General features: G+C 35.9%; 3 protein-coding genes and 1 long non-coding RNA gene across 5 annotated transcripts; 2 read left to right on the top strand and 2 right to left on the bottom strand.

The window, feature by feature from the left end:
- The first annotated feature begins 42,286 nt into the window (after positions 1–42,286).
- LOC110686955 (uncharacterized exonuclease domain-containing protein At3g15140-like) lies at positions 42,287–47,439 on the top strand. Of its 2 annotated transcripts, XM_021863578.1 has the most exons (8): positions 43,018–43,101; positions 43,659–43,696; positions 44,179–44,381; positions 44,759–44,839; positions 45,103–45,228; positions 46,059–46,182; positions 46,517–46,713; positions 46,807–47,439. In XM_021863578.1, exons 1-8 carry the CDS (start codon positions 43,092–43,094, stop codon positions 46,808–46,810), a joined length of 783 nt encoding a protein of 260 aa, XP_021719270.1. In that variant the 5' UTR covers positions 43,018–43,091; the 3' UTR covers positions 46,811–47,439. The 2 variants fall into 2 exon arrangements, with proteins under 2 accessions (XP_021719269.1, XP_021719270.1); XM_021863577.1 differs by lacking the exon at positions 43,659–43,696 and having other exon boundaries at positions 42,287–43,101; positions 46,807–47,437.
- A 553-nt stretch (positions 47,440–47,992) lies between these two features.
- LOC110686954 lies at positions 47,993–59,185 on the top strand. The gene is made up of 6 exons (XM_021863576.1): positions 47,993–50,237; positions 52,162–52,302; positions 52,615–54,364; positions 55,120–55,418; positions 56,661–57,514; positions 57,591–59,185. Exons 1-6 carry the CDS (start codon positions 48,915–48,917, stop codon positions 58,894–58,896), a joined length of 5,673 nt encoding a protein of 1,890 aa, XP_021719268.1. The 5' UTR covers positions 47,993–48,914; the 3' UTR covers positions 58,897–59,185.
- Positions 59,186–62,483: 3,298 nt separating this feature from the next.
- On the bottom strand, positions 62,484–63,983 carry LOC110686953. The gene is made up of 2 exons (XR_002504373.1): positions 63,424–63,983; positions 62,484–62,690 (listed from the first exon to the last, which is right to left on the bottom strand). It is a non-coding gene; the product is annotated as an uncharacterized LOC110686953 (long non-coding RNA).
- Positions 63,984–68,112: 4,129 nt separating this feature from the next.
- Positions 68,113–71,685, bottom strand: LOC110687001. Its single transcript, XM_021863637.1, has 4 exons — positions 71,495–71,685; positions 70,777–71,340; positions 70,162–70,732; positions 68,113–68,355 (listed from the first exon to the last, which is right to left on the bottom strand). Exons 1-4 carry the CDS (start codon positions 71,683–71,685, stop codon positions 68,113–68,115), a joined length of 1,569 nt encoding a protein of 522 aa, XP_021719329.1.
- Between the last annotated feature and the right edge of the window lie 404 nt (positions 71,686–72,089).

The following is a 72,089-nucleotide window of genomic DNA, read 5'->3' as shown; positions in this document are numbered from 1 at the left end:
CACAAATTATAAGAATTCTTGATCATTTTATGAAGCTAGAAAATTTTATAAATTATATTAGTACTAAGTGTGCATAAGAAAAGCTATAATTTTCATTTTTAATATAGGTTTTGGTACTAATTTAATATGTGTGTAGCTAACCATCATAGGTTTACTCAGTTAGTGTTATAGGGGTTACCCACTTAGTGTTATAGTTGTTACTTTGTCAGTGTTGTACTTTGTTATTTAAGGGTAACTAAAAAGGTATAATAAGACTCTGTTCACTACACCTTAAAAATATAATATTTGGTAAATATAATTTTAATTTCAGTTCAGTAAAAAGCAATTACTTTAAAGAATAAATATAATACAGAAACAATAAAAAAAAATTATCAACAAAAATAATTTCAATTCAATAAAAATAATTTTAGTTCAGCAAATATAAGGTGAAAAGAACAGGGCTTAAAATTTTCTATATCAATATGATAGGGGTTAGTTTGTGAGTGTCATAGGGGTTAAATACTCCCCCTTTTTTTTACAAGCGGTCAAACAGTGTGACCAGTCGCATAGAAAATATGTTGTAGATTTTGTATGCGTCGTCATTAGTGATATGTAAGAATGATATTCATTTTTTTTCTTCTCTTATATGTTTGTATATTTTATTTTTTTATTTACTATTATATATATGCATTTTAAATATTAAATGATTACATGTAATTAAAAAAAAAAAGACAGGTAATCAAACAATTGACAAGCCTAAACATCATTCCGAGGTTAAAATTTTAGGAAAAAAAAACTTCAAACTTTAAGTGTTTTTAGAGCCATTAAGGAGAAAAAGAATACGAAATTATTTGTGATATACGAAGTACAATATAATGATCATATTGTTATTATAATGGTACCTTCCAAAAATATATTTCATATTAAGTTAGAGGACATAAATAGTCAATTAAATAAAAGGCAAATGTTTATATGTGGCTGGCAATATCGTGTGGCAGGGGTTACTCAAGTTACTTGCAATTGGTCAAGAGTTACTTAAGGGGTTTTGTCAAGGGTTAGTTAAATACTCGATCATGGGTTAATTAAGAGGTTACTTGGTCAGATGTTACTCGAGGGATTACTCGGTCATGAGTTATTCGAGTTACTTGGTCAGGGTTTACTTGTGGGGTTCGGTTTGGGGTTACTAGAGGGGCTCGGTCAGGGGTAAGTTACTCGGTCATGAGTTACTTAAGGGGTTACTCAATCAGGTTTTACTCGAGGGGTTATTCGGATAGGGGTTACTCGGTCATGGACTCATGGGTTACTCCAGTTACTCTATCAGGATTTAATTTAAGGGTTACTTGTTGAGGGGTTCGGTTAGAGGTTACTCAGTTATGGGTTACTTTAGGTGTTCGATTAGGGGTTACTCGGAGATAAGGACGGAAATTCGGGGAAGCAGGTCAGGAATTGTCAGCCCTACTCGGAGATGGGTTGCTTGTTCAGGGGTTACTCGATCAGTGATTACTCGAGTTACTTGGTCAAAGGTTTATGACAGGCTAAAGTCATAATCACCTAATCAAAAATAGTTCCTAAGTCCTCTAACTATGTGTAAGGAGGGTGTTCCCATCGTAGGGGATCTTCTCCTTAAATGCCCATTGGCCCTTTAAAAGCGTAGGACTTTACACTTGTTAAGGTGTAGTAGGATTTGAATTCTTGACTGTTTGGGGGACCTTGAATTAGAATTGATTCTATCATTACGCTTTTTTATAAGAAACAAGTAGGAGTCGCCAATGAGTTTTAGGAAAACCCTCGTTCATGCCTTTCTTTCATGTGGAGTTCGGGAATAATTAACACAAATCGTAAGTTTATCCATGCCCAAATTGGTCTACATAAACCAGAATTGAGTTCGGGAGCGAGGGTACTAAAATAACGTTCCCTTTAGGGGGGAATCGCTATCCTAGCCCTAGTACGGCCTCTACTAGCTCTTCCTTTTTTACAATTTCATCACCAAACAATATATGCAACGTGATACTTAAAACTAAGTTAGTTGATTTTGTTTACAAGCAATAATCAAGTAGGAATTACATTGCAAAAGTCGTTATTCTTTGTTTAATCAATATTCGTGAAAAGAACAAAATAAACAATATTCGCCTTGTCTTAAGTGATAAAACAACGATTAATCATCAAATTCTAGTCTTGATTAAACAAAAGAATACTATGTGAAATAATTAATTAAAGTTTGTTTAAAGTGATAAAATAACACTATTTATTTAATTAAAGTTATTTAAACAATGAAAGAAAAGTGATTTATCTAAGTGCTCAGGAAACTAACCGTTCTTTTTTTATGTTTAATCTCCGTTTAATGCGTTTATGGACTTTCTTTCTTCTTCATACCTCCAAGGACTTCAATAAATTCAATTAGGGTTGAAAGTATTTAGTAAGAGAGAATAAAATGTAGTATGATAGTAAGAAAATTTGAGATATTAGGGTTTTGAGAATGCTAGGGTTTTTCAGAATTAGGGGTTTAGATCTGATTTTTCTGTCCCCGTAATGCTGAACTAAGACCCCTATTTATAGGTGTAAGGATCTAGGTTTAGGGTTTAGAGATGCACCTTCAGGTGGCGCACGCAACTCTCTGAGTTGCGCTGGGTGCCGCGCGCATCTCTATGAGTCGCGCGAGCCAGGCGCGCGCAACTAATTGAGTTGTGCTGGTTTGCAGTTAGCCTTATACGAAAACACATTTTTAAAAATTCCATAACTTTTGATTACGGAGTCAAATTAAGGCGTGTGAGATATAATTAGAACGCTATGAATGTCTACTTTCCAATTCCATTAGAATTAGGTTAAAATCTGATATGTATCAAAAGATATGGCCGTTGGAGTGCAAGGGTGTCGGTTTTAGGGCCCGGTTTAGTGTTTTGATCATAACTTATTTGTTTTAACTCGGAATTGGGCTTATAATATATGGTTGGAAAGCTCTTTGAAAGTTCTATCCATATGAAATTTTTACCCTACACCCTAGTGTAGGATTTTCTACCTATCCCCCCCCCTCAAAGCAATTTCAAAGTATTTTGAAGCAATTTCAAAGTATTTTGAAGCAATTTTGGTTCAGATTTTTTTGTTTTGATGAGAGAGAAAGTCTAGAGAAATGAAGAAGAAGGTTTGAGAGAGAAATTAAAATGATTTGGTGGGTAGTTACTGCAGGTTTGTGGGTTATGGGATGTGGGTAAAATGATAAGTTTAGAGGGGGGTGTAGGTACCCCTACCTACACTAGGGTCTAGTGTATACCAATTACTATCCATATGTATAGGATTTTCACGAGATTTTGATGTTTGTCTCATTTGTTTGGCTCGGTTTTTCAACAATGTAGGTTCCATTGGATCCAATCATTGCATTTAACGCATTTAGGTCTGTTATTAATCAAGTTTAAACATGTATGAACACGTTTTATGCCTAATTAGTAATATGAAAAGGCTCTAAGATAAATTGGTCTCAAATATGGGTTTCAACTTACTTCATAATGCATTTCGGAGTCCATAAACACTTCAACTTTGATCTAACATGAAGAACGGTTTTTTTTAACATCATCGCACTTCCTTTCGGGACAAGAGGCAAAAGTAGGTGTCTACACTATGCAGATAGGGAAGAAGGGTCGAACCACAGGGAAACAAGTTAATTTATTCCTAATTAATTAAGAGTAATCTAAATTATCAAGTAACCAATTTGTTGTTGTAGAAAGGAACTATACTATGGAGATCAAGTTTATGGAGAAAATCAATAATAAGGAAGCCTAGGGTCACAGGTTCACCAATAATTAATAATCCGGGATAAAAATAACAACCAATAATTAACATTGCACATATAACATGATTAACAGGCTCTCGCAATTTATTAATCAACATAGATCTAACAGGCTCTCGCAATTTACTAGATCTAAGTTCCTATTGAAAATAGCCTTTAATATCAAATTAACATCTGCTCGATTCATCAATTCAATAATTTTACAATCAAATCACATCTGCTCGATTCATAATCTAATTGTAAAGAATTAAAACAATTCAATAAGAAATTATCATGCAATATCAACAATCAACAATAATAAATTATCCCTTCATATTTATTATGGATTCCCTAAAACCCTAGAATTAAACTACTCACACATAATTAAATCTAAACTAAACAAAACAATTAAAGAAAACATGTTGAATAAAAGAAATAGAAATACTGAAATTAATAGAGAAGAAATCGTTACCAAATTAACGTCAAACAAGCAAAGAGTTGAATAAAGAACAAGAGTGAAGTTGTAAAGAGAAAATAACTAAGTAGAGAGAGAAAGTCTAGGAGAAGAGATCCTAAACAAAACATTCTAAAACGTATTTATATAAAATTCATGATTACTCCTAATTAAGGCTGAGTAATTCGCTGAAAATAACTCTCCAGAATCTCGCGCCCGATCGGGCTCGCCTTTTTCTTCGCCCCCTTGTTCTGGGTAGCCGCCCGATCGAGCTAAAGCTCGCCCGATCGGGCCCGGCTATAGCTGGACTTAGATTGGGCTTCATTCTTGGCCCAATTCGAATCTCCACTTCGGGTCTTGAATACTCGGTGTCCAATGCAAGCGGTCGTGCCTTCCAATGCTCGTAGTCGTTCCGCAATAATCTCGGGAAAAAGCCCCAAAGATGCAGTTTCTTACAAAACTCAACAAAAACTACGAAAAACACTATAAACACCAATTAGTAATAAAAGTGGCTCTAAAGAGCCAAAAACACTACTAATTACGACCAAGGGACGAGGGTAAAACACTATACAAAATAGACATATCAGTTTACACGAGGGGTTTGGTCAGGGGTTACGAGTTACTCGATCAGGGGTTACTTGGTCAGAAGTAACTCAAGTAAATCCTGACCTAGTAACTCGAGTAACCCAGCCTCATGACGTGACCAGTTACACAGAAAAGTCATCCCCATTAAAAAATGAGGTGGCCAGTGGTGTAAGTAGAAATGAGGGAAAAAATATGACTTAATGTGGGTATTGATTGTTAGTTCATTTAGTTGAACTATTTTTCAAATCTTTGCAAAAGCACTACCAAAATTCGGCTAAGTTGCGACCGCCTCTGACGATCGTTGAAAATAGCAAAAAACGGTCGATGAAAATAATTGCGACTGTCAACAGTCGTAAGGTGGTGGTCGTTATTCACTTGGTTGCAAAAAAACATAATTACGACCGTCTGACAGTCGCAGATTTTTTGCGACCGTTTTCAATATCTTCAACTATTGTAAGGAAAACAGTCACAAATACTAATAATTGTGACCGGTTACCGTGTCAGTTGCAAATCTGGATATTAGAGATCGTCTTAAGCCGTCGCTAAAAGTTTTTTTAAAAAAAACACAGCCACCTCCCTGTACTTCCGAGTCAGCCCCACCACCAATACCTAACCCAAACCACCACGTACTACCTACCCAAACCACCACTAGCCACCCCAAATACATCACCAGCCACTCCGAATACACCACATTTATCCCTGGTAACTCCACCAGCCACCACGAAAACTCCAGACATCCTGCTATAAATCTCACCCAACCACCACAAATTCCCATCCCTTAACTGTGAAAACCCCAATCAACCACCACAAAAGCCACCCCCAACAAAATTAACGAAAATTCAAACATGAAAATCAAACAAAAATAAAGAAAATCAAATCTAAAATCAAACAAAACATTCAACTAAAAAATTATACCCACAAAATTACACCCAAAATTCAGCCCAAAAATTAAACTAACATAAATTAAAACCACAAAATTACACCTAAAATTCAACCCATAAATTAATCTAACATAAATTAAACCCAAAAAGGTAAACACAAAAAAAAAAACCCTCAAAATTAAACCCAAAAAATCGACCTAAAAATCAAACGAAAATAATAGCAAAAATTCGAAAAAAAAAAAATTTGAACAAAAATCAAACTATTATTGGAATAGAAGTTAACAAAAATCTCAAACAGCAAATTTAAATCCGATAAAAAATCGAAATAACAAATTACATAAATCGAAATTAAAAAAACAAACAATATTTTCGTAACATCAACATACCTATCGCAATAATTCTTCCTCTTTGGGTTTAAAAGGTCAAATTCGACCATAAAAACTCCATTGGAATTTTTTGTAATACCCCGTATTTTCAAGAATTATTTTATAAAAAGGGTATTTTAGTAAATTCATTATTTAGAGCAAAATACTATTTGAATTTTGGATTCAAATATAAGTATTTAATCATTTGAATAATTAATTTTTTTCGGATTTCTAAATTAATAATATAGGTTTAATTATCTTTTTTAAGGTCGGTCCATATTTTGTTATACTAACTATTTCAAAAGAAATATCTAATATACATTATGTATTTAAATAATTTTATATTATCTAAAATATTTATTTATTCAATTATTTTATTATTATTTTTATTTTTATATTAAAAAAATAAAAATAATAAAAATAATTGTGAAACGTGATTTGATCATGTTTTGAAGAGTGATTGTTATCATTTTAGTTTGTTAATTATTATACTTTAAATTAACCTCTAAGTCTCTTCTTCATTATCTCATTTTGTTCCTATTATTCTTCTCCCAACCATATGTATATCCATTTAAATTTTCTTATCTTTTAACCGAACTATTAATCTAGACTTAATTTGATTCAAGTACCTTAACAACCCCAAAAACTTATCACATTTTCTAGTAATCATATCACACCTTAAGCTCTATCCTTTCTACACCCTCAACAATATAAATAGATACTTAATTCTTCCCACTTATTCACACCAATTCTCTACTTTTCTTCTCCTGGCCTCTTTTTACACAAATCATCCGGTTTATCTTTGAAGCCAATTTTTGGGCACTTATGGTCAGTTTTTGGGGTATTGATGTTTCACAAAAGATTGTTTCTCTCAAAAAATTATTGAGTTTAGGCTCAAGAATCACTCAATTCGGAGTTATATCAAAGGAGTTACAGCCTCTGCAAGTTATGCCTTTTCTTTCCAACGCAAATCCAATTCTTCTCTTTTCCTTGGTTTCTTATCTTTTCTTATTCTCTTCTCTTATTCAATTATTATTATTATTATTATTATTATTATTATTATTATTATTATTATTATTATTATTCACTAGTAGAAAAAGTGTTATTTGTAACTAGCGAAATTGACTTTTTGAAACTAGCATTGTTGGTTGCGAATGCCACCGTTACAACTAGTGAAAATTATTCGTAACCGGCTTATGTTAGTTACAAATAATGTACTATTCGTAACTGGCTTAACCTAACGCCAGTTACAAAAATTCGATTTTCAAGTTAGAAAGCATACTATTCGTTACTGTCATTAAGTTATGCGGGTTACAAATAGGGTATTATTTGTAATGGCATATCCTAACGCCGGTTACGAATAACCTTGTATATTATTAAAAAAAAAATGGCAGCAGTAGCAAACGCCCCTATTGCCACCACCCCTACACTGCTTTTTTTTTTTTTTTTTTTTTTTTTTTTTTTTTTTTTTTTTGCATGTGAAGCAATATAATTTATTTATCAACTTTATACTAAATACAATAATGATTACCAATATGAAGTTATGAACCATATAAGGCACAAGTTAAATGATATCTACATATAAATCATCTAATCTGTAATATAGAAAATGATATATGAAGTACATACTTGTAAATTACAAACATGTCTCTCACAAGAGTCATACAAACAAGTGAGTTGCTATGATGTTCCCAATAAACTTCTAAATTGGACCGAATAATTGATTCACCATAAGAGATCGAGTTGTAGCCACTCCATAGTTTATTGTATACAAAATAGTATTGGTCCTTCAAAACCACTAGCTTGAATCTGTAGGCAAATAAACAAATTCAAGTAACTTTAAAGATATCACCATACAAATTGCACTTCAACAAATATTAAAGTAGAATACTTACATCTTGTAAATTCAACTTTCTCCCTGTTGAAATTATTACTGCTTATCATACTGACAACCAAGTAAAATACAATTTAAAAGGGGCAACGTTTCCGAAAGTAAATTAAAAAATAATAAAAAATAATTTTAAAATGAGTAATATAAGTATCTAAAGGATATTCTTACAATTCTATCAGATTCACAAGCTTATTTAACTCAATTAGTAAATGTTCAGCAAAACAGTATATTATAGGTAGGCCTTTAATTTGAAGTTTAATAGGTGAAAAGTAGAACAGTCTAAATGTGTTCCTTACCAAGTTTTTCTTATTAAATGCAGCTAAGATAATCACATTGAAAGCAAGTATTGTACAAGCTAAGAACCAAAAGAAGTTATCTTTCATTAAGTGAGAATTGTAACTCCTGCGTATAATAAGAACTAATTTCTCTTAATCTATACTATATATGTATATACAAAAAGGTAATAAAAAAGAATCTAAACTATGTATATACAAAACCCTAATCCAAAATAATTCTTTTTGAACTAATAATAATCTCATTTAACTAGTGTATCATTCTTATCACAATACAAATGTACAATATCTCCAAATTCTAAAAATAAAACAAAATAAAATAAAATAAAAAGGCTAGTTAAACACTTTAAAGATGCCAAAGTGGAGTTAGATGCTTGAAGTATCCAAATTAACCACTATGATTGCCTTCTAACTCCAGTTATCTAAACTCCCCCAGAACACCACAAATCAATATAAGCTCCAGCAATTAAACAATCAATCAAAGCAAAACAAAGTTAATCAATTAACATGGCACAACTTGATTATAAGAAGCTAATACCCAGGCCATGAAAAACTATAAGGAAATCAACCAACACAATAACCAGAAATTGTGGCCGCCAATTGCAAGTACAAGTGGGTCTATGTCAATCCTAATAATATAAAAATCATTCAACAATAATGCAAGTTACAAACATAGAAAATAACCCATATAAATGAAATAATAAATCAACATAAACTTGATAAATATCAACAATTATTTAATCACTAACCGACCAAATAACATACACACTAATCAAAATGAAACACAAAAATAAATTCCTAGCAAAATAATCAAGATCTAGCCATACCCAAACATTAAAACCTAGTTCAAATCTTAACCAATTTTCTTAGAAACACCAGAAAATGATCAAGGTTTACAGAATCCAAAGAGAGATGAAACATTGAAATCAAAGTTCATACATTTTCAGGTGCGAGCGGCGAGATACGCATAGGTAGAGCAACGACTCTTCTTATTTTGTATCACATACAAATTATCATAATCTTCTTACAGTTTTCCTATTTTTCTACATCAAAATAATTGTCTCATATACAATTGCTAGAAAAATATACATCGATTTCCAAATTACTAGTCAAAATTCCAATATTTAGTTACTCTTTTTACTTTCATGATCCTAATAGAAAATTTTTAAAAAAAATTAATTCAAATTTCCAGAAACGTAATGCAAAGAAAATAATACTCTGTATTTCTGTAATAGCTTACTACTTGGAAAAAAAAATCCCTAAACTGCATAAAATGCCTTAATTTGGGCAAAATCAGTCCACATTTCAACAAAAATCAACATCGAATATCAACAAATGAATTCAGGACATTATGAAATCGAATAACCCTAAAACTAAATTACTCTAAATAGGAAAATGTAAAAAAGAGAAAAGTAACCTTGAGAGAGACAAATGTGGAGAATGATGCAGGGTGGTCGGAGAAAGGCGACGACGGCCAGAGGTGTTGAGTCGGTGGTGATGTTTATGTATAGGAGGTTTCGGCTATGGGGTTGAGAATAAGCGGTTTAGAAATTACAAGTTTCAATTTCTCATAATAAAAACTTTTTCCCAAAATTGAACAGCCATACCAATCGAATCTTCTACCTTGCAAATCGTTCAACAAGACACCGGTTTAGAAATTACAAGTTTCAATTTCTTGATCTCTTGCCCTCGAAACTATCGCCACCCAGCTTCTCAAGAATAGATGTTCTTTTATTCCAATTTACTCTGAAACACGAGTTCACAACCATCAAATAATAAAACCCCAAAACTTTCATTAAATTAATTTTAAACAAACAAAAGTACAAACCCTATAAATCTTTTAGTTCTTTTATCAAATAATCACGTGAATTTAATAAAAAATCTATAAATTAGATGGAGATCGAGAGCATACCGCCATACCTTGATGATATTCTTGATGTTCTTTGATCGAGAGCAGTTTCAGAGGAGAGAAGTTGTAATTTATGTCAAAAAGATGGGAAAAAAAATAAAGATGAAGGAGGAAGCGCGGAGCCGCGGACTACTACTAATAATTTACAAAATAAAAAGAGTGAAATTAGTAACCGACCTAAATAAGTCCATTACAAGTAATAACATCAACAAAGTTTGACTTATTATTTGTAACTGGTCTTCTTTGAGTCCATTACTAATAGTTGGTTAGCCTATCATTGACCTACTACTTGTAACTGACCTTTGTAATGCCATTTACTAAGACTATTTTACTTGTAACCAGCACTATCTATGTCAGTTACTAATACCCTACTTGTAACTAACGTAAATTAAGCCAGTTACTAATAGGGCGTTACAAATAGCATTTTTTCTACTAGTGATTATTATTATTATTATTATTATTATTATTATTATTATTATTATTATTATTATTATTATTATTATTATGGGAGATTTATAAATAATTATTATGAGTAGTTTAATTATATAAAATCAGATTTTAATAATTTTTATGTTGAAAGGTTCATGTACATATAGTTGGGAGGTTTTAATTTAATTATTTGTGATTATTTGTTAACCTTATATTGATTAAGGTTATATTTATTTGTAGGGTGTGTTCAGTTCAGTTAAGGTTCTTGAGGTTCTTTTTGTGTGGTTTTTCTAGCAAGCTAAGGATCAAGGTACGTTTAGGTGGCTAGATACCTTTGAAAGTAATTGGTTTGAATAACATGTTTTACATGATTTGATTGGTGATTGAATTAAATTGATTTTGAAATAAATTATGTTTGAAGGTATTTATTTTAATAAAAGTATTTGAATGATTGATTTTTAAATCATGTTTTGAATGGTTTGGATTACTTATTGTGTTTAAATAATATTGGGAACTATTGGATATTAAAAGGATTTATTGAACCATTGAATTATTATTATTAATGCTTTATAAGCATGTTAGTAATACCACTATGCGAATTTGGTTTATTGATAAGGCCTTGGACTTTGTATGACCGGGTCTTTCCTCAAGAATAGCCTCCTAATATAAGGAGACTAGCTTGGGGAGTGTGCACACTTGGGTGAGGAATTGGATTAAAAGGAATTGGTTCTTAATAAAGGAATTGGTTTTATTAACTATTATTTTGAATATTGAATCATTGGAATCTGTTTTGGAATAATGAGTTTTGAATTTATTGGATTAATTATTGGAATTGGTTTTAAAAGCATGTTTGCAAATAAATTGAGTTTACGCTATCTTGCACTTATCGTACTTAGCATATTTTGCTAATCTATATTTCTTATTTGTTTTGGTTCGCCCTGTTTACCGTAATGGTAAGCAGTGTTGACTATTTTTAGGTGGAGTCATAAATGAGCATATGGGAGTCCAAGGATTTGCTTCACCTAGTTTAGGAATGCTGGTCTTGTCTTTATTTTTGAGCACTCATAACAATGTTACTATTTTAATAAGTATTAGTAAAAGAAAATTGAGTTTCCGCTGCAAGTTTTGTTGTTGAGTTAAGTACTTTGAGTAGCCTTGCGTAATCACGCGGCAGTAATATGCCCAAGTCTATCTCTACGGTATAATTATATGTATTATACTAGTATTTCCGTATAGGGAGATTTGGGGGTGTTACATTTTTATGGTCAAATTTGACCATGAAAACAATAATTCACATGTTGAAGTAAATCTGAACACCATTTTGCTGACGAAAATTCGAACAACAACACTCTAGCTCTGGAAAGAATGAAGAAGAAAAAGAAGACAACAATGGAGCAGCGTGAAACAAACTAAAATGGAGATACAAAAATGGAGATGCAATCACCAATAATAAAAAAATAAAAAAAATAAAAAAAAAAAAGAACAAAGGGATAATGAGAAGAAAAGAAAGGAAAGAGAAGAGAGAGAGAGAGAGAGAGAGAGAGAGAGAGAGAGAGTGGAGCGACGTAAGTAGAGATAAATTAGGGGTAGGGTGAGTTTGCCACCCGTTTTATAGCCTATTTATTTTTATAAAAAATTATTTTGCGACCGCTTTTAGCGGTCATAGAATTACGACGGATTCTGAAATGGTCTCAATTAATTTGTGACCGCTGAAAGCGGTCATAACAAATTTATTTTTTATTTAAAATTATTTGGCACGCTTATTTTATTTTAAAAAAATGTGTAAATACCTTTGCGACTGTTTAATAGCCCAAAGTCGGTCGCAAAGCGGTAGAAAATCTGCGATCGCTTTGAACGTGGTCGCAAAACTGCGACCGCATTAAAAACGATTGTATATTTTACCGAATTTTAGTAGTGAAGGTTGTTTTGAAGTTGTACTTTGTACATCATTATTTTGAGGGTTAAGACTATATGATTAAGACATATTTATAAGTAAATGCACTATTACTATTAAATCATTTTATTTTAAATTTTGTTAAATGAATATGAGTATTAAGATTTGTAAGTCGTGCATCGCACGGGTGCTATACTAGTTATGCAATTATGACTTATGCTTTCCCATAAAAAATCAAAAAACTTAAATAAGGTAAACTAATTATGAATTATTTTGTACTTTGATGTTAGATTTCAAATATTATTCTTTTCTTATTTTATGTGATTGATTCCATATGGGATTAACATTATGAAATAGAAAAAGTAAATAGGTTTGGAGGAATAAATCTTGGAATATTCAACTTCCAAAGTTGAATAGCTAATTTAGCAGAGAACATTGAATGTATATGGAAGTTTCAACAATCTAATATCATATAACTAATATATAAAATAAAACTTTTAATCAGGCTACGAGACATTGATATTTGGCAATCCAACTTTTCGCCAAGTGTCGCGCCACGTTGGATAGATTTAGATAGATTTCATAGGATTAAAAAAGATAAATAAAATTAGTTTTGAATTCTATTTTCAATCAAATTTTGATAGAATTTTAGGATAAAATTGTTAGTTTAGAGATTTATTTTCGATAAAATACCAATATTTCAGATGTACATATTGAATTATAATAATTTTATTCAAAAATAAAATAAAATAATAGATTATAATTCTCAAGAATTATCATATAAATTTATTTTTTATATTATAATAATATTTGGAGCGAAAGAAGTAGTTCAAAATGTATAACATTTATTTATATATATATACTAATCAGTTGAAATAATATACTTTACAATCTAATATAATTTTATTACTATGTAGACCTACCAATCAAGGTCGGGTCATGAGCCATCTTTGATTGGGTCACTTTAAGTTACGGGCCAAGAAATGTTCAATCCTTGCCCAACGTTTTGGATTCGGGTCAACCCAATGGGCTATGGACATTTTTTTTATTTAATTTATTTTTATTTTTTTGCTAATTTTAATTAATTTTTTTTATGTATTTAATCGAACATTTTCATCAATATTATGATTAGTCATTTACATGCCTACTAGATAACAAAACGTCACTAATGCACATTAATTGCTAACCAGTTTTGTATCAATGATATATTTTAAAATTTGACATATATATTAAAATTTATCTTAAAATTTAATAAATAACCTGGGCATCGCACGGGGCACAAAACTAGTATATATATAAAGGGAAGTTTTTTCCCGAGTTTTTAGAGAGACATGTAGGATTTAATTTTCTTAACGCGCCACGTAGGATTATAAATTTTAATTGTAGCCAATAAAATAAGAGATTATTAATTTCTTTTAAAATTAAATAATTCAAATGCCACGTAAGCAAAAATAGCGAATGAGATTTTAAAGTTTAAATTAATTAAATATAAAATATTATCTTTTGATGTTATGAATTTTATTTAAATATATAACAAATTTTAGCACATACATAAAAAAAAATTAAAAAAAAATCAAACAAACCGTGCAACACACGGGCTTCATCTAGTAAAAAGCATAAATATGAATTAAGCATTGTACGTTGCATTGTATGGTTTTTTTTATTCCTTTTGGACTTGCATTAAGAAGTTGTGCTTCAAAAATTCGGGGGCTTGGGCGGCCTCCCCACCTACCCTAATCCAAATACGAGGCTGGTCTTGTGTGATTAGTCTCATAAAATAGTTTCACAATATTAACTTTTTATAATTTTTACTTATATATAATTATAAATACTTAACATATAAATTGTGCTTTGGAGTGCGTAATTTCATCATTGTTACAATATAATTGGAACGGAGGAAGTATAGCATGTAATATACTATATGTTTCTCTTAGCGTAGTTTAGCTGCCAAAGTACGTAATTTATGATCCATGATTTGCTTTTCTGAATCAAAGACAATATAACATTAGCAAGAGCTTCTTGATCCGCGGACGAAATGAAATAAATGAACTATCCTTTGTTTTTTTGGGGGGTACTGTATGCATGTAATAATTTAACTAAATGCATAATTGAGCAGTCCCCATTGATATCCTATATTCCTATATTAACATATTTTGTTAATATAGTGGCAGTTTGAAAAATAAATGCCTTGGTTTTGCATTGTCAATCTATTATTCATTAAATAATGATTTGCTTAGTTGGACTTCGTTCTCTACCTCTCTAACCCCAACTCCGTTTTTATAATTAATTTGATGTAACGTCGTCCGTTACCTTATGTTCGTATGAGTATATCATAATTTTGGGAAGGAGGAGAAAGAAACCAAAATGTACACTAAGAGAATGAACATGAATTTGTTCGAAACTCAGGCGAATCCGATCGACCCTAAATGAAAATGCAGTTCATACTTGACTCCTTGTACTGGTCTAGCTATGGGACGACCGATTCGAGAACTTATAGATATTTTGCCAATTTTTTTTCAGATTGGAAAAAATCGAACAATTGCATCACTCCTAAATACATCTTCAGATTTTGTTGTATAATAATTTATTCAACACAATAATCCAGTACCTAAGAACAATAGCCTAATTACAACACAATTAACATTAATTTAACATTTACTATTTTCATAAACTTCAATATACCTTGTTTTTGCAATTCAAACCAACTAATGTGGCGTCACCAACAGAATTGAGCTATGTCTTGCTCTACACCATTTCTCCTTTCTCCTTCAATTTGGCAGATATTGTATCACCGTTTGATTTGATGATGGGAAGCTTAGTACAATCTTTTCCTATAATGAGATAGACGAACAGGGTTCCTCCCTTTTGGTACCACCATTGTTGTTGGATTTGCGATGTAAGGTTTAGGAGAGATTTTGAGATAAATTGATGAGAGTTACAAATGGTCGTTATCATCTCTAGCTTTCAAAATGGTGTACAAATTATGGGATGTATCGGAGACCACACGACATTACAAATTTACCCTTCATTTAATAGGTGAATAGATCTCTAGCTTTCAAAATGATAGAGTAGTTTGGTTGACGATAAAAAGTGTAAATGAGGAAATGACAAATTCATAAAAATTGTGACTTCTTACAAAATATGGGAAGTTAATTACTCACCCCCTTGGTAATTCAAAATTTCCATGATTTGCAACTTCCTTCATGTCAACCAAACAAATTTATGCAATTCCTAGGAATTTGATGTATGTATTTAATTCCCATGAAATACAAATTCCTATGGGAAGTAAATTCCCACAGCAACCAAACAACACTCAACATCTTTTGTTGATATTGGATATCAACTTGCATTGTACTAGTAGATCTTGTATCACCATTTGATTTAATATGATAGGAAAATACAAGTTGATTGTTGATGGGAAAATACAAGTATACATTACTCAATTAACTATTTAGGACTTGTTTTATTCACGTAATTTTCATTTATTTCAGGTTTTACAAGTTCATATAAGTTTATATAAGCTCTATAAAATAAAAAAAAATAATAATAAATAAGATTACTTAAATTCACATTATAACTACAATGAATTTTGATAAGGACTAATAATTTCATATTAGAGAAAATCATGTGAAAAACACCCTTAGGGGTGTTACAATTACAATGAGCATTTAAGGCTAACATAATATTTGAGATGTACATTAAAATCATAATGATAATAACCAAGATTCTAAGAGATATGTGATATCTCTAATATAATTTTTTCAGAATTAAACAACTCTAAAAGGATAAGTTTCCTTACTAAGTGCATGAAATCCATTCTCCAACCCTTCCTCAACCACTCCAATAAAAGGTTCAATAGTTAGACCTTAAAATTCATATGAGTTTATATAAAATAAGGTAATTACTAATACAAGTTTTTAAATCAGAAGTCCAAAATGAATCAAATTGTGCATAAACATGTTATAATTCTCCTACTATTTGTATCAATCCATGTAATATGTAGGTGCAAGGCAGAGTGGAACTCAACAATGCATGTAGGAATCATTAATGAGTTGGACGGAAAGATGAATCTTCAAATTCATTGCAAATCAAAGGACGATGATTTAGGGGTACATGATATAACATACGTTGAGAAATATGAATTCAGTTTCAAAATTAATCTCATAGGTACAACATTATTTTTCTGTGGATTTAAATGGGAAAATACTTTTCAAGAGTTTGATATCTATGATTTTAATAGGGATAGTAAGGGTAAGAATAAGGCTTGTGAAGATTATTGTAATTGGAATATTCAAGATAGTGGGCCTTGCAGGGTTCCTAGTGATAATATTTGCTTTCCCTGGAAATAGTAATCTACTATAATTATAGATGTTTTTTATAATAAAGAAACATTTATCTTTTCAATGGTGTAAGTAATATACTATAATTATAGATGTTTTTATTGTTATAGTTATTGTTGTTGTTTTGTTATTGATATTTAAATTATTTTAGGCATATACAACTATATAGGAATTAGGAAGGATGAAAATTAGAATACAATAATACATTAATAGAATACAATACCTTAATATATACTATTATATTTTTAGAAAATAGACCTATGCCTAGTTTAGTTTATGTGCGATGCACAATTTTATTAAGCAAATTCATTGTGAGATTTGTTTATAATACGACGTAATACGGCGTAAGAAAGTTTTCTACCTTGTTAATTTTTTATATACATAGTAATTAAGTAATTTCTACTGTAGTGTATTACTTGTAAAATTAAATATAAAAAAAATCACAATGAAGACTTTGGAATATTGAAATATTAGATTATTGTGTGATGCACGATAGGTATAATCTTTTTCCCATAATTAATTGTGATATAATATAAAAATGAGGCACTCATGTGGATTAAACAAATGCAATTCATATAAAATAATAAAATAATAATGTAAAAATTATAACAACTACAATTGTAAAATAAATAAATAAATAAATAAAATATTAAAAAAAATATTGTTGATTTGTTGTGCTGAATATATTTAAGAGCAATGTACAATACAAGTATTACATATTGATACATATTATTCCCGATAAATCTATACAATCTTGTGACTACATGACTAAAGACTGATTTATAAATGCCTTTTAATAAACATCAAACTATAAACCGAGCAACATACTAAAATCTACATTCAAACTATTAGCACAATATTCATATAAATATACAAATTAATTACATACAAATAATATATCACTTTTATTTCCAATAAAATAATTTTAATTGAAATAGATACTACTCAGATCACTAAAGTGTTGGGTTTTACGGTGACTGAGCACCGTGCGAAACCAAAACTCATCCCGCACTACATGCATAAATTAATACGACTAAACTAAAACTTCCCCCACCAACCTAACCTCCACCCCCACCCCACCGCCCATCCTAGTCTCCCTCCCTCACCATCCTGCCACCCCCACCTTTCCCTTGGCATCACCCCTCCTTCTTCCCTCTTTTGAACCACTACCCCCTCCCCAAAACCCCCTCCCTTTTCCCACGCAACCACAAAGAAAACCTGGCCCCTTTCGCACTCCCGAATAACCCAAAACCGCCCCTTTCCCACCAAGAAGCCCTAGCAAATAGGGTTTTCAACGGTGGGGGAGGGACGAATTTGGGGTTGGGGATTTTCGAGAGTGGGCAGTAGCGGATATAGGATCCCCAAGATGGTGAGTCACCGTCAATTATTGATCGATCACAAGTGATTTTTTAGATAGTTCATAATTGATTTCAATTCAAAAATAGGACATCAAAATCCATACTACGGAGTTAAACCAAATATTACTTACAAAAAAAAATACATTTTTTAAGCCGAAAGTATGACAAATAAAATGTAAAAAACAAATAGTACACACCCATTACTCTTAATAGTAGCCAAAATAATAATAATAATAATATGACCTTAGAAACCGGTTGTTATATACAACCAGTCTCTTTTAATCAAAAAGAATGCAGCAGAAAAAAGGAGGGTATATATATATATATAGAGGAAGGCTCATGTAAGAACCCTCCTCTATATAAGAACCCAATCTTATATAAGAACCAATCTCAGCCCTTTATTAGTTTTGATCTAACCACCTAAAATGATCCTTTAGTAATGGCGTTTCTGTAATTTTGAAAAGTTTACATTTAAAACATAGAAAAAAATTTAGAATATGGGAAAATTTTTAGAACATAAGCAGAAAAAATTTAGAACATACAAAAAAAATTTAGAACATAAGCAAAAAAAATTTAGAACATAAAAAAAAATAATTTAGAACATAAGTTGAAAAAATAATTTGATTTATTTTCATGTTTTACTATTAAGTTATTATTGTTTACTTTCGATTTTTTTTTTTTTTTATAGAGATAACCTATGTAGGAATCGAACCTACATTCTCTATGCATTTGCATAGTGCTCTACCAATTGAGCTAATAGGTTTTAGGCCTTTTAGCATATGTTCTTCTTTTTTTCATTTACCGTAAATGTTCATAAGTTTTTTGCTAATACTTTAGTTTTTCAAAAGTATTTTTGCTAATACTTTAATTTTTTTTTCTGCCAATGCCTTTTTATATGTTCTAAATTATTTTCCTATCATCTAAACTTTTTTTATCCATTACTTAAAATTTTTCTGTCTATGCTTTGAATTTTCCATATATTTCTGAAAATTTTCACCATATGTTCTAAACTTTTTCTATCTATAATCTTAGAACTTCTCACCCTATTTTCTAAACTTTTATCCTATATACTAAATTTTTTCACCCTATGTTCAAAACTTTTTCCTATTCTAAACTTTTTCTGATGTACTAAATTTTTTCGCCCTATGCTCTAAACTTTTTTTCCTATGTTCTAAATTTTTTTCACCCTATGTTCTAAATATTTTCACCCTATGTTCTAAACTTTTTGACTATGTTCTAAATTTTTTTTTCATATTCGACATTTTTTATCTATGTTCTATATTTTTACCTATGTTCTAAAAGTTTTCATCTATGTTCTAAATTTTCTGTCTAAGCTCTAAATATATGTTCTGAATTATTTTCATATGTTCTAAATTTTTTCACCATATGTTCTAAACTTATGTTCTAAATTTTCTTTTATGTTCTAAATTATTTTTCCTATTTTCTACACCTTTTCTTAAGTTCTAATTTTTTTTTCCCTATATTATAAATTTTTTAAAATTTTTTTCACTTATGTTCTAATCTTTTTTCCCTATGTTCTAAAATTCTTATGTTCTAAATTTTTTTGTTGTGTTCTAAACTTTTTTTTTTCTATGTTCTAAACTTTTATCCTATGTACTAACTCGATCTTATACCCATATTGAAAACTTGTATACCTATGTTCTAAATTTTTCTCTAATAATCAAAATATATGTTCTAAAATTTTGACTATGTTCTAAATTTTTTCCCCTATGTTCTAAATTTTTCTGCCTATGTTCTAAACATTTTTTTCTATGTTCTAAATTTTTCATATGTTCTAAATTTTTTACTTATGTTCTAATTTTTTTTGTTCTAAATCTATATTATTCTAAATTTATAATAAGATTAGTTTTCTTCACTTTTCGTGCACTACTACTCTAGCAATAACTAAGCAAAATTTGTGGCTTAATCAACCAAGCTATCTAGTTTAATTCCAAGATATGATAATTAGTTAAAATGACATGGAATCAAGAATAAAGATACCCAACTACATATATAAATAACAGCATCCAATTAGTCGGTCATCAACTCATCATGGCTCCACATATATATATACCCAACAATCAAATTCATATAATCTCAAAAAATTAGTAAGCCAAATTACCAAGCTAATACAAATACTAGCATTCTCTTTAGAAAACGCAAACAATATGAGCAGATATGAGTACGAGTATAAACAAGAGACGACTATTCTATGCCACAACTCACAGCCACCCCAACACCACAAGCAGTCGCGGACCACCAAATCACCATTCAGTAGCACCCCACGCTGCTCCTAACCACCGCACCACCGTTACTCACCCTCGATCTCCACCTTCACTCACTAAAAATGACGCCAAAAAGAAAAAAAATCGAAAAAATGGGCTGAAAAATCTAATAATCAAGAGCAGCGGTGAAATTACCCCATATTGCTGAAATTCGAAACTAAAATCGCTAAAATTCGAACATTAAAATCGCTGAAATTCCAGCCCTAAAATCACTGAGTTTGAACCCTATAATCGCCAAAAATTAACGAAAATCAAATTAGAATAGAATTCGAAGTGAATAATAGGACTTAATAATCGTACCCAAAAAAATCGAATAGAAATCGCAAGATGAAATCAAAAAATCGAAAGCAACAAAACAATTAAAAAAATGGAACAAAAATCACACAGAAATCTAAAAATTGAAGTCGAAATTAAGAAAAAATTGAACATCATGCGAAATTTGAATAAAATCTAAAAAAAACGTACTTGATTTGAACAATTTAGGTTGGTTATGCGAAATTCATGCGAAATTTGAAGAAAATACTTCAATAAGTTCAATTTACAGGATTTGAGGAGAGAGAAAGTAAAGAGGATTGAAAATTTGAGGAGAGAGAAGATTTTGGACGGTTGGGGGAGGGTTTTTGGTTTTAATCCTGACCGCTCATCCTAATATAATCCTACGAATGAGATTGGTTCTTATATAACTAAGGTTCTTATATAAGGAGAGGTTCTTACCGGATCCCTCCCCAATATATATATATATATATATATATATATATATATATATATATATATATATATATATATATATATATAGAGAGAGAGAGAGAGAGAGAGAGAGAGAGTAAGAGAGAGAGAGAGAGATCGGTTATTATAATTAACCGATCTCTTTGATTGGATTTTTTTTAATGAACTTCAAAATTATTATTTTTTGAGCTGCTGGTGGACGTGCACCAGTGTGTACATGTGTAGATCCGCCCCTGAGAATGGGGGAGGGGTTTCAAAGGATTTCTAGTGAAGGGGGCTTGGGGTGGAGGAGAACCAGAAAAGGAGGGGGATGGATTGTGAGGGAAGGATGGCGGTAGGAGGTAGGTCGTTCCTAGGCATCGGCACGAGGGAAGGGGAAACCAACGTTGGGGAAGGCGTTTGGGTTTGGTGGATGTTGGTTGGTGTAGACACCTAAAAATTTCTCCGCAAAACAAAACCCGATGATGAACAACCTTTCACCGCCACTATTGGTCGGGTTCAGTATTTAATCCCGAGAGTGCTTAAAAAATCGTATTTGATTAAATTTGTATTTTTGAACAGTCCATGGATTAGTCTTGATGTTTGATAAAAGCATAGTTTTAATTTCAGCCCAAACTTATTATTTAATTTTAGCCCAAACCTTTTTTATTTTATTGTTTTATCATTTATTTTTGGCCCAAACCTTTCATTTATGTTATTTTCTTATTTTCTTATTCTAGCACAAATAATAATAAATAAGAAAAAGCCCCGAAATTATCAATCGACACTTAAAATGATGAACGAAATTAGGGTTAAAAATGTATTTATACGGAAAAGCAGGCAGAAAATTCCCGCGCCACGGCAGGTACCCACCGTGTCACGGGAATCATTCCCGTCTGACGGTGGGATTTCCTGTGACACGGGAAACCTGCTGTGACATGGGAATTTTCGTGTCCTTTTCGCGTAAACCCTTAACGCGTTTTCTTCCCCGTTTGCTAAAAATTTCCCGCGTCACACTAAAACTGCACCGTGTCACGGGAATGTTTCCCGTCTGACGGTGGGACTTCCCGTGTCACGGTAAAGTTTTCCGTGTCGCGGGATACTTTTTTAGGGTTTTTATCATTTTAGGGTTCCGTGTGTTCCCTCGGCACATTTTCTCTATAAATACCCCCTCATTTCTGATGTACGGGGCATCAATTAATTCTCTATTTTTCTCTCTTCTATGCTTTAGCCTAAACACTAGCCTACCCTTCTTATTTTAAAATTCCTCCTTCAAGTACTCCAAGGAGTCCATACTTTACTCGTGGTTCTGTCCTTAAGCCAAGGCGTGAAAGGTAGAACTGTTTGAGGGTTTGGCCCCAAATCAACTCTACTTTATTTAATTTAATTTAATTATTGTTTTATTATTATTCCCTTGAAGTTACTAAATCGTTTATTATTTTGTAGTTGCAAACAAACAGAATCAAAGTAAGAATTATGTTCCTTTTATTTCTAATATTTTTCTAACGATTTTATATTATTGGAATTATGGTTAAATTGCTTCCAATATTAATGTTTATTCTATTATTTATAGATCACTATATTGCATGTTTATAGGGAATATGTAATTGAAAATCACGCCTAATAAGATAATTTGGACAACCGGTTTAGGTTCCTTTTTAATCTTGTTAATTAATTCAAGTGATCACAAATATTTTAGAATTATGTGTTGCATTAATATTCAACCAATTTAGATTAATAATAGTTTGGAGCGAATTGAATATTTTGTTTGTATGCCTTTGAGATCGCAAGAATCACTTTTCACTATAAGAATCGAGTAGAGGCCAATACGGGCGAATGTGACTCCATGACTCACTTCGTACCATCATCCCCGATCCTCCTTTCGTGATTCTGAACCATATGGAGTTAGTAATCTCATGGATTATGAATGGGGTGTAACCTTCACGGGTCAATCGTTGTTGCCTATCGTTTCCTCTTATTCATGGTTGCCTTTTTATGATCCGTGAACGGTTTACAAGTTCCTTAAAAACTTGTTGGCGGCTCCCTACTTTCCTTGTCCCTAATCGTATATGTCAATTCCCACTTCCTATGCGTGCCAAGCATATTCACACATGCTTTTAACGTAAGCGCACTTCGAGCGACGCCTACAATTTGGTGACTCCACTGGGGAGGATTCTTGGTTATTTATCGATTTGAGTGATCGGTATTTAATTAAGATGAGTGGGTGAGACTTGAAAGATTCTTGAAAAAATATTCATGTGATTAATTTGGCATTTTTGCATATGCATAGACGTTTTAACGTCGCATTTAGGTCTGTCCCGTAGGAAGTTAGATTTTCTGACTGCCGTGCCACGGCAAAATCTGTAGTGTCACGGTACAGTGCACCGTCTGACGGTGTGTAGTACCGTGGCACGGGAATTTTTGCCGTGTCACGGCAGTCCTTAAATCAGTCCAGTGGCTTATTTTCCATTCTCACAGTCAACTTCCTTCGATTTTTCTGAAAAAACGTATGTGTTTTACATGCGTCTTAGCCCCGGGGGATTTAAGCTCTATCAACCCAAAAACGCTCATGGCAATAAGGGTTCATCCGAGTTATTAAATCCACCCAAATCATGGAGTCGAGTCCGATTTCATCACGAACTCGCGGAGCCGCCCGTTGGCATACACCCTCAAGGGAGGCTTCCTTGCTAACGCGTCCAAACTCTTAACCATGGTACCCTTTTGACACCCAAAGCTTGACCAATAGTTGAACATAAATCTTGACTCTAGGTTGCGAACTTTTTTACATCATCGTGCCTAAATGCTACATAATTGATTGGTGCTAACCTTCATGTGTTTATTCTTTTGTTTAACCCATGACCGAGGGTTTTTATTTTCACATAGTAATTAGTACGGACCTAAAATCAATTAAATTCTGGAAAAATCACAAAACATACCTGGAACTGTCCACCGTGTCACGGCATGTTCTGCCGCGCCACGGTGAACAGTGCCGTGACACGGGGCTTTCTACCGTCTGACGGTAGACTGCACCGTGTCACGACATTCAGCACCGTGACACGGTGCCCAGGAAAAGTTTCCCGTCATTCTTTTTTCGGCTTTTGTGCGTACGTATGTGGTTTATGTGTCCAGTTTGGTGTCATGTCTAGCTGTACGGTCAAAACACGCGTCCATAACCTCACTTAATCACTCACATATCGTGTTCACACACTGTTTTTTTCCTTAGTCGTGCACCACTTTTTGACCGTATTTTAGGGTAGTCTTGTGTTTGTGTCGTTTTTTTCTGAGTAAGTCGGATAGTGACCTCCCATATTTAAAAAAAAAATAAACAAATAGAATTTCAAAATTATAGGTTTTTTTTTTTTAAATTCAAATTTTTTTTTATCCGGATGGGTTAAGGTTGGTCATTAAAGGTATGTTTGTTTCGGTGTCACAGCACTTGGTCAAGAAGCAGGGGTAGATTGTTACGGTTTGAGTCAATACCTCAACAACCTCTTATACGAAAGAGGCGTACAAGGAAACCACCACAATTATCTCCACAAGATGCATCTCCAGTCTACTTTCAGCCAATGGCTACTAAGGAAGACATCGAGAACATCAACAAGACAATTGAAATGTTATCTAACTTGATGCAGACACTCACCACTAGAGTCAACACGGTAGAGCAAGACAATCAAAACAATGTCACTACCGCTGCAATGGACAAGATTAAGGAATAGATAAGTAAGATTTCTGAAGAATTCACTTATGTGGAACAGCCTGTCACCTCTTCGTCCATAAGGGACAACCTTCCTGAGAAGTTTTCCACTGCTGACATTCCCAAATTCAAGCCTACTGATAATCCGCTTTTCCATTTGAATGCTTTTTCTGCAACCATGGCTCTTAAGGGAGTAGATGTGACACTCTTCCCTACAATGTTCCCTCTTTCCTTGGGGCATGCCTGTCAACAGTGTTTCTACTCTTTGGAATCCAAACATGTCGCGACCTGGGAGGATGTTGCTGAAAGCTTTATGAATTGTTACAAGTGTAACATTCAGGCCAAGACTTCTGAACGTGAACTCTCCATTCTCAAACAGAAAGAGAATGAAGGCTTCACCACTTACTTAAGCAGGTGGAGGGAAACAGCCGCGCTCTTGGTGGATCCCCCTAAGGAAAAAGAGATGGTTCGCTTGTTCATTGCCAATCTGACTCATAAGTACAAGCAACACTTGAAGTTTCTGCCTCTGAGTACCTTTGAAGCTGTATACGATATTGGAATCAATATCGAGGACGAACTAATGAAGACTGCTGGTAGCAACAATAATAACAGCACTTGGAAAAACAAGAAGAACGACACTCCTTCTTCTTCATCTTCCAAGCCCAACAATGCTACCAACAATATCAATATCAAAGATGTGCTGGCCCTTAATGCTCCTCCTAAAAGATTCCAAAGGAAAAGGAGGGTTTACACGTCTTTGGGAATGACTTATGATGCTGCTTTTGACCGTTTGCATGGTCAAGGACTGATTATGCCAATTGGACCATTTCCAGAACCTCGACCAGAGAATAGGACCGCTACCTATGACCCCAATGCTTATTGCAAGTTTCATCAAGGCAAGGGTCATAATACTGAGAAGTGTTGGAGGTTAAAGGATGCAATCCAAGACTGCTAATCAACTTCCTGTCCCTCCAGGGGGCAAGAAGCCTAACATTCAAACAGGTCCTCTTTCTGATGCTTTGGCTATCATGGGAGATGAAGTCTCCTTTGATCCGTCAATACTTATTCAACCTGTGAATGAACCTCTGCCAGAAGTTGTATTTGTCTCGAGTTCTGAATAAGTGAATGGAATTTGGGATAGTGACGATGAAGACGTCTATCTCAAGGATATAGCCTGTTCATCTTTTGGCACAAGTGAAGATGTTTGGGGAGACTTTGAGGTCAAGGTTCTCACCAGAAGTGGACAGTTGCAACAACCTAGTCCACCTCCACCTCCACCACAATCACATCCGATAGTTGATCCCATCAACCCTGTGAACAGCGATGTGGTCAAACAATTGCAAAAGACCAAGGTGGAGATGAATGTATGGAAGCTTTTGGCCACCTCCCACGAGCATCGAAAGGCTTTGATGAATGCTCTGGTGAAAATAGGAGTTGATGATGACATGACTCCTCAAGGACTGGTCAACTTTCTCACTACTGAATTGCCAAGTACTAGCAATATGATTTCGTATTCTGACATGCATCTGCCCCCGGAAGGGGATCAACATAATAAGGCCTTACACCTCACTGTGGTGTGTAGGAAGATGAATGTTCCTATGAGCCTAGTTCATAACGGCTCTGCAATCAATGTATGCCCACTCCACACTACAAAGAAGTTGGGCATAAAGAATGAAGAACTGACTCCCTCGACCCAAGGGATTCGTGATTATGATAATACTCGTTGTCAAGCCGTGGGTACTATCACACTAAACATAATTACTGGGGCCATTGAACGTTGCACCAAGTTTTAGGTGGTAGATATTAAGGCCTCTTTAAATCTGTTGTTAGGACGCCCTTGGCTTCATGAGCTAAAGGCGACTCCATCATTGCTGCACCAGAAAGTGAAAGCCATAGTTGGAGGGGTTCCAATTACCATTGATGCCTCTCATATGCGCATTCAAGTTATAGACACTCCTATTGTCCATATCGAACATGACGAAGAAGACGAAGATCTTTGGGGGTTTTCACTCGATGATGTTCTCGTGATTGAAGAAGAGGAAAAGTGTCATCTCGACTTCGATCCCTATTCAAAAACCAATATTAATGCAATTCTGAAGAAGCAAGGGCATTTCCCTAGAATGACCCTCGGACTCAAAAAGAAAATGGCTGAATTTTTGGGCCATCCTGGTGCACTCAAGAAGGATACTTTTAGCTTAGGATTCAAGCCAACAAAAGAATATGTGAGACAAGCCCTCTTGAAGATGAAGGCTCGCAATAACGCTCGAATCACGAAGACGGAAATGGACATGGATCCATATCCATTCACCCTCAATGGCCAGTACATCAAAGAAGGGGAAGACTTCCCATGCTATGAATTCCCTAAGCCATTCGTCCACGATGGGAAGCGTGAACCAGGATTCGAGATGTTCCTCGATTGTAACTTTGTTGATGAAGACGAAGAGCTCTTCACAACTGAGAAACCAGCTAGCCCAAACTCTGATGATCTAGGCATCAACCTGCTTTTTGTAATGGAGAAGAATGAGTCTAAGCTCGTTTGCAATGATAATTCCGAGCTCGTTCAAGCTGTTATAGAAATCAAGAATTTTGACCCCTCCGAGTTAATTGTCCAAGCTGATAATATTTCAAAGGGGTGGCGCAAGACATTGAGGATCACTACACCAAGCGGAGAGAAGTTGGAAATTACCGCTGGCGAAGGTCCTATGTTTGATGAGTCTGAGTCGTCTGGGTCCAAGTCCGAGTCTGAGTCTAAGTCTAAGTCTATAGACGAGTCCTTAGAGTTTGAGACCGACCCTCTTTCTGCTATAGAGTCCAATCCTGAGTCTCTTGTTGAATTTTCTCTTTTTAGTGAGGTCGCAGCAGACCTTGCCCCTCTTGATGTATTAGCTAATGAATTCAATAAAATGAGTACCTTTGCTTACGATGCGTGTCATTCCCCTAGCTCTAATCAATATTGTTTTGCTAATGCTAAAAATGACAAAGAAATAATAAAAGCAATGGAAGAACACGAAAATAAAACAGCAGTTATCGAAGATACAGAAATAGTTAACATTTCCAATGATACGACTGTTAAAGAAGTAAAAATTGGATTAACACTAAGTCAAGATGAACGCAAAGAGCTAATTAACTTGCTTAGTGAATTTGTTGATGTATTTGCTTGGTCATACCAAGATATGCCAGGAATTGACAGGGATATAGCTCAGCATACAACACCACTCATTCCAGGTATGAAGCCTGTCAAACAAAAGTTGCGCCGTATGAAACCGGATGTGGATCTCAAAATCAAAGAAGAAATCAGAAAGCAGTTGGTCGCATGTTTCATCAAAGTATCCAAGTATCCAGAATGGATAGCAAATGTGGTTCCAGTTCCAAAGAAGGATGGAAGGGTCAGAATATATGTGTGCTGATTACAGGGACCTCAATAAAGTAAGCCCGAAAGATGGGTTCCCTCTACCTCACATTGACATTCCGGTCGATAACATAGCAAACCATGCACTCCTATCATTCATGGACGGTTACGTCGGATATAATCAAGTATTGATGGCTGAAGAAGATATGGAGAAAACCACATTAATCACACAATGGGGTACATATTGTTATACGGTAATGCCATCCGGGTTGAAAAACGCGGGTGCCACCTACCAAAGAGCAGCTACAACATTGCTACATGACATGATGCACAAAGAGGTGGAGGTCTATGACGATGATATGATCGTTAAGTCTAAAGATTGCCCAGGCCACATCGTTGCACTTCGCAAGTTCTTTGAAAGACTCCGCAAGTACAACATGAGATTAAATCCAGCAAAGTGTGCACTCGGAGTCACGACAGGCAAATTACTCGGATATGTGATCAGTTCTCGAGGGATTGAAATAGATCCCACAAAAGTAAAAGCGATCATGGCCATGCCACCGCCCAAGAATGAGAAGGAGATTCGAGGTTTCATTGGAAGGTTGCAATATATAAGTAGGTTCATATCAAAACTCACAGCGATATGTGAACCTATATTCAAGAAGCTTAAGAAAAATGTCCAAGTCACATGGGATGACGATTGCCAAAAAGCTTTCGACAAAATCAAAGAGTATCTGGCAACCCACCTGTGCTAGCGCCAGCAATACCTGACTTTCCTCTTCGACTCTACCTTACGGTCACAAGAGAAACGATGGGGGCAATGCTAGCACAAGAGATTGAAAGCAAGGATAATGCAATCTACTACTTGAGTAAGAAGCTTCAAGGATATGAGACACGATACACACCACTTGAAAAATTGTGTCTCGCACTTGTGTGGGCCGCACAGAAACGAAGACATTACATGCTCACTCATACAGTGCATGTCGTGTCCAAGATGGATCCTCTCAAATAATTGTTCGAAAAAGCAACACTCAATGGCAGATTATCAAGGTGGATAGTAAATCTTGCTCAGTTTGACTTGAAATTTGTACCACAAAAAGCCATCAAAGGTTCTGCGGTTTCTGACTTCTTAGCAGACTTTCCGCTAGAAGAAGTTGAGAAAGAAGAAGATGAGTACGATTTCCCTGACGAAGATTTACTCATGACCAAAGATGATAGCTGGACACTCTATTTCGATGGAGCTTCAAACCGAAAAGGATGTGGTGTAGGAGTCTTGCTTGTATCACCCAATGAAGAGAACATCTCGATTTCCATGAAGCTCGACTTTGATGTCACCAACAATGCAGCAGAATATGAAGCATGGATTTTGGGGTTAGAAACAGTTGTCGCCTTGGGAATTAAGAAGCTCAGAATCTACGGTGATTCTTCACTAATCATTAACCAAATCTCCAAGAGATGGAAGGTGAGAAGTGAAAGTCTCGCTACGTATCAAGCTCGTTTAGAAACTCTCACGGAGCAACTAGATGAAGTGGAATATACGTATTTGCCAAGAGAAGAAAACCAATTCGCCGACGCACTAGCTAAATTAGCATCAATGGTGCGAATTCCTGACGGATACAATCATAATGCCGTTGACCATAGAAAGAAGATATGAATCGGCTTATGTTCACGCACTCGACGATGAACAAGAATCACAAGAAGAAGATGAAGAGCCATGGTATACAGATATCCTTAATTATGTGACAAGAGGAGAATACCCTCCCAATACTGATAAAAGGGCACGCCATGCTTTGAGGCTCCTGGCCTCACGGTATGTGCTTATCAGGGGAGAACTCCAGAAGAGAACCGCAATGGGGAGAAATCTCTTATTAATAGCCAAGAAAGAAGCACACAGAACTATGGAAAATCTTCATGCCGGTATATGTGGAATGCACATGAATGCAAATATGTTAGTCCAAAAAATTCAACGACAAGGTTATTATTGGACTACTATGGAGAGAGATTGTCATGAATACGTCAAGAAATGTATGAAGTGTCAAGTCTACGCAAATTTACAGCATGTTCCACCTTCGCTTCTCTACACGTATACTTCTCCATGGCCTTTCTCCACTTGGGGCATCGACATCATTGGAAAATAACGCCACCGGGACAAGGGGGGCATGAATTCATCCTCGTATCGATCGACTATTTCACCAAATGGGTCGAAGCTGCCTCATATGCTAAGCTAACGGCAAAACACGTAGCTCAATTCATTGAGAAAAATATCATATGCCGCTATGGGGTACCTCATGAGATGATCAGTGATAATGGAACACATTTCCAAGCCGAATGCGCGGAATTATTACAGAAGTATCGTATCAAACATCACAGATCATCACCTTACAGACCACAAACAAATGGTGCGGTCGAATCGGCCAACAAAAATGTGAAAACTATCATCGAAAAGATGATAGAAAATTACAAGGATTGGCCAAGTAAGCTACATTTCGTCCTTTGGGGTTATCGAACCTCTGTTCGTACATCAACGGGGCTACCCCTTTCTCTTTGGTCTATGGAGTTGAAGCTGTACAACCAATAAAACTCGAAATCCCTTCTCTCCGAATCGCGTTGGAAAGCCAACTAGATGAAGTCGACTGGATTAGAGAAAGATATGATGAACTAGTCTTACTCGATGAAAAACGCTTGGCAGCTTTGCATCATGTCCAAACCTACCAACAGCGTATGGCGCGACATTTTAATAAAAAAGTCAAGACTAGGAACATCAAAGAGGGTGACCTGGTGCTTAAGACACTTCGTAAAAATGTGTTGGATCCAAGAGGAAAATTCAGACCAAATTGGTCAGGCCTGTACATTGTTAAAGCCATCTTGTCTGGCGGAGCGGCACAATTGGTAGACATGGACGGTAACGGTTTCCACAATTTAACCAACTTGGATCAACTCAAGAAATTCTATGCCTAGTCACATGGGTTCATGACCCAATAGAGCTACGTTTGGCTTGATTCCTTTTTAAGGATACGTAGGCAACCCCTCAAGGGGGCCCGACCACTTTAAAAAATAAAATCCTCCCTCTGTCGATCAAGTATACGCGTTAGTTCAGCATTGCGTCACTGCAAAATAAAAAAAAAAGGAGGTTTTGCCGCGACACGGGAATGTCCACCGTGGCACGGTGGACCTAACCAAAAAAATTGTCGTGACGCGGTAATTTCCAACGTGTCACGGAATTTTTCACCGTGACACGATGGAATTTCAGATTTCCGATTTTTTTTAGTGATGCAGTCTTTGCGAATTCATTATTTGTTCGATAATTTTTTTATTCTTCCATTGCTTCCAACTCCTTGACTCGGATATTATTAAAAAAAAAAAAGTCATTGTAATTTTTTATTTAAGGCTAAAATAAATATGCTATTATTATTAAAATAAATGTGACTACAATTATTGGCATCATACGCCTTATTTAAAAAAAATTATAAATCATAAAAGCAAAGCAATACTGATCTAATCCCTCTTCACTTTAGGAACCTCATTCTCTTTTTCAGCTAGGTCGGCCTTCACCATTAATGTGTCTTTTGTAGCCTGAACCGTCACACCCCTAGTTGAACTTTCACCCCTTTCACCCTTCTTAAAATTCTTCGGTTGTTTCTCTCTATAGACCATCTTCTCTTTACCCTTCCCTTTCACATAATTCTTCCTTTTCGGCATTATAGGAGTCTTAAACTCAATCCCTTGTGTTCTTGGACCTAGACGATCTTTAGGAGGTGCTTTCTTATTTCCAAGACGACTCTTCACATCAGATTTGCGTCATCCGACTCGTTTCCTCCTACTTCTAGGATTCAACCATGCCTTGTATGCACTAGATAAAGGAGGAGGAGCTTGGTTACTTGCAGAAATGGTCCACAAAGGTCTTCCAATCCAATAAGTCTCGTATTTGTGAACGTTACTTTCATGCAACGATACTTCACGAGGACTATCGTTATAGCGTGGAACCACTTGTTCAAGTCCATACTGCCGCATTAGTCGAGAAGGACAATAAAAAGTCAGTTTTGAGATACTAGGAACACGGCAATACGGAGTATCATTCGTACCAACCATCCTAGTAAGCCTCCACCAAGGCACCACCCAACGAATGGAAAATTCCCTCTTTGCAAAGAAATTTTTCCAGTCTTCATACGACATGTTCACAGAGTAATTCTTTTTCCTGCGTACTAGATCGTTAGGGACATATTTTTCAATATCGTCGGGGGCTTCAAATAGTTCTAAACGCTCCATCAACCAAATCTGCGAAAAAAAACAAATCAGTCAAAAAAAAAATGCAGATTTCTCGTGACACGGCAGACTTCACCGTGTCACGGCAGAGAGCCACCGTGACACGGTGCCTGTTTTGTGTCACGGGGGCTACTCGGAGCGTATTTTTACCTGCAGCAGTACCAGAGAGCCCTTCCTGATGGCTTTCCGGTCATCTTTTGCTTCGTCTAGGCCACGAAATGTTTCTCCAAGGCACGTAGGCATAGGAGACCTCCCAGATTCAACATGTTCAAGCACAGATGCTAGACAAGCATGTCCTACCCTACCGTTTGCAAATAAAAGCTTGCTAAACATGCAAAAAATATATGCCCTTCTACGGTATACATGATAAGACTCAGAGATAGGGCGATTAAAATAAAAATTTGCAAGTTTTTCTAAGTCTACCTCATTACCACACACAATTCTATTTAAATCTGGATCTGTTAGATTCAGATGGCGTTCAAAATCTTGGTAATAATATTCACGTAGGGTAGGCATGGCAATAAGATTTCTAGTAGGAAATCCAAAGATGGCACCGAATTCCTCCGGCAGGGGACAGATTTCATCGTAATCAAATTTAAAACAATGTGTTTCTGGACTCCAATAGTCTAATGTTGCCCTAAGAAAATCATGTTCAATCGCTACATGCCTCAGGGCTAGTAAACCCCTGACATGAAACAATTCTAACTCTCTTTTGTCAGCATTGGTCAAAGAATAAGACCAGTCGCGCAATGTATTATCAAAATTCTGAGACATTATTATTGAAATATGAAATTCTAATTATTTTGTGTTTCGTAATTATGCATATCACAAATATACTGGTCCTATTTTATAGCAAAAGTGCTCAGAACTACTCAGAAATTATCTTTCCATACGCGTAAACCACACTGTTATACAATACGCGCACCTTGACACGGGGAGTCCCACCGTGTCACGGGAATTTTTGCCGCGACACGACAGATTTTGCCGTGACACGGTGTACAGTGTCGTGTCGCGGTACCCACGCGTTTTCTTTTTTATCTTTTCCTGTATCCATCCGAATTTTTTTTAGTATTTTATCTTCACCGCTTACTTTTCTGTTTTTCGAGAGTTTCATTTCCAATAAAATTCTCAACCTTTTTTTTATCATTTTATTTTTATTATTATCTTATTTTTATTTATTTATTTATTTATTATCTTTTTTAGTATTTTATTCATTTTATTTCTATTTTTACTTTATATACTTATTTATTTATTCTTGTCTTTTTATTTCTTTTTCTTTTGGGGAAGGTCGGTACCCTCCACTTACTCCACTTACGTTTTTTTGTCGCGTCAATAATACATACACAATCACACACAATGAGTCTCAAACACACACTAACACACACTAATAAATGCATAAACTATGAATAATGTACAAAATGAGTCATAATAAATACGCAGTGTCAAGTGTCATCACAGTATGTACAAATAAAAACCCTCGGTCAAAAATCTGCAGAACTAGAAGAGTTAGGATCAGTATCATCTCCAGCCTGTGAATACGGGAACGGTGAGCCAAAGAGTCCCGCCATCATCCGAGTACGGGGATTAGTGTCCCTACTAGTCCCTATGACTCCAGCAGCAGTCAAACTCAAAGCAGGACCTGTTCAACTGGAAAACGGTGTCGACTGACTCAAAGACATGGGAATCGTCGGTGGAGGCATCGTCCTATACACTGGAAATGAAAACAAGCCCGACACCGGCGAAGGAATCCCAGACGATGGAGCTGAAAATAAACCAGGATCCACGGGAGACAAAACAGGCCTAAACTCAGGCTGTGAAGGCTGTGAAAACGACCGTCGCTGCCTCTGACCCTGAAAGCGCTGAGTAATCTGAGGCTCCCGCTGAGATTGAGAATGCCGATGAACCGCAGGAGATTGTCTACCACGACTAAACTCCTCTTCGACCGAGCCCCTATGCCTCGAGCGCGAGCGGGACCTCCGTTGCTCCTGAAAGATACAAAATCAAGAGGCGTAACAATGCAAAATAAAACAAATGGTAGAAGTGAAAAAAAAATGAGCATACCTCAAGAACATCGCCAGAACTGCTCCGACAACTCGCACCACGCCGAAGCTTGATGATGCAGTACTTCAGAGCGTCAACCAGCTTCATGAGTCCCATCATCTCCGGGCGGTTAGGCTGAGAACAAAACAAAGAAAAATCAGTAACAAGCGGTGTTAAGAGGATCAATAATGCATCAAAAACTTATCGGCTCAAAAACCTCGGGCAGAGACTCCTGCGCCTGTCTGAAACCCTCTGGCGTGTCAGCAATATGGTCCTCGGTAATACCAATCGGCCCTGGGTAGCGGACAGATTGAGGCAGAATCTCGATCCTCCCCACGGGGCGAACAGTCGTCTGAAAATACAATTGAATAATCAAGTTATTCGACTATTTAAACAGAGACTAGTGAAAAAAATCCTCAAAGGAAATCATACCTCAAGAAGGCGGGGTGGAGGAGCCAGAGAGGGAAGCAAGTCCTGCGCGTAATCACCCTCCATGTGCACAAGCTCCTGCCAAGGAAAAGTGTAGCGCTCTCCCCTGTTCATCAACTCCCTAAGCAAGCGCGAGTCAAGCATCGACTCCAGTGGAGATAAGGGCACCACAAAGCGATCACCACTGTGCTGACGAACGACACGCTCCCCCAAATACCAGAAAAAGCGTCTGGTACTAACCAAAATAGTGCGATGTGCTGAAAGATGCAAGGCCTCGGGAAGATTAGTCATCCCAGCCCAAGGACGATACTGGACATCAATGGCAAACCGTAAAACGTTGGCACAAAACACCGGAAATAACGTCAGAGAGAAAATAACAGACTACAAAGCTAATTCTTACGCCAACAGAAGAGGTGCCTCGGAGTAGCAGCCCACGCAGCGCAGAGACAGACTCCACCCGTGACTCTCCTCGGTCACGCCAGCTGGCCCCGACAGGGAAGTCATGAACTGCTCCACGACGCCGTCGAGGAGCCAATCTTGGGAAGTACTCGTAAAACCATAGCTGCAATGAAAAGTAATCTTTGAGCACATAAGTCGAACGAATTAAAATAAAACAAGAAGAGGAAAGGATCGTCACCTCTGCGACTCTCCATAGACCATAGACAGTGACGGGAGACTCGTCGTTCAACTGCCTACAGCCATGACGTAACGACAAGAGAAGGTCGGCGTATCCGAGGCTGGCCCAGCTAAAGGATCCTATCTCACTGATCCTGACTAAAGAAGGGAGGTAGCAAAGGAGTGCACGTGAACTCCTATCAGGAGAAAGAGTCATGGAAATAAGAATCAGAATGAAGATCCGCACTCGCTGCTCAGCCGATGTCTCCTCCATGTCAAAACCACGAGCTAGAACCGAAGCCCGCTCTGATCGCCCGCTCCTAGGACCACCTCAAGACACTGGCTGGGTCCTGATATTCTGAACGATCGGACCTAACAAATCGGCTGCCTAAACCGCTCCCCAAGAAAGATCAGACATCTGTGCTACAGCCCGGTCAGTGAAGTGCAGACCGCTAATCATGCTAAAGTCCAGAGGGGTCACTGTCATCTCCCCCCAAGCAAAGTGAAAGGTGTTGGTAGTATCCAAAAATACTCCAACAACGCGCAAACGACTGTCGCACCGCAACCCCGGGGGCTGCGAAACCCTACGACCGCCGAATAAAAGTCCACTAAACCAGCTGATTCCCATAAGGCGTTCGTAGTAGGATCCCTCGTGATAATCTGGTGAAGTCGAGGAATCAAATCTCCGGCTCCAGAACCATGGTGGCGAAGCGTGCTGTCAACTATGCCGGCAAGTGGGCGATGAGAAACGTGGTTCTCACGACAGAAAACCAACTGGTCTGAAGTCCACGGAGGTGGAACCCACCTATCTCTACCCATAGAAGCCTGAGGCTCAGACTCTAAGGCGTCGTCATCCATACCCTCGAGAATCGTGGGAGTGTCCTCCCGAAAAGCCTGACACCGGCCATGGGTAGAAAGATCGCGATCCCGTCGTCTAGGCATGCTATTATAAAAATAAAAATCTAAATGCTTAGCATCACTTCCTAAGTTATTTAGTTATTTATTGCATTATACGCTAAATTTTTACCTCAAGGCTAAAAATTGACAAAATAATGGAATTATTTATAGTATTTAGTTTCTCCATGACGAACTAATACTATGTTCTCCTAATTGCATGATATTATATTCTCCATGACAATGTAGTACATACACAATACAAAACATGTCTCAAAATTGCACAAAAACAATAGATCGACGCATCATAGCATATTTTACAGGATCTACAACCAACATGTCATCATTTCAAGTGCAAAAAAAAAAAAAACATGAACAACAAGGAACACCATTTACCACAAGTAGTTCCAAAAATAGTGATTTGCTCTATTCTTCACCAAATCATGCAATTTTTGTCTCAAATCGCTCACAAACACGCATACATACATATACAAGTAAATTCATAGCAAGAATTTCAACATAAACCACAAAATCAAAAAATCCCCAAATTGATTTTTAAGGGTTTTTCATGAAATTACTCATTTGAAGCAAATTCGAGGAAAAATCAAGGGAAACTTACATAGATCCTTTTAGAGAATCGAAAATGAGGAAAGTAGAAAAAAATTAGAGCAGAATTGATGAAGATTTGAGCTCCAAAAGCTCGAAAAACCGTGAAGATCAGAACAGCCGCCGCGACACGGTCACACTACGTCGCGACTCGGTGAAAAATGACGTGTCACGGGAATAAAATCCCATGTCACGGTGAGTCCAATGGTCGTCGGAGCTCCAATAAACAGCAACAGCAGCACGGCAGTGAGCAGCGACGAATAGCAGCAAGCAGTAGCAAAAAATTAAAAAAAAAGGGAGGAAGAAAAAAGCGCAGAACCGCCGTGACACGGGAGATAATTCCGGCTTACGGAATGAAAAACCGAGCACCGGTGAGATGCCGACGAGTCACGGGAATCCGAGCAGTTTAAAAAAAAAATTTTGAGTGAAAACAGGACAAGAAAGAGAAATGGTGAGTGAGCAAAATAGGAGAAATGGTTGATATTTAAAGCCAAAAGTAACTGTTGCAGACCCCGTTACCGTTCCACATTTTCCGTTATCAAGCAACGGTGTTCAGGCGCGTGGAACGAAACGCGTGGAATTTTTTTGTGCCAAAAAATTCCCGCGACACGGGAATTACTCCCGTTTGACGGCAAAACACCATGTCGCGGGATGTGTCCACGTGGCACGGGGTTTAGGCTGTTGTCTTGCACATTTTTGAAGCTGGCAGCGAATATTCCTGGTATTTTTTACCAAAGCTGCACGATTTTCCGCGCAAATTGGACAGTTAATTTTTCGGTAAAATTACGCGGAAAATTCTAACTGACGGTTGAAAGGTATCAAAATTACCTTTTTGCCCCTAAGAAGCGTCAAAATCAATTTTGTCGATATTTCAGGCACCTAATATGGTCGGATAATCGACTTGAAGGTGTGAATCATCTGTGGCCCACGTTCGGGGATAATCGAACCATCACACACTTGCAAATTTCAACGATTACAGTAGTCGTCGGATTTCCTCAAGCTTGGAAAGCGTTATCGGTGGATTTTTCTTCAAGTATAGAAAACCGCCAAGTCGGCTTTCCTCAAGCATGGAAAGCGTTATCGGTGGATTTTTCTTCAAGTCTAGAAAACCGCCAAATTCCTTTGTCGGCTTTCCTCAAGCATGGAAAGCATCATCGGTGGATTCATATGTCGACTTTCCTCAGGCATGGAAAGTATCATCCGGTAGGTTTCTTCAGGCTTAGAAAACTACCAAACTCCTCAGTCGGCTTTCCTCAAGCATGGAAAACGTTTCAACGAACGTTATTCGGTGGATTCCTTCAAGCATAAGAAGCTGCCAAACTCAGTTGTCACCGATACACTGGTGCCAGATACGTATTCTATCCTTTTACTCTTTTATCTGTGGAATTAACATTTTTCTGCAGGTATCGGCGTATACAGAGTGATTTAGGATCGCCTTACGTCTTAAATCATTCTCCGTCCCTATCGACTACTTTAACTATCATTTTCGAAACTGACGTTTTTACAAACTCAGTCAAAGTGGGGGCTTGTAGACACCTAAAAATGTCTCCCCAAAACCAAACCCGATGATGAACAACCTTTCACCGTCACTATTGGTCGGGTTCAGTATTTAATCCCGAGAGTGCTTAAAAAATCGTATTTGGTTAAATTTGTATTTTTGAACAGTCCATGGATTAGTCTTGATGTTTGATAAAAACATAGTTTTAATTTCAGCCCAAACTTATTATTTAATTTCAGCTCAAACCTTTTTTATTTTATTGTTTTATCATTTATTTTTGGCCCAAACCGTTCATTCATTTTATTTTCTTATTTTCTTATTTTAACCCAAATAATAATAAATCAAAAAAAGGCCTGAAATTATCAATCGACACTTAAAATGCTGAACGAAATTAGGGTTAAAAATGTATTTAGACGGAAAAGCGGGCTGAAAATTCCCGCGCCACGGCAGGTACCCATCGTGTCACGGGAATCATTCCCGTCTGACAGTGGGATTTCCCGTGACACGGGAAACCTGCTGTGACACGGGAATTTCCGTGTCCTTTCCGCGTAAACCCTTAATGCGTTTTCTTCCCCGTTTGCTAAAAATTTCCCGCGTCACACTAAAACTGCACCGTGTCACGGGAATGTATCCCGTCTGACGGTGGGACTTCCCGTGTCACGGTAAAGTTTTCCGTGTCGCGGGATACTTTTTTAGGGTTTTTATCATTTTAGGGTTCCGTGTGTTCCCTTAGCACATTTTCTCTATAAATACCCCCTCATTTCTAATGTACGGGCATCAATTAATTCTCTATTTTTCTCTCTTCTATGCTTTAGCCTAAACACTAGCCTACCCTTCTTATTTCAAAATTCCTTCTTCAAGTACTCCAAGGAGTCCATACTTTACTCGTGGTTCTGTCCTTAAGCCAAGGCGTGAAAGGTAGAACTGTTTAAGGGTTTGGCCCCAAATCAACTCTACTTTATTTAATTTAATTTAATTATTGTTTTATTATTATTTTGTAGTTGCAAACAAATAGAATCAAAGTAAGAATTATGTTCCTTTTATTTCTAATATTTTTCTAACGATTTTATATTGTTGGAATTATGGTTAAATTGCTTCCAATATTAATGTTTATTCTATTATTTATTGATCACTATATTGCATGTTTAAAGGGAATATGTAATTGAAAATCACGCCTAATAAGATAATTTGGACAACCGGTTTAGGTTCCTTTTTAATCTTGTTAATTAATTCAAGTGATCACAAATATTTTAGAATTATGTGTTGCATTAATATTCAACCAATTTAGCTTAATAATAGTTTGGAGCGAATTGAATATTTTGTTTGTATGCCTTTGAGATCGCAGGAATCACTTTTCACTATAAGAATCGAGTAGAGGCCAATACGGGCGAATGTGAGTCCATGACTCACTTCGTACCATCATCCCCGATCCTCCTTTCGTGGTTCTGAACCATATGGAGTTAGTAATCTCATGGATTATGAATGAGATGTAATCTTCACGGGTCAATCGTTGTTACCTATCGTTGTCCCTTATTCATGGTTGCTTTTTTATGATCTGTGAACGGTTTACAAGTTCCTTAAAAACTTGTTGGCGGCTCCCTACTTTCCTTGTCCCTAATCGTATATGTCAATTCCCACTTCCTATGAGTGCCAAGCATATTCACACATGTTTTAACGTAGGCGCACTTCGAGCGACGCCTACAGTTGGGGTCTGGGCACTAGTGCAGGGGGAGGGGAGATGGCGCTAGTGGGCTCAGGGGAGGGGGTGGGTATTTTGGGGTTTTTTGTTCTGTTTTACAAAATTTTAACTTACTTGTGACACATGATTTTTTGAAAAAAAAAATTAACACTCTCAACAAGTTACCGGTTATTGGAATTGGTAGAAGAAAACAATCTTAAAATTAAGATTATTCTGAAAGTTGGAATTATTTTTAAAACATAGGTTTTTCAGTGTGGCAGGCCACATGGTGCGGCAGGGGTTACTTATAGGGTGTTACTGGTTTTTTCAGGGGTTACTTGCAGGTGTTACTTGTATTATGGGGTTACTTGCACTGGAGGATCTACATTGGAACCCGGGGAGGGGGGGGCACGTGCTACCCCCGGGAAAAAGAAAAAAAAAACCTTCCTTCTAAATACTTGATAAGTATAAAACAATGCATATATTACATGAATATTGAATTTTCTTCAACGGTACAAAGTAGGTAATTAAAGCTTCCTTTGAAGTGCCCTGGGGTCAGCGGTTCGCTTCTCTCCCCATACGCTTTTTTTTCATTAATTACAAAGCAAGTAATTAAAGCTTCCATATTTTCTCTCTCCATATTTTGCTCCTTTTTTTACAACAAACACTTTCTTTTTGGTTTATTATAAGTCTTTTTTTTTTTGAAAAAAAAAATCACCTATCAATGCTTTATTTTTTTTCCACCCCAAATAATTTTCCTCTGTCTTGACATTTAAATAGATAAGATACAATTGGCTTCCAACAAAATTTGATTCTTTTCTAAATTACTTTTCACTTTCCTGACATTAATTTTAAAATACATTACATAAAAATAACTTCCATAAAATTTTATTCAACAACAATAATAGTATGAAATATATATAAATATATATAGATTATTCGTCTGTGAAGAAAATTAGTAATATCTAATAAATTGACTAATTTTATTTGATTGTAATACGAAATATATATTTTGATAGCTAGTATGTTGTACATGTATAATTTTATTCGCAATAATAACTCATAGAAAAATGTATAGATACTTGAAATTTAACTTGATGTGCATGTTATTACTAGGGCTGTTCAATTTCGGATATCCGAAATTTTCGGATTGGAGAAATTGCAATCCGAATCCGATCCGAAATTTTCGGATCGGATAACTGGATTTTCCCGGATCAGATAGTCGAATATTCGGATCGGATAATCGGGTTTTCGGATCGGGTAGTTAAAATTTTTGGACAAAATCTGATCCGTATCCGATCCGAAAATCCGATTTTTTCGGATATACGATTCGAAATATCCGAAACCTTAAAAACCGGATCGGATATCCAAAATTTCGGATCAGATCATCGGATTTTCGGATCGGATATTTCGGACCGGATATTTTTTAACATCCCTAGTTATTATCATCTTAATTATGCAAAATCACAATTATTTAAAAACTTTAACTTGATGTGTTATTACCATCTTAATTAAATTTAGTTTGAGTTTCAAGTTCATAGGTGTATATTGGTTATTTCGTCCCTTTAATTTTTCTAGTATGCGTTTAGTGCTACCCCTAGTCCGGAATCCTGGATCCGCCACTGGTTACTTGTATGGGTTGCTTGTAGGTGTTACTTGTATTCTGAGTAACCCCATACCAAATCAGTAACACCCTACAAGTAACCCCTGACCAAACCAGTAACACCAAACAATTAACCCCATAATACAAGAAATCCCAAACCAAACCCCTATACTAAACCAACAACATCCTATAAGTAACTCCTGACTAATAAACCAGTAACACCCTACAAGTAACACCATATAAGTAACCCCTGACCACACCATGATCAACTCAAGAGTACGAATGAGTTCGCTCCTCCTCCTCCTCCTTGTTCTTCTTCTTCATGCAGCTATACCTTCTCTCTCCTTTTTCTTTGATTTTCTGCAAATCTCTACCTAACTTCATTCTCTAACAAATTACTCAAAACTACCAAATTCAAAAATGAAGCAAAAAAGTACTCTACAATCTACTCATACTATTATTGTTGTTTCGGTTGCTGAATTTTTGACGAAGAATGTTCAATTGAAGATTCCACGAAGAAAACGAGCTCTTATTTCATCAATTTCACTACTTCAAATGCTGTTGATGATCTTAAGCTTAATTAATCGCTATTTTTCACAGCAATTTGACACCCAATTTCTACAATTTCGGGCTTTAATTGCAGCAATTTGGCAAAGAGGAGAGAGAAAATGGGTGGACCAGAGATATGGTTGTTGGTGATGTGCGGTTTGGCTTGGAGAAGAAGAAAAAAAAAAGGAGAGAGAAGACTTGTTGTATTCAAAAATTAAAAAAAAAACAAAATATATGTGGCCCACCACATACAAAAATTTATGTTTTAAAAAAATTGAGCATGAGATTATTTTTAAACCAATTCTTCCAAAAAAAAAAAAAAAAATTAAAAAAAAAAAAAAAAATTTGCGGAGTACAGTAGATGACTGATGACAATAGCCCTGTAGGAGCCCGCGAATCTGGACTCAACCAAGTTTAAAATTCGGCCTCACAATCCAATACCAGTATACCACACCACTTTAAAGTTTAAAGTTTAAACCTCAGCTTCAAAGCTCAAGCCTTCAACAATGGCGTCTTCCAGAGCTTGCATTTCTCGAATTCCTTTACTTCGTTCATCTTCTCTCTCCTCTTCACCCCTTTTCTCTTTTCTCTCTCCTCCATTCTCCACTTCCCGCAGATTCAGTCGTCTCTCTGCTTCTCTCTCAACCCAAGACTCAAATACTCATCATTCTTCTGAACAAGGTCCCATTCTCAAAACTTTGAGACCCAGTTGGAAACCCTTGTGCTTGTATTATACTCAAGGAAAATGCACCTTGGTAAGCTCACTTTTCCCTTAAATCCTTAATTTTCTATTTATTTTCTTCAAGCTCGATTATTTTTTAAAAAAACTAGATTGTGGAAGGAATTTTGGGAATTTGATTACTTGGTGAAAGAAGACGAATTTCAGAAGGGTTGTTGGGGATTGTGTTTTCTGGGTTTTTCATTGCATGTAAAATGTTGCACGTTAAGTGTTCGATGAAATGCCTGAGTTGATTTTATTAATGTAATGCTAGTTTGCTAACTCAGGTGTTTAATTTAGTTTTTTTAGCTTCTAAGTGCTCGTTATAGGACTAGCTGATTGTGACACAATATGTGTTCTTCAGAAATTTGTTATATGAACGCCGTTTCTTGTATCATTTTGTGTCATTTGTCGTCTTATATTACGAGTAGCTAATTAATTGATGAAATTAATCTATGTTTCTTTGAATACCATTGATGTTGAGGATAGGCCTTTGAGAAAAAAAAAATCGCTGGATGACTTCGAGCTTTAATGAACTCCGTGCCATCCATCTTATTGATCTTATCATTTTGATCATTTTTTTGCTATTACCAGGCAATATAGAAGACTTTATGTTTGGGGTTTTGGTACTGGTGAGTATATATAATTCCTTCTTAATATGAAGTCATTCCAGAGTTGCTTAAGTTTTCATCTAATTCCTTCTTAATATGAAGTCATTCCAGGGTTTTCAGTGTACAGTGTTGTTAGTGAATTAAGGATGACAGATTAACTCATTTCTTATACGGAGTATTATACAGTCATGGGACTGAGTCTCTTCTCAAGAATATCTGTTTTTCAATGTTATTAATTTTTTTGATCAAGTAGTACATATGTCCTTTGTACATATCATGAAAATATAAATGAAATTCAATCTGCTGTTGCAAACCAAAAAAAGCAAATTATGTGGTGGTGTGGAGCTATGATGAACATGTTCCTTCCTTCTAGCTTGTTTCTTGTTTTCGTTTATAAGCATTTCTTGTTTCTTATCAAGGGGGAAAGCCAAATTTACTGCATTTTTCAGAGTTGGTAGTATTATGAAACTGCATGTTTCTCATGCAATTATATCAATATGCAGATGAATGAATCTTTCCATCTGGACAAGTTCAATCACAATTGCTCTGTGCCCCTTGAAGAAAATATTTCTAAATCGGATAAGTTGCGCTCACAGAATATAGATTTCTTTCTGGTGATCGATTTGGAAGGAAAAGTTGAAATACTTGAATTCCCAGTTATGATAATTGATGCTAAAACATTGCAGGTTGTTGATTTCTTCCACAGGTTTGGTTTTCTTACCAAATTTCTACTATGCTCTTCCCTGTTAGTGTTCTCCAAACTTCAGTCTTTTTTCATGGCATGGATGTGCCTCAGCCCCCCCCCCCCCCCCTCAAATTAAGATGTGCCTCAGTTACCCCCCCTCTCTCTCCCACAGGTAAAAGATAAAATAAAAAGGGTTTAGACAGAGGGATGTTTGATGTATTTACATTGTGATAAGGCCAGATCTATGTTTACGTTCTCTTAAGAGAGATTTTGCAAAGGTTCCCCCTACAAAATTTCTAGATTTTGCACCCTTTCGCTTTCTAAGCTATAAGCTTGTGCAGTTTTTAACATGCCTTTATTTATGTGGCTTATTCACTTCTTCTGCGTTTCTTCTTCAGGTTTGTTAGGCCTACAAAGATGAGTGAGCAAAGGATAAACGAATACATTGAAGGAAAATATGGGAAAATAGGTGTTGATCGGTAAGTTCAAGATAGGACATGTTAAACTCGTATCATGACCTGATTTATTGACCTTGTTTGATACAATGGAAAAACCCATGGCCAACATTTCTATTTATTTACTTTGAAATTAATCGAGTCGCTTTTAAATATAAGATGTTGCACTTCTTTTGGGTTTTGGCAATTTAAAGTCCAAACAAAACTAAAAGGGGTATTTTTCAATGATTTGATGCGATTAATTTTCTTGATGTTAAGGAGTTGATATAATATTTAAATTTATGCAGTGTTTGGCATGATACAGCTATACCTTTTAAAGATGTCATTCAAGAATTTGAGGCTTGGATCTCTGGTCATAACCTGTGGGAAAAGGAGAGTGGTGGATCCCTAAACAGAGCTGCTTTTGTGACTTGGTGAGTGTTATTAAGTAAACTCATTCTGTAATATCTGAGTTCATCTATGATTAGATACTGGACGCTTCTTTGTTAATTAAAGCAAAGAGATTTGACTTCATGCCCATTCAGCCCAGTAAACTCCCGTTGACAATATATAGCTTGAAGACTTGCATAGTATATCAGGCATAACTGTTATATCTTCAAGGTTTTCATGTGAAAATGTTAATAATACCTATCAATCTATCATATACCTGCAGTTGCAGGCATTGCAGCTGTCCATGTAAGTTTGTAGCAAGAATACAATCAAACCTCAACAAATTTCCAAATTTCTAGACTTTACTTGTGATTAAAATCATGTCATTGCATTGTAATCAACTTGTCATTCTTGCATGAAAGCGTGTAGAAGGCAGTTGTTGGTTGGTTGATCCATTCAAGGTTTTATCCTTTGATTAAATATTACAATTTTATTGTCAAATCCATGTCCACTTGACTTGCGTTCAGACGAATACTAGCAATTTTAGCATGACCTGAATGCTGCATCTTAGAATCTTCAAATTGTCAAGTCTTTGGTGATAACATCCTTTTTTTTTTTTTTTTTTTTTTTTTTTTTTTTTGCAATACCCCGCAATGCTAATTGGTTAGCTAAGCATTGCTGGTCTAATTAACATAATAGTTGTAAGATTTACATCCCTGTAACTTGTGCCCTTATTGATTTTGTTTTTGTGGTCTTTCTCTGTTCTCTTATTTAGGTGTTACTTCCTTAAAACTCCCTTTTTCTCGTGTCATTAATTGGAAATACAGAACATAGGCTTCAGATTAAGTTATTGACTTTTCATTTACTGTTACAGTGGCAACTGGGACATCAAAACAAAAATTCCTCAGCAATGTCAAGTATGTGGAATGCAAATACCCCCTTATTTCATGGAGTGGATTAATTTGAAGGATATCTACTTGAACTTCTACAATAGAACGGTAGGTTATTGTTGGCAAACTGGCAATTAATTGTTTAGTGATTAGCTCTTGATAGATCCTCAAATGGATCTGGGCATTGGAGTTCTATGCCGGCTTGCAAATGTAATCATACATGCTTGACTGTTTAGCAAGCTGAAAGTGTCTACATTTCTTGCATTTATTTAATAGGTCATTAATACTTCAGTCAGCTGTGCAATTTTGCAAATTAGGTCTAACATAACTTATTAATCATAATTTTCTATTAGTCAGGACTAGTCAGACTACAGCTTTGCTGATTCCATCTTTTCCATTTAGTCTTTCTGTTCCAGCATGACTTGCTAATTCATTATGCCAGGCCAAAGGAATGAGGACCATGTTGGATCAACTTCAAATCCCATTACTGGGAAGTCATCACCTAGGTATCGATGACACAAAGAACATAGCAAAGGTGGTACAACGGATGTTGGCAGATGGTGTATTAATGCAAATTACTGCCAGGCGGAGTCCTGCAGATCCCAAAAGTGTTGATTTTCTTTTTGAAAACCGCATTAGGTATACTTCTTTTTGCGTTTTCTTAGTTATGATTGTTGTGGTCAAGCTTGTTTGCATGCTAAACTTTGTAGTTGATGTCCTCTCTGTCTCTAGGTGAAGATCAGTTGGATTTACCACTGATAGCTGCAGTTGATTATGTGTCTGTCATGCTAAAACTAGAAGATATGGGAGATAGCAACTACATACCGACACCAGTGGATTCTTTCATAGAAAGTTTGGAGCTTCTAGTTTAAATCTCGAGGGATGCATACTTGCATTGTATATGTTAATATGTAATGGGAGAAGGTGTTGTATTGATGTTGCATGGATCCAAACCTTTTGTCCCACTTTCTATGTTCTATATAAGCCTTTTATTGATCCCTATCACTCAAACCAAACATTTTTGTTATTCTCTACACCAAAAAGACAAACCAAATTGTCCCATTTCAACCATGCAAATGAAATTCATCTTGGCTTCAACTACTGATGAGATCGTATCATTAATCATCTTGGTATGAAATATATCACAGCTTGTCTTTAATTTCTTCTTCTATTCTAGGGCTTAGCAAGTGCTTTTTGGTGGAAAGGAACAAAGGGCATGAATTAAAAATTGCATTTGTAATTTTTTTTAGTGATTTAGTTGTAATCAGGAATTTTTATTAATTAGGTTAAAGTGTATGATAAGCATGGTAAACCGTTATCTATAATTTATTTTTATAAGAATTCTAGCTGAGAAACATCTTAAGCATATACGAAATATAAAAAAGGAGAAATACAAGTTTATCTCAAAAAAAAACATGTAACAATTATCTCGTGTTAATTTTGATACTTTGCCTTGATGAAGTGAGGGTAATATAGGGATTCATAAAATGTGTAATTGATGATTTGAGCAAAAATTTAACGGAGTATTCAAGAAGCAACAAACAAAGAAGCTCACAAGCAACTTCAATGGAGAAATCAATAGAGTAGAGAGATCACGAGCAAACGATTAACATCTACCCTATGTAATTAACCATAAACATCTACCCTATGTAATTGACCATTCCTTTTAAATTTTTCTTTGAAATCATCGGCAAAGCTGTCAGAAATGGCGGTGTTAGTTTTTTATGGTAATTTTTAATAGTCTTCATTGAAATGACATGAATCTCTTTATCCCTCATTGAAGCATTCTCTATTGAAGTTGCTAGTGAGCTTTTGTCTTTGAAGTTGTCAAGAAACGGCTATAGTTTATGTTTTTATATTTGCCTTTTCTTTTAATTAGGAAAAGTTTTTAAATAAAGAGACAAAACCAATGCATTTTATTACAATATTATCACAAGATAAACGCTTTTAGGATAAACATTGACACGGTCATTAAAAAAGTGCCCTTTCACTAAAATTGACCTCTTTCCTGCTAAACCCTTGCAAAGAATACCCCATCTTTCCAACCACTTGCTTTTAAAGCTTGATGTATGTATTGCCAAATCCAAAAGAGACCCCTCAATTCTCTCATTTCTAGTTGAGGCACTCCCCACATTTGGCGGTAAAAGTGTTTGGTGGGAAAAAATACAACAACATTCAAGAAAATAACATATCATCCAATTTTCTCAATTTCTTTCCAAAAAAAATTAAAAATAAAAAAATTGCCCACTCTCATTAACCCACGTGCTTTGGATACCCAATTTAAATGACCCTACCAAAATATTCATTTCCAAACAATTTGGACAAAAAGTGCAAAAAAAAAACGTTAACTTCTTCTTTGAATAGCGCGTCTATTCACGTGATAATTAGCGCGTGAGATTATACAAAAAAATAAAAATTAAGCAAATAATATGAACACTCCCCCCTTTTCTCTGCCCTAGTTCTTCAAAATAACAAGCGCATGAAAAATGAAGTTCGAATGAAATTGAAAACAGAGGAGAGAGAAAAAGTGTCAAGATAATGCTGTAATTACCCTAAAAATCTGCAGATTTTTCAACATTTTCTTCGTTTAATCGATAATCAATGAGATGATTTGGGATGTTTGTGGATGAAATTTGCATTGGAGTTTCTAGGGTTTATGTGATTGTTTTTTGGGGGATCAAATTGGTGTTGTCGACGAAGAGGTGAGTGTTTCTGAGTTTAATTTGAAGTTTTAATTTGATGAATGTTGATGTATGATTAGGGTTTTATTTCTGTAATGTTTGTTGGATGAATAATCGAAAATAGGGGGGGTTTGCTCTGTTTTTTGGAAGTAATTTGTGATGCGAAAATCTGAATCGGAAACCATTTCTCCTTCGAAAGAAGGGAATGGGAACCGGTCGGGTGTAAGAACTCGAAAGAAACATAAAAGACTTGATGCAATTAGTGAGGATGTGTATAATCAGAATCGTGGGGTTAAATTGGAGTCTAATGAGGGTACTAGTAGTAGAGGGGAATTGGTGGGGAAGGAGACTGAGCTTCGTCGAAGCTCGAGGGCGATAAGGGCACCGGTGATTCTTGATTCGTCTCCTGCCCCTTCGAGGAAGAGGCGAAAAATTGATAAAATAGAGGGGAATGTTAGTGGGGGTTCAGGGAAGAAGTTGAGGGGGAAGGGGAATGTGAAGAATGATGGTCCTATTCCGAGTGTTGTGAATTTGGAGGAGGAATTGGGAGCTTTGAGGTTGAGGGTAAGGTCTAGGGGTAAGAGTGAGGGTCTTAGTTTGATAGGTAGTCGGAATAAGGCTCGTGGGAAGAGGAAGCTTTGTTGGGATGATGATGAGGATATTAAGTCTGTGAAGGATGATCCGGTGGAGGAAGAACCATGCTTGGACAGTGATAAATCGAGGGCTATGAAGTCTAGTGAACCTGATAGTGGTAGGGTTTCAGTTGATGATGAGGATGAGTTGCATGATGATCATTTAGAAGATGGCAACTTGGAAAATGGGGTTAATGCCATAGGGGATGAAGGCGATGGGGACTGTATGCCCTCAACGAGTGGAAGAATAGTCGGAAATGAGGAGATTAGGGATGGTAGTCTTGTTCATCTTGTAGATATAGAGAGTGAAGGTCCTAAGGATGATATACCTATGGAAAAGGTTGATAGCATTGACAATATGGTAGGTGATGAGAAGAATCATGAAGCATTGGATTCATTGAAACATGATGAGGGTGATGAAAATCATAATCAAGTTGCAGAGGTGACTGCGATGGCTACTGATTTAGCTGAAGATGTGGGACATGATGTTTTAAAAGAGGTTGCAGAAGTTAAGGAAATACATGCAGAGGTTGATAGTGGTGCAGATCAGGCTGATTGCAATGTTGCTGTTGGTGGGATTCCTAAATCACGTGTAAAGAAGGGAAGACGATGTGGTTTGTGTGGAGGAGGGACTGATGGAAAGCCTCCAAAGGTTACGGCTAATGATTCTGCTGGCAGTGACAATGAGGCATACAGTGGTTCATCTGCTTCTGAGGAATGCAACTATGATCCATGGGATGGTTTTGGTGATGAACCTGGTTGGCTTGGAAGACTCTTGGGCCCTATAAATGACCGATATGGAATTGCTGGAATTTGGGTTCATCAACATTGTGCTGTATGGAGTCCAGAGGTGAGTTGCATGATTCATATTCTTTTTACTTGTCTACCTTATCCTACATGATAATGCGTTTAATTTGTCTGAAAAGGTTTGAGTCTACTAGGAACACTCAGGATATTTTGCTCCTTAGTCCTTACTCCTTACGATTTAGATGCTTTAGCCTTAAAAAGTTTGTTAATTTGATTGAAGTTAGGTTCAGCTTCTGAGCAATTGTAAGGATGCTTACCCTATCAATTAATTGTGTCTCTTGAAGAAATTGGGATGACGATGTTTTATAATTATTTAAAATTTAATGGCAGATAGCTTCAGATAAAAAGAATAACTTTTAGCTTCATGTGTACTTCCCAGGTGTGTTTACTAATTTTAGACATATATACCTGGTGTTCAATGTTTACAGGTATGTGGCCTGAGTTTTCAATTAAAATTCCCTTCTCTGTGTCGGAATCGTATACCCTCATGCTACCTCTCAGTTTGTTTGTTTGTTTGTTTTTTTTTTTTGAGAGCATCCATGGTATACTTGTTTAAGTCATATCACAAAAATGGAATGAAGAGCATCCACCAGTTGTAATGAACAACCTGCTTGCAAATAATTAATAGCTGGAGCAGTGAGCTTACTAGTGTGAAGCAACACTAGTTGTAGTTTGGTGATATATATGTAGCTCCACAAAGCGGTGTGGTTTCACATATATCATGGTTCCACTTGGCAATTCAAAAGCATTAAAGTTATTGTTTGTTGTTTTTCTTTTATTATAAAATAATTTTAACACGTGGGCCCATTTAAGTTAGAAGAGATTGTTGCTTACCATTGGAGGGTAAAGTAGTTTTTCACGGTTGTAGTTTAGAAAGCTTAGTTGGTAAACAAAGCTACAAGGCTTATAGCTCACCATTGCTGTTAATATATTCAATTTTATACTTCGTCTTTGAATTATCTTTAATGGTGTATATATACGAGATCTGTGGAAATAATATCATGTTTTATAATCAAACATAAACTAAAACATATATTTTGAAGATAAAAGTTTGAAGAAAAAGGAAAATAAAATCCTTTTCAATTTAATTTGGCTTTAAATTATAGGAGAGGTTTAGTTGACTTTGCTTTAGTACATAATTTCTTTTCCGGTGGTTGCACCTTTTAGTGTATTCTTTTTTCTTTTTTTTCCTTTTATTTATCCATCCACTCCCCTTTATGATCCTATAATGTCCAATGTCTTTTCTAATTGAAGAGTGGAAGAGTGAGATCACAGATAAGTTTAACGAGGTATAGGGATACTGAAAATGACTTAGTTGGAAGGAGTTAGGAAGGATATGAAGCGTATGGATTGCATGAGAATGAGGTATTTGATTGAAAAGGATGGAGGAGGAAGATTTTTGTGGATGACTATACGGAATAATCACTTTTGTTTAATGTTGCCAACCCCAAAGGCTTTGATTGATTGATTGAATCAAATAGATAAGAGGGGGGTGGGGGGGTGGGGAGATGCATGCTTAAAACTTGGCTGTCATTTCATCTATATTTCCTTTTGTTTTAAACATTAAGTCACATTTCAAGTTGCTGTTTCATTACCATTTTTTGTTTAGATGCCTTTAAATACTCCCAAGGCATTTGAGAGACACAGTGTACACATCTTTTTTGGAGCTCTTGGTTGTATGAAGTTTGTTCTTCCCTTGCTTTGATTTAATATCTAAAACATTACCAAAAAAAAAAAAAATGTATACGTGTTTGATGTTTTGGTTATCAAATAGTTAGGATTGGAAATTGCTGACCTCCTGACATTCAATGTTTAATACAAGTAACATCAGTCCATATATTGTTTTTTTTGCTCTTGACAGCCTGTCAGCTTTTTCTTTTGAGTTCCTAAGAGCATTCTGACGTATACCAGTTTATGCTATTTTTTTTCCTCATTCAAAAAATTTTGTTGTTGATTAATGTCTGTAGGTTTATTTTGCTGGCTTAGGGTGTTTAAGAAACATCAGAGCTGCACTTTGTAGAGGAAGGGCGTTGAAATGTACCCGCTGTGGAAGACCAGGGGCAACTCTTGGGTGCCGTGTGGATCGGTGTCCAAGAACTTACCATTTGGTAAGGAGCCATCTAACTTTTGTTCATAGTTACTGCAGGCAGACCTTTCATTTTGTCAAATTCTCATATTGATGTTGATGTGAATTTTCTATTGCTCATATTGTGATCTTGTCCAGGATCTTGTATACCTTTCAAAATTGTTGTTATTGTCTGCCATTTATCGACGCATGTGTTGTGTACTTGTGTGCGCTCTTCTTACACAGTGTCTCATCACTCTAGATCGTTTGCAGTCAGAAGGTTAAAACTTTCATCAATTGATTCAATTTATTGTTTGTGTTGTTGATTTGTTATTTCCCGATTTACTTTCCACAGCCTTGTGCACGAGCTAGTGGCTGCATATTTGATCACCGTAAATTTCTTATAGCCTGCGCTGATCATCGACATCATTTCCAACCTCATGGGTTTCAATATGCACAACATATGAAGAAGCTTAAGGCTAAGAAGGTGAGGTTGGAACTGAGAAAGGTGTCAAATGATGCTTCACGAAAAGATCTTGAGGCAGAAGAAAAGTGGTTGGAGAAATGTGGTGAGGATGAAGAATTTCTAAAGCGTGAATCAAAAAGGCTTCAGCGTGATTTGTTAAGAATTGCCCCTGTGTACATAGGGGGCCCACATTCTGAAGGTCAGAATTCTTTTGAGGGTTGGGAATCTGTTGCTGGACTTCAGGGTGTCATACAATGCATGAAAGAGGTTGTAATCTTGCCTCTTCTGTACCCTGAGTTTTTTAAAAACATGGGGATTACACCTCCCAGAGGCGTTCTATTGCATGGTTATCCTGGCACAGGCAAGACTCTAGTTGTGCGGTCATTAATTGGAGCCTGTGCTCGTGGGGATAAACGCATAGCTTATTTTGCCCGGAAAGGTGCAGATTGTTTGGGAAAATATGTTGGCGATGCTGAACGACAGCTTAGACTTCTCTTCCAGGTTGCCGAGAAATCTCAGCCTTCAATCATTTTTTTTGATGAAATTGATGGGTTGGCACCTGTTCGTACGCGGCAGCAAGACCAGACTCACAGTTCAGTGGTATCCACCTTGCTTGCCTTAATGGATGGCTTGAAGTCTCGAGGATCTGTTATAGTTATAGGTGCTACAAACCGTCCTGATGCTGTAGATCCAGCTTTAAGACGCCCTGGAAGGTTTGATAGAGAAGTTTATTTTCCACTACCTTCAACAAATGATAGAGCTGCTATTTTGGCTCTTCATACAAGAAAGTGGCCTAAGCCAGTATCTGGTACTTTGCTGGAGTGGGTATCTGCTAGAACTGTGGGCTTTGCTGGTGCAGATCTGCAAGCTCTTTGTGCTCAAGCAGCTGTTATCGCCTTGAAAAGAAATTGCTCATGGCACCAAATTATTTCTTATGCTGAAGACAATCTTGAGCAGGGAAAACGTCCACAGCTTCCTTCATTTGTGGTGGAAGAGAAAGATTGGTTAGAGGCTCTTTCCCTTGCTCCTCCCCCATGTTCCCGTAGAGTGGCAGGGATGGCTGCAAATGAAGTTGTTGGCTCTCCTCTTCACATGCATCTTATAACTTTCCTGCTCCAGCCACTTTTAAGCTTAATGATATCTCTATATCTTGATGACCGTCTCTGGTTACCTCGTCGTCTTGTATATGCTGCAGCAGCCATTGAAAGGGTTGTTGTTTCAGTTTTGGAGAAAAAAGGTTTGCAGAGTGATAAATGGTGGTGTCATGCACAAGATATGGTGCAAGATGCAGAAACTAAAGAGATTGTGAGAAATCTTCTCATGGCTGGAATCCTAGAAGGAGATGCTTCTTCCGCCGGATGTGATATGTCAAGGGATACTTCATCTGGGGATGGTGGATTTCGCTCTTCTGATCTTCATGTCAATACTTTTGGTTCTCACCAAAAATTTTGTGATGTTCTATCAAAGAAAATAGGGTATAGGATAATGATTTCAGGGGATCCAAGATCTGGCCAAAAGCATCTTGCTTCTTGCCTTCTTCATTGTTTTGTGGGCAGTATTGAAATGCAGAAGATTGATTTGGCTACAATTTCACAAGAGGGGCATGGCGATATGGAACAAGGCATTTCAAATATTTTAAGTATGTCATGCTTCAGTCTTTTCAAAACATTCTATTATAAAGGGTAAAATTGAATACTTTTGCTAGGCTGAAATTCCTTTAACGTTTGAAGACAATAACTTAAGATGATTGATAATTTTTTTATTATTTATTATTTTTTATTTTTAGGGGACATTGACAATTTCCAAAATAACCAAAAGAAAGCAAGATAGGGAAAATTTAGGTTGCTATGTTTTGTATTCTGTATACAAGAATTTCTACTCCTGATTTCAGGTTGGGAATGGGAGGAAATGAAGTATACAATTGTGCCTGTCCCTATTGAGAGGAGATCAGAGAAGTTAATTAATGGGGTCATAACCTGAATCTTTAATTTGATCTTTGATGCCTACGAAATGTCAAATGTTCCAGGTTTAAAATTATTGTCCCATTTACTGATCCCCCCTTCCTTCTCATTCCTAATTATAGCCATGTGCTATGAGGTTTATGGAAGCTAATATTGTGTACTAAGGGAGGTTAAAGTATTGGAGTTAAACGATTGGATACAATCTGAAGAAGCTCTGGAATACCCCCCCCCCCTCCCTTGTGTTTTTCTATAATTCTATAACCTTGTCCTCTATTCCTCAAACATTCAAACTAATTCTGGTTTGGCTGCAAGGCAAATATGAGCTGCTGTCCTAGCTGATTAGTTGTTAGTTATATGACCTTATTGTTAATGCTTCCATGACCAAATATGATTTGGACATTTGAATATTTCTCATTGCTTGTCATTATTGCAGTGAAATGTGCCAGTTTGAAGATGTGTGGTTTGTTCATGCCCAGGATTGATCTGTGGGCTGTACAGTCATGCCCGAGTGTCCAGGAAGATGTTGAGGTTGCAACATTACATCAGTCTTCCAAGGAATCCTTGTCAACATCTCGTCCAATTGATCATGAGAACTGTAGCCCCATTCCAAGCAAATCTGAACCGATGGAAGTGACAGCATACCAATACGAAGATAGCAGTGCCTCCCAGATATGGAGATCTTTTGTGGAGCATCTAGAATACATACGTGTATCCTCATCCCTTATCATACTGGTGATTTCTCTCTCTTCCATTCTGCCTCTTACCCTTCCTTCTCGCAGGAATGGGGTATATTTACTTGTCTTGTCTTTATTACATTATCTGTAACTGTTCCTCGACTTAAGAGAGTGGAATAATTATTTTCTTAAATTGTGATTTTGGGAATTATGGCGCTTCATAAAAAAATTCGTCCAATGATTCTCAATTTTCTATGTTTGGGGTGGGAACAATTTTTTCAAGGGTGGAAGATAACTCTCTCAAAATTTGGAAACATCTTTCTTGTGTAAGAAAGGGAAGCTAAGTTTTTGCCCTACTCCCTTGCTTCCCCTCACTTTCTCCTCCAACCTATCTTTTCCCTTCTTCTCCATTTTCTTTTTGTCTTTAACTTTTCTTGCAAGGAACTGAACAATTGAAAACTAGTTTGTACCTGTGTTTTTCCTAGAAAAATTATTTTCCACAAAAAATCATATATCATTGAAAATATTTCCATTAAACCAAATAGGGCTTTACAGTCTGAAGTAAAAGGAGCTTATTGGGTGTAGGCTAAAGAAGAATGAGTGATAAGTGGAAAGAAAAGGAAAAAAATACCACCACCACAAACAATAACAAGGGATACACCCTACAACCCTGCTCTCTAGATCACGACACTAGCAAGAAAGGTTGGCCTTGGTGGTTTTTTGGGTTGTGACAGTTGGCTAGTTGGGTGAATTTTCGTGGTGGGTGGATAGATTTTGAGGTGGTTAGGGTTGTATTTGAGGTGGTGGAGTGGTTTTTGGGTGGTTAGGTTTGCTTATGGGGTGAGTTTGTTGGTTTTTGGGGGTGAATAGGGGAGTTGGTGAGGTTGTTGGTGGATAAAGAGTGTAGTGTTTGTATTTGGGGATTGGTGGGGTCAGGCAGTGGTATAGTGTGATGGAGTGGTGAAGGTGGTTGGGTGTAAAGGAGTTTTGGGGTTAAATGATTCCCATTGTTTGGTGTGTTTTGTGGGGGGGGGGGGGGGAATCATATAGTGGGAGAATGTATAAATATGACTTACAAACGACGAAAAACGGAATCAAGGGAGTGTCCCTTGGCCGTAGGTCCTGACACAAGGCTTGCATTTTGAATCTTTTTTACTTCTTCAAACCCCCATTACAATGCCCCCTAAGATTTCACATTGATTTGTCTGTCAGCTATGATTTGTTTATAATGAGAGCACTTGGCCCAAGGGTTCATATGTTATCCCTGAATTGACTGCTTATTTGTTGTTTTCATGACTAGGCTACATCAGAGATTCCAAGTTCAGCTCTTCCTGCAGAACTGCGTCAGTTCTTTGGCTGTGACATTTTAACATCTGAAGGCTCTGTTCATTCGGAGTATGGAACTCCCCGATTTTCTGTGGAGGTGGAAAGGGAGTTTCACCATGATAAGTTGATTCATTCGGCTGCATTAGACTTATCACAGGATCTGATTCAACAATTTCTGCAACTTGTTCACATTGGAAATCATGGTGATTCAGATTCAAGTACTGCCTATAAAGCTCGTCATGGAGGTAAAGTTGATGTATTAAGTCACCATAATGAACTCAAATTAATGGAGGAACCTAGAGCAAATCCAGAACTGGCTGAAGGCTCTATTGCAAAATTGCCGGCGCCATCTGCATCTAGAAATGGCAAAGGAAAATCATCCGTGACGTTGGCTATAACTACCTTTGGCTATCAAATTCTGAGGTACCCACATTTTGCTGAACTCTGTTGGATCACTTCTAAGCTGAACGAAGGTCCAAGCACTGACGTCCGTGGACCTTGGAAAGGATGGCCATTTAATTCATGCATTGTACGCCCTTCTAAGTCAGTAGCAAAGGAAACTGTTGCATGCAATACTAACAGCAGTAAAGGTAAGGACCAGTTTACATTGGTTAGAGGCCTATTAGCTGTGGGCTTGTCTGCATATCGAGGAGTATATACGTCTCCACTGGAAGTGTCTCTGGAAGTAAGGAAGGTGCTTGAGCTCCTCATTGAGCAAATAGCTACCAGGATCCAGGCAGGAAAAGACAGATACCAATATTTTCGCCTTTTGTCCCAAGTTGCTTACCTAGAGGACATGGTTAACAGCTGGTCTTACTCATTAAAAAGGTATGGTTTCATTAATGTGCTGGTAAATTCTCTTGTTTCGCCTGAATTGTCTGACAGAAATAATGTTGAATTTCAGCTTAGAGGCAGATGCTCAAACATCAATTGTGAACTCGAAGCTAAATGGTGCTCAGTGTCCTGAAACTGTGCAAGTTTTAGAAGACCCAACTGAGGAGAGCCTGCAGGCCTGTAGTGCTGAAAACCCGTTACACACACCAGGTGACAATTCTATCCAGGTTGAAAAAGAGCCTAATATTCCAGGTAATGGTTTCCAGCAGCCAGAACTTGAAGTAGTGCTGCCAGAAACTATTGCTGTAAGTGCTCAACCTGCTGATTCAAACGTGGGAACTATTGATTCTGGCAATGACAATCTGACAGAGGCAGTGAGCCTTATTGAAGAGTCTCGACCAACAGCTGCGGCTATAACCCATGTTCCACAGGATGTATATTCTGAAGTAGAGGTTATAAACGAAGAAAAGGAATCCGCCGATCAAATACTTTCAGGGAGCAATATGGTGTCTAGTACCAACTGTGTGGATTCTGTTCATCAATCATATAGTATAATACCCCAGAAATTTACAGGATGTGAAGAGCCAGAGTTGGAACATTTTGAAGATATTTCCGTCACTGGTGGACGCATGCTGACTAAACAAGAGTCTAGTCAATTGGCTTGTACAGAATCTCTTGATCAACCAGCAGCTGGTATTTGTAACTCTGAAAAACTTGAAAACACTGGGCTCCATGTATCCAGTGAATTCTGCAATCAAACTATTATTGAACCCTTGGTGGAAAATGAGATTTCTTCTGAAGCTGGAAATTGTACAAGTGATCTTCAGCTCCATGATTCCAAGTCTTCCCAGAGCAATGATTTGTCATCAGAGTCTGAAGCTATATGTTCTTACAGTTGTTGCAGTGAATGCATTTATACTCTTCAACAATTGTTAAAGAAAAAAATCGCCCAAGAGTGGAAATTATCTTCGTCATGTTGCACCGTGGAAGATGTCCATGATCTTGTTTCAGCACTATCTTCAAGTCTGTGCTCAACTATAAGGAATCTGTATAGCATTAAACGATGCAGTAATTCTGAAAATGGAGGTCTGAGAAAGCTTGAATCCCAGGAAGAAAATGCTTGTCAATGTGAGGCTTCAGAAAATAAGCTGGCAAATCTTGTTGAATGTGTTTGTCATTCAGGGAAGGACTTTTGTAAGAAAGTCGATCCTTCTTCATACAACCAACCCGAATCCAGTCTGACTTACCTTTTTAGGAACGGTGTCTTGATTTCTGCAAACTCTGACAACGAGTCTTCTTTCCATTGTGAATATGATACCTTGTGCCTATCTTCTTTGATAAAGGTGATAGAAAACACTAGACAGGCTCTAGATTGATCTAGTGTTCATGTAGTAATTATACTGGCTTGGAAAAGCGCAATTTTGGCAGTGTTATGGTATTCAGATTCAAGATCAACCATATACTATGAGATGCATGAATATGGATACTTGCTATAGTACATTTTATTGACATAACTTGTTCTAGCGCAATGAAATTAGGGCTGATGCTTCTTAGTTCAGTAGCTCCAAGTTCCAATCGTGTAAGATTTTGATTTAGAATTCCCATCATAAAAAAATTTGTAAATTTGCTTAGTTTGATTATGATTTGAAAGTCTATTTTATGTAAGAAGTGTATACATAATCTCAAAAATTCATTGTTTTTCATATGATATACAAGTATATGGGTTGTGGTAAATTGTTGACTGACGCCTGAATTTTACTAACACCTGCATTATTATAAGAAATGAGCTTCTTTTGTTAAAAAAAAAAAAAAAAAAAGAAATGAGCTTCATACACCCTACTTAAGTTCCCAACCGCCCACGTAGCGCAAGTCCTTAACATAGTTGTGGCTAGACCTGGCAATCCTGACCCATGACCCGAAATCGACCCGAAACCAGTGACCCGAAATTGAACCAAAACTCGAATTAACCCGACCCGACCCATACCCGACCCGAAGTGGAACTGACCCGACCTTGACCCGAAACCCAAAATGACCCAACCCGAAACGACCCGACCCGAGATGACCCGACCCAAAGTTGACCCAAGACCCGAAACGACTCAACCCGAAGTTGACCCAAGACCCGAAGTTGACCCGACCCGAAAATGACCCGACCTTTAAATTCTTTTAGTAAATAATTATATAAGTTACTATCTCCGTTAACTTTTATTTGCAATTTTGGAATATTTTATATCTCACAAATAATACCCCAAAGTTACAAATAAAAGTTAACGAAGGTAGTATAAAAAGTTATATTAGGAAATTATACATTAAAATAGACCCAACAACATCTTACCTGACTACATTGACTTTCATATAATAGCTAAAAAAGATGGTCAAAGTAAGATGTGTGAATAGTGTAAAATGTCAAATCGTTAAGAGTAATTTGGGACGAAGGGAGTACAAGAATAATTCAAAGAAATTATTACAACAATGACAATGATAATAAGAGTACGTATTAAAACTAAGATCAGTAAGAGAGTGAGGTATAACTCAATTAGTTCTTCTTAGTTTCAGGAGATCCTGAAAGTGATTCTTAGCCTAAAGTTCTAAACACACACACAAAAAAAAAAGTTAATAAAAGTCAAAAAATTACTATAATCCATGAAAAAAATAGCCTTAATAAATATAGTGAGTTTTTCGTCAAAAAATAAATAAATATATATACAGAGTTGAATTTAACCCAATGAATCACCCGAATATGACTCGACTAGAAGTTGACCCGACCCGAAGTTGACCCGGAAATTGGACCCGAAAATTGACCTGACCCGAATTGACCCGACCCGAAAATTGACCCGACCCAAACTGACCCGACCCAAACTTGACCCGACCCAAACTCGACTCGAACTGTTGACCCGATCCCCGACCCGACCCGTTATCAGTCGACCCGAAACCAACCCGAAACCCGAAATGACCCGACCTGAACTTGACCCGATAATCTTTTGACCCGAACTTGACCCGACCCGACCCATACCCGACCCCAATGACCCATTTTCCAGGTCTAGTTGTGGCTGGCTTTTGTCATTTTCTTGTTAATCGAATACTTTAAAGGTAAGGAGTCGAATGTCAATCCTGAAAGCCATATATTGCATTATTATTGAAAAAATAGATACACTTTACGAGTACAACTGTACAAGTTTGCAAGTTTGCCCCAAGAATATTTATGAACTATGGCCCTCTGTGAACAGTGGCAGATCTATGAAGGCACAAGGGGTAGCACATGCTACCCTGGAAACCCCTGGAAGAAAAAAGAAGAAGAAGAAGAAGTTCAAAGAGACATGTTATCTTAAATAACTGGTCTCTTAGAGTCTGCTATAATAAATGCCAACAATCCCACTTGTTTCCAACTTACAAGAAAAGAGACCTGTTTATATTAAATAGGTCTCTTAAGTTCTAACCTTTTCTTTTTATAATTTCCTTGTTAAAAGAAAAGAGACTTGTTTATATAAAACATGTCTCTTAGATTTTTTTTTTTTTTTTGAAACAAATCAACTACAGTTATATATGTACATAATATTTCCTTCAAAAAAAAAAAAATATTTGTACATAATATAATTTTTGAAAAAACTCTCATTTAAGTTATAAAAACTTACAAATTAGTAGAATTTTAAGATTTTAAATTATAAAATATATATACTTATACTTTAATTATTTTAATCACCGTACAAAATACCAAATATAATAATAATACAATATTATTCTTCCTGTAAAAAAAATAAAATATTATTCTTAAAAACTCCTTATTTGATAAAACTTCTTCCCATTTTTGTTGCACTTTTCAATGCACATATTTATCTGGTAAGTAATAAATATATTTACTATTTAGTTTCATTTGAGTAAATCAATAATTTATATTAAATAAAATAATTTTATAGTTTTATATTTACTTTTGAATAGTAAATTCAGAGGAATACATTCAAAAAATACTGTTAAACCTATGAAATACTTTTTAATTTGATCATATTCATAAGTAGAATATAATTTATTCCATATTCGTTAAATGAAAAATCATCAACAAAAATGAATTTTTAAAATTTAAAGGCTAATGATAATGTTAGTATATAATATAAAGCTTTTTTTAATTTTAATTTTTTTTCTAGATTTCCTGAATTCGCCACTCTATGTTAATTCGTATAAGGTGTACACCTAACTTTATTTGTATGATTTTATATTTTTACTAGTTTGGTGCCCCGTACGGTGCTCAACTTGTTTATTGAATTTGAAGATAAACTTTTTATTTATGTATTAAGTTTTAAAATATATCATTGATACAAACTTAGGTAAGAATTGATTTGATCACTATAAGAAAATAACCTTTACGTAACGATTATTTTAACCTTTAGTATCGATTGTAATTGCAACAAAAAGCTTTCCCAATGAATGGTCATTCGATACAATATCCCCCGTTGCCTTAATAATCGATTCGAAAAACTACATCCAATCGTGGTGATTATTGTAGCGATTATAATCGTTACAAATGTTAGTTGAACTCATTTTCTTCAAAAAAAAAAAATCATACATTTGATCTGTACAAGATTCGAACATGAAATCTCAAACTCTTATACTTCCTCCGCTTTTATTTTATTGCACCATTAGGACTTTTACACTATTCACTTAACCTTCTTTGACCATCATTTGTGATTTATCGGTTCAAACCCAATCTAAGGCACCGGTTTGAACCTCTGCCTATGTGGGGGGTGCCAAATACCCCCCTTTTTAGCGAACCGGTGTCATATACCCAATTAGGCACCGGTTAACCGGTGCCAAAAATGAACCAAAATATTTATTTCATTGGTTTTGGCACTGGTTAACCGGTGCCAAAACTGCCCAATTTTTTTTTTTTTTTTTTTTTGCCTTTTTTCACTTAAAAATTAAATCAACTAAAATAAATTAGAACATCAAAATATAAATTAGAACAAGCGCAGAAGACAATGAAATATAACAATATATTAAACTGTTATTGTACAATACAAAAAAAAAATAAAAAAAATACAATGAATTATAATCATACAATAAAATTCAACGTTAAATTGATATTGAAAAATACAAATAAAAAAAATACAAATAAAAAATTACAACATCAAAAACAATATTCCAAAATCAAAGTCTTGAATCCTTGTGCATCAATTAACACCTGCATCAATTAAAACCCAGAAATCAATAAAACTCACAAAAAAAATGCAAAAAAAAAAAAAAAACCCAGAAAACTCATGCATCATGTACGAACTCAAAAATCAAAATAATTAAATAAATAAATAACCAAAAAAAACCCAAAAAAATCGAAACACAATTAACCACAAAATTTTTGAATGTGTTTTAAATCCCAAAATTTTCGAAGATCAATTAACCCCAAAATTTTGAAAAGCAATTAAACCCCAAGATTTTCGAAGATCAATTAACCCCAAAAATTTCGAAATCAATTATTCCCAAAATTTTTGAAATCAATTAAACTCAGAACCCAGAAAAATCAATTAAACGCAAAATTTTCGAAATCAATTAAACTCAGAACCTAGTAAAATCAATTTCGAAAATCAATTAAAAGCAAAAAAAATTCAAAATCAATTTCGAAATCAATTAAACTCAGAACTCAGAAAAATCAATTAAAATTATTCCCAAAATTTTCGAAATCAATTAAACTCATAACCCAGAAAAGTCAATTAAAATTATTCACAAAATTTTCGAAATCAATTAAACTCAGAACCCAGAAAAATCAATTTCGAAAATCAATTAAACGCAAAAAAAAAATTCAAAATCATCCCAGAAAATTCAAAAATCAATTAAACCCATCAATTTCGAACAATATTACAACAATCAAACCAAAAAAACCAAGGCATTTACCAAAAATAATCAAACCCAGAAACCCTTACCTCGAATATTAAACCCAGAAACATGCAGGTGGCGGCGGTGGTTAGTAAACCCTTACCTCGAATAATAAACCCAGAAACATGTAGGTGGCAGCGGTGGTTAGTAGCGGTGGTGGGCAGAAGACAGAAGGGAGAAGAAAGGTCGGAGAAGAAGGGGGAAAGAAGAGGAGAGCGAGATCGGACAGAGAAGGAGGACAATAGAAAAGATATCTGAGGTTTCGTTGTGGTCGGAGAGATCGAGAAGGAAGGATGACAGAGAAGAGAGGAGAGAGAAGGAGGAGAGAGAAGAGAGAGGCAGCTAATAATAAGAGAGAATGAAGCTGAGTTCTCATTTAGGGTTAGGAATATAAAGGACAGCTAAGGATAAAGCTTGACCGGTTTTTTTTTTTTTTTAAATCTAACAAGGGCACCGGTTCAAATCGGTGTCTTTTTTATTTTTGGCACCGGTTTAGATCAAACCGGTGCCTTTTCTCATGTTGTAAATTCCCGCCCATTTCTAGACCGGTTTTGGCCACCGGTTTGGCCTGAACCAGTGCCATATGGGGGCTGCCTATTGCTATTTTTCTACTAGTGCAAATTTTTATAATTTTTACAAAAGTATAATTGAAGATATTAATAGTTAAAGTAATGCATTGACAAGCGTGAAATCCCTCATGGTGCAATAAAAAAAGATCGGAGGAAGTATTAAATGTTTCACCACTAAACTATGACATATTTTATGTATTCTTTGTCAAACAATATTGATATATCTAGTGTAGAAAAGGCTTCTTGTATCGATTTTTGGGATTTAGTGGCGATTGTAAATGATACGATTTCTCACAATTTTATAAATGTGCAAAAATAGTGTGGATATGCATTATTATGTTTTTCATATCGATTTTATATGGGAAAACCATGGTGATTGTAAAATGATACGATTTCCTTAATTATTTCACAAACATACTTGTATATTGTAGCGAATGTATAATCGCTACAAAATAATCGCTACGAAAAGATAATTTTCTTGTAGTGGATTTTGTGACGATTTAAATTATGTAGTAGGCATGTCACGCCTAATATATATATATATATATATATATATATATTCCCGAGTTTTAAGAGAGGCACGTATGATTTAATTTTTTTAGTGTGCCATGTAGGATAATAAGTTTTTAGTGGTGACCAATTAAATACGAGATTATTAATTTCTTTTAGAATTAATTATTTTAAATGACACGTAAGCAAAATTGGGGAATGAGATTTCTCAGTTTAAATTAATTAAATATAAAATATTATCTTTTAATATCGGAAATTTTATCTAAATATATAACAAATTTTAACACATAAATATAAATATAAAAAAAATTATTAATGTGCCATGTAGGATTATAAATTTAAGTAGTAGCCAATTAAAAAACAAGATCATTAAAATCTTTTATAATTTAATAATTCAAATGCCACGTAAGCAAAATTGACAAATGAGATTTTAAATTATAATTAAATGATTCACATGCCACGTAAGCAAAATTGTTGAATGTTATTTTTAAATTTAAATTAATTAAATATAAAATATTATCTTTTGATATTAGGAATTTTATCTTAATATATAACCAATTTTAGCACATTAATTAAAAAAAAATTGTTTTAAAAAATTCAAACAAACCGTGCATTGCGTGCACGAGCTTCATCTAGTACTCCCTCTGTTTTTAAATACTTGCTCCACTTTCCTTTTTCGGTCGTTTTTAAATACTTGCTCCATTTCTTTATTCGGAAAGTTTTTACAATATTTATTCATTTCTCTCACCTAGTGGACCCAACAAATATCATATTTTATTAATTTCATGTTCTCTCTCCTCCAATTTCTCCACTACTTTTGCTTTTTACAATTTTTCATTCTTCCACCAACCCCACTACCTCCATATTTTATTACTCTCCAATTTTTCCTAAATGTCCGCGCGTGGAGAAATGGAGCAAGTATTTAAAAACGGACGGAGTAATAGATAGTATTGGTAAAAATGTTTGATTTAAAAAATTATAAAACAACAGCAAAGTAAGCTTAAAATATTAGAAATTTATGAAAATGCCAAAAATAAGAGTTAACACAACAAATGGGCCCTCAATTGTTGATTTTTTCACCGTTTGACTACTAAATTTTTTTTTTCACCGTTTAGGTACTCTTACCCTATTTCCAGCCAAAAAAATTGAGTACCATTGGTTAAAATTTGAGTACATTGGGTTAACTTGTGGGGCCCACCAAAAAAAAGTATGACTTTCTTTCTTCTTTCTCCTCTGTTCATATTCTTTTCCTTTTCTAAAAAATTGTCACGAGGTTTGGTGAGGAAAAGGGTTTGGATTGTAGCCATATTTGGGGAAAAAAAGCAAGAATCACAGCCATTTTGTGAGGTATGTAGGATTATTCAGTAATCTACTTGTTTTTTACTTCTTTATTTTGATTATTTGTGGTGTTTGAATAGTGTAGTTTCGCAAGTTAGGGTTTATAGTTTATGGGTTGAGAACGACAGTGCAATGGTGATTTGTTGTTGTTTTTCGACTAATTTGTGCTTATGATGTAGTATATCGCTGCTATGTATGATTGATTTTGTTGAATTGTGGCCAATTGTTGTTGAAATTGCTCTAGGGTTTAATGTTTTTGTGCGTCGCAAAACAGGGGAAATTTTGCTCGAAAATTTTATGGGCGAATGTTGCAAATTTGGTTGTTTTTGTTGTCAATTTGAAGTCGCTAACTTTAGATTATGGTCAGTTTAATTTGTTTAGACAAAAATGTTCTTAGGGAGGTTCTTGAACACAGAAGGGAGAAGGATATATGTTCTTGAGAAAGCTGGACTGATTTTTTGGATTTTTTGTATGATTTTTTGTATGAATTTTTTTTTTTTTTTTTTTGGAAAATCTTGCCTGGAATTTTTCTTTATTGATATGGTTTTTTTTTTGGGTGAAGAAGGTTATTTTTATGGCTTTTTTTTTGCTACTGTAAACTCAAATTAATAACCACTAACGACTATAGATTTAATCAGTCATCAGAGTTTGACTGTGAGTTAGAAAGTTGAAGCGGGAAATATTCTGATTTTTTCATCCTCTTCCCCATGAATTGTATATATATTGATATGTATTGAAAGGATATTCTGAAATTCTTATTCAGTTTTTTTATTTTTATTTTTTTTATTGGGAAATCTTGCTCTCAATTTTGCATTACTGATATTATTTATTTTTCCTTCTGTTTGGAAGGATATTTTTACGGGGTTTTTTTTTTATTTTTCCTGTTGTAAACTAATTTTAAAAGCCTCCTATGGCTATTTTTTGAAAACAGATTAGTTTAATTTATGCATTTTATTTTTATCAAATTTAATTACCTATAGTTAACGGTGAGTTAAAGGTGAGTTAGTTGGTCGGATTTTGGGTTAGAGTACCCAAAGAGTGAAAAAAATAAATTGAGTACCCAAAGAGTTAAAAAAAGTAAGAATTGAGGGCCTGATTGTGATATTAACTCTAAAAATAAATTATATAAAAAAATTGTTCTAGTAGACACGAGCCAAAAGTTTCATATCTTTTTTTTTTTTTGCTGACGACACTCTTCTTTTTACTAGAGCCAATCGAGAGGAATGCTCTAAGATAGTTGATATACTCAACGTATACGAAGCAGCTTTCGGGCAGAAAAATTGTTCTAAGCCTGTTAGCTAGGCCTAAATTCAAAATTTTGGGCTAGTGTGAACATTTCTTGACCCGTTACCTGCAGTAACTTGATCGAAACGACCTACGAGCCGACCCGATTAACAGTTTTACATAATCTAATAAAATCATATTAGATTGTAAAGTATTTTATTTCAATCGATAATGATATATTATACATGAGTGTTCTACGTTGTGAACTATTTCCTTGCTTAAAAAAAATATGGTATAAAAATAAATTTATATGATAAATTATTTAAATGTTGTATACATGACGCGACATTTAGTAAAAAGTTGAAACATCATGTGTCGTTGTCTCGTGATTTGGATAAACTTATATTTTATTTTGTACTCCCTCCGTTTTTAAATACTTGCTCCATTTCTCTTGGACACGCATGCTGATGCTAATCTTTGATCATTAATATCTTTAATTATCAATAAGTGTAAATTCTGACAATTGAAAATTAATAATCTGTTCATTGAGATGATTCCAACAAGTATCCACAAGACTATTTTTTCTCATGTATAAATCACAAACATGAATAGTGCAAAAAATAGAAAAAATGGAGCAAGTATTTAAAAACGGAGGGAGTATCTGTTAAATATAGCTATTTTATCGAAAATAAAAATCTAAACTAAAAATTTTATCCTATAAATCTATTGAAATTTATTGAAAATAAAACTCGACACTAAATTTTTTTTTTATCCTACAAAATCTATCCTATTTTTGTCCTATTAAAAAATACAACTTTTTTATTCATAAAAAATATATCTAAAAAAAATCCTATGTGCCATACTAATGTTTAATTGTTGCTTACCTTGCACGAAACTTGACAAAAAGTTGGAACACCAAGTGTCACTGTCTCGTAACCTGGTTAAAATTTTAGCTTTATATATTAGTTATTATTTGTTTTGTGTCCGGGCGATCACGAATTGTTGCTAAAATATTAGGATAAATTTTTTGACTTTTGATAATGCAGGATATTTAGACATGACATCCTATCGCTTATTCATAGAACAAAATTATTGTTATTGAATCATAGTAAGATAATCAACTAATACATACGGGGCACTAGGAGCATGGTTTACCCAACATTGTTCAAGACCAACCAACACTATTCTAGCAAGATGGTGAGCTACGACATTGCCATCCCGCTTTACATGAGACCATAAAAGAGAATGAAAACTAGAACTAGATAAAACGGTCTCCTCTAAGATATTGTCCACTGGTGACATATTGAAGGAGTTCTTCTTGAGTTTGGAAACCATAATCTGAGAATCAGAATCTAAAATCACTTTGTCAAAACCGAAACCTCGTGCTTTCTTTACACCAAGGAGGGCTGCCTTGCACTCAGCCACAAGGGGGCCTTAATACGCCTAATAAATGCAAACAGAACATGACCCAAGCTGTCACGAGCCACCACCCGGCCCCAAACCAATCCACCCTTCATCTTTAGTAGAGGCATCTACATTGATTTTAACAACATTAGGGGGCAGGGCTGCTAAATCTTCCTGGTGCATTCTTGTTGGAGACTAATCCCACCATAAATCTTCTCATTATATACGTTAAAATTAGCAACAAGTTTAATGTGACGTTGGAGGAGGATGTCATCATACTCATGGTAATTCTCGAAGATTAATTTGTTGCGTCTGTTCCAAAGGAACCACACCAAAAATAAGCAGCGTTGAACGATGTCCCGCTCCAGCTTCTCCACCCACAGTAGCAAGAGCTCGCCAAAAGAATTAGCCTCCCAAACATCCAAAGCAGCAGAGCAGCTTGTTTTATCCCAGAAGACGCGAGTACTTGGGCAGGTAATAAGGGCATGAATGAAAGATTTATTCTCATAGCCACACATGGACATCTAGGGACGTTGATCAAGTGTCTATGCAGAAGAATGTTTCGGGTAGGATGGGAATTAATGCAAAATCTCTGAAGAAAATGTCTTACTTTTGGAGTTACCTCGGCCTTCCAGATTTCTACCCAGAATTTTTCAAAATTCTCAAGAAAACAAGACTTACCTAGAAGACATGCAGTCTTCACCTCATAGCAACCGTCTTTCAACTAGGCCCAGGTAGGCGTATCCATGGGCAGCCTATCGCTCAATGGAGTGGCTAAAATCAGTTGCTTATTCCTCTGATTAAAAATGTTATCCACCTTCCATATCCTAACTTTTATTATCTTCAGAGATCAAGTCTGCAACAAAATTACACTCATCATACTTTTTCTCGCTTGTGAAAAACCGTCTCTCATCATAAATGAGCCACGATTCATCCCACACCTTGATTTTCCTGCCATTCTCAACTCTCCACAGCAAGCCCCTCAAGCACAAGAGCCTTCGATCCCCAAATACTTTGCCAAGAGTAGTTTGAACAAGGCCCCAAAGCAGCTTCAAAAACGGAGGTGTTAGGGTAGTACTTTTCCTTGAAAACTCGGCTTAGAAGGGAATTTTCATTGCACGCAAGTCTCCAAATTTGTTTTCCCAGCAAAGCATCATTGAAGACTCCTAAATCCCGGAAACCCAAAGCTCTAAGCCATTTCGGTTGACATAGGAAATCCCAACTTCTCCAATGAATTTTATTCTCCTTCATATTCGAACCCCACCAAAACCGAGCCATCATGGAGTGTATTTCTTGTACCAAAGTTGAGGGAAATTTATAAACCCCCATAAGATAAGTCGAGATTGCTTGGATGACGGATTTCAATAACACCTCCTTGCCCGCTCTTGAATTTTCTTCCTACTTGAATTTTCTTCCTAATTCTCTCCTTCACAAAAGAAAACACGGCTTTTTTTCCATCTCCCCACTACAGTTGGCAGACCAAGATATTTCACATGATTATCAACCATTTCCATACCAAAGACCGAGCTCAAAGAGACCCTTAAGTGAAAGGGAACACCTTTACTAAAAGAGACTTCCGACTTTTCTAAATTGATCTTTTGCCCGGAAGTTTCTTCATATTTGTTGAGAATATCAACAATGATTGAACATTCCTGTCGGGTTGCTCTAGTAAATAAGAGACTATCATCTGCAAAAAAAAAAAAAAAACAAACGAGTAATCTCGGGGCCATTCCTGCTTGCCTTCACACCATGAATTTGTTTTTTCTCCGAAGCCAACTGTATCATCCTAGATAGGACATCAACAACTAAGATAAAGAGGTAATGTGAAATAGGATCACCTTGCCGAAGCCCCCTCGAAGGAGTAAGAGTTGTCATGGGTTCATCGTTTATGATGAAGGAGTATTCGACCGTGGAAACAAAGGCCATGATGGTATCAACCCAAGCTCCGGCAAAGCCTAGTTTTGTAAGAAGCCTCCGAAGGAAATCCCACTCAACCCGGTCAAAAGCTTTGCTCATGTATAAATTCATAGCCGCATAACCTCTTCTACCTTTTGCACGCTTCTTCATAGTATGGAAAAGCTCAAGAGCAATAAGGGCATTATCGGTGATCAAGCGCTTTGGAACAAAGGCACTCTGGTTTTCAGTCACAATATTTTGGAGGAGAGGTTTAAGCCTATTAGCCATAGACTTAGAAGCCAACTTGTAGAGAACAATGCATAACACAATAGGGCATAATTGAGTAATGCTTATGGGATTTTTCACTTTCAGAGTAAGAGCAACATTTGTCCTGTTTATCACACTAGGAGAGATTCTACCAGAAATAATATTATTCACAAAAAATAGTCACATCATCACAGAGTTATATGAATTTCATCTTTGGAAAAATTGCGACACAAAGAAAGGTTCATACCTTCGGTGATCAGATTTGGTACACAAGCAAGTACCTCATTCATCATATTGTCTTCAATATCTCCTGCTGCAAAAAGTGAGCTATAGAAATTCATAATAATCTGTTCAACCTCTTTCTCCCCCATTCTCCATACTCCCTGTGCATCCTCAAGCTCCTTGATATAATTTTTGCTCTTATGTTGTGAATCTTTGTGGTGAAAGTAGCTTGTGTTGCGGTCACCATCCTTAATTTCCGAGACTCTAGAGCGAAGGTACCAATACGCTTCATTTTTCTCATGGAGGTCATCTAGGAGGGCTTCAAGTCGAGAACATTTGGAAAAATTCAAAGTGCCGCCATGACTAATCTGAGCTGCTTTAAGAGAGTCCTCTTCCTCTGCAATTTTCGGGCCAAGATTGTCAAGAGAGTCCTTACTCCAAGCCGTGAGCTTTGTTCCACCATCTCCAGTTTGTGAGGCATAATTAGATGTCGAGAGTCCCCCCACGCCTCCCTCACCACATCCTCCATTCCCTCTTTAAGTAACCATCCAGTTTTGAATCTAAAAGATTTCTTTTTGGGCTTCTTTTTCGTTTTCTGAGCTGCTGAAGTATCAAGAAGAATGGCTACATGGTCCGAACCAAATTTGTCAGGTGCTTGACACTTGCATTGCTAAACCATGATGTCTACCCTATACACGCAACAAATCGGTCTAATCTCTCTTGGACAATCAAATTTTCAGAATTTCCACGCTCCCAAGTAACCCAAGACCCATCATGGCCTAAGTCTTTAAGAGTACACATATCAAGAACTCGTCTAAACTCATCCATAACTTGTTGCTCTCTAACAATACCTCTTGATTTTTCTTGTGAACAGAGCATTTCATTAAATTGCCTCTAAAAACGACTGGATAAGGAGAGTCGAGGTAGAGTGCCCGAATCAGAGCCCAAGTATTCCCTTTAAGTGCTTTATCCGCCCACCCATAAATTCCCACAAACCTCCATTTCCTTCCCCCTACCTCCTTAATATCTCCACATATGTGATGATTCGAATAAGACACAACTTCAAAGTCCACTCCTTCTCTCCAAAAAATGCATAAACCTCCCGACTTCCCTACACTATCTACACCAACAACCATAGAAAAATTAAATCTCAATTTCAAACCTTCTGACCTCTTGTGATCAATCATCGCTTCTGACAGAAAAATAATATTTGGGCATAATTTTCTACTCCAGTGACGGAGTGCTCGAATTGTTCAAGGTCTGCCAGCTCCTCGACCGTTTCA

Source organism: Chenopodium quinoa, unplaced genomic scaffold (genome assembly GCF_001683475.1).
Source record: "Chenopodium quinoa cultivar QQ74 unplaced genomic scaffold, ASM168347v1, whole genome shotgun sequence".
Classification (NCBI taxonomy): domain Eukaryota; kingdom Viridiplantae; phylum Streptophyta; class Magnoliopsida; order Caryophyllales; family Amaranthaceae; genus Chenopodium; species Chenopodium quinoa.
This window is presented reverse-complemented; position numbering and strand designations above follow the sequence as displayed.

Coding starts and splice junctions, on each gene's coding strand:
- LOC110687001 (XM_021863637.1), bottom strand. CDS start 71,685: ATGCTCTGTTCACAAGAAAAATCAAGAGGTATTGTTAGAGAGCAACAA. Junction 71,341..71,494: donor CGATTTGTTGCGTGTATAGG/GTAGACATCATG, acceptor GGTTACTTAAAG/AGGGAATGGAGGATGTGGTG. Junction 68,356..70,161: donor AACAAATTCATGGTGTGAAG/GCAAGCAGGAAT, acceptor TCTGATTCTCAG/ATTATGGTTTCCAAACTCAA.
- LOC110686955 (XM_021863577.1), top strand. CDS start 42,853: ATGGCGTCTTCCAGAGCTTGCATTTCTCGAATTCCTTTACTTCGTTCA. Junction 44,382..44,758: donor GTTGTTGATTTCTTCCACAG/GTTTGGTTTTCT, acceptor TTTCTTCTTCAG/GTTTGTTAGGCCTACAAAGA. Junction 46,183..46,516: donor TGAACTTCTACAATAGAACG/GTAGGTTATTGT, acceptor TCATTATGCCAG/GCCAAAGGAATGAGGACCAT.
- LOC110686954 (XM_021863576.1), top strand. CDS start 48,915: ATGCGAAAATCTGAATCGGAAACCATTTCTCCTTCGAAAGAAGGGAAT. Junction 52,303..52,614: donor GTCCAAGAACTTACCATTTG/GTAAGGAGCCAT, acceptor TACTTTCCACAG/CCTTGTGCACGAGCTAGTGG. Junction 54,365..55,119: donor AGGCATTTCAAATATTTTAA/GTATGTCATGCT, acceptor TCATTATTGCAG/TGAAATGTGCCAGTTTGAAG.